Genomic DNA, 62,108 nt, shown 5'->3' with positions numbered 1-62,108 from the left:
GAATTTAAGCCTCAGGGTTGGTTTTTTTCCTGCAGTGCAATTATTTGGAGATAATTATTTTTTTCAAAAGCTAAGTTCCTTTGCCCTCTGCTTTAGCATTGCTGGATGGTTTTGTCAACTCAGGTGTATGTTACCCAGGTCTGGATGTTGAACAGGTTGAGAAAAAAGCTTTCAGGTTAATCCAAATAAACTTCTTCTCCCTTGCCAGGCTGCTTCCACTGTCCCTCAGCACACTGCAGCAAGGTGGGAGTGACTTTACCTTCTGTACCTCCACAGGCTGACTCCTTTTGTTACCCTGAGAATCCGAAAACTGCCCCTGGCTCCAGGAGATCATCTGCACCACAGAACTCTTCAGCAGGAGATTTCAGGGCTGCTCTTGCTGTCTCTCTAGTTACTGCTTTGCATCATGCATCGACTACTTCTCCTCCTTCTGCCAGCTAATTAGTAACTTTGGCAGGAAATTCCTGGGCTATGTTCACCTTGACATAAACTCCTCACTGCTGTACTGCAGGTGTGTTTCAGGATTACTTCTTCCTTGCACAGCATTTTAATTTTAATTTTAATTTTAATTCAGGCCCAGGCAGATCTGCTCGCTCGGCAGAGTGCAGCATTTTGAGCTCCCAAGGTTTCTGCTGGGAATTGGAGATGCTAGGTTTAAAGTACCAGGTGGAGGAGGATTTTTTAAAAAAAAAGATTGATCATTTAGTAACTGCAACAGTCTAGGAATGGAGTGAGGACACCTCCACGTTGTGGAAAGCAGTCAGTCACTCATTCCCAAGGTATTGCTGCAGCAATTTAGTCACCCCAGGCTTATTTTAAGAGCTGCTGAGCAGAAATGCTGTCTCCCATCCTCCTTGCTGGCAAGCAGAGAGCAGGATCCTTGTGGAGGTGTGTTACCACAACGACCAGCCTCTGCATCTGCAGCCAGGCTTTTGGGAAGGTACAGAGTCCCTATCAAATACTGGTTTGCTGATTCTCAAAGCTTTGGAGGCTTTTTTTTCATGCCTGCCTTAGGGATGAAAAACAGAAAACTGCTGCAGATCCTGGTTCAGGGTTGCAGCTGCAAGAAAACACGTTTTTGGAACACCCACTGGATCACCAGCTCTGATTTTAGTGGAAACAGTGGGTTAGTTCATTTTAACCAGAAAATAGCTGTGCTTCATGCCAGGCTGGCAGGTGGAGAACTATAGTCTTGGTGCTAATCAATAGTTACAACATAGTTAATACACAATATATAGTTAATAATAGGGCTGTCTTGAGAAGGGCATTAGCAATGTTTTCCTTATCCAAGGGATCCTGAGTCACTGGCTGACAGCAGCTTCTCAAGCTGGCAGATGGTGCCTCTGTCAGAAAACATGTTTTCTTGCCTTGCCCCTCAGCTCCTTCCCAGGCTGAGCAAAGAGAGCTCAGTCGTGGCAGCTGCTGATGGAGTAGTTCCTGTTCAGCTCCATCTGCCTGCCAGCTCTAGGATGTTTGAGCTGTGGTGTGTTTGCAAGGTACAAAAGGTATAATTGGGATTCTGATGTATCACCAACTGGAGTGTGTTTAGTTACGGAAGATGAACATTTTTGGACAGCTCTAAGAATTAATAAAAAATGCTGTGAGTGGAGAGATGATGCTCAGCAGTTGCCTTGACAGCCTGCATTGTTATTTGGAGATTTTGCTTGTTCTGAAGCCAAGCCAGCTCTTGCACGGGAGAGCATGCATCACAGAGAGCATGGGTGGAGCATGCATTAGTGGGTAATGCCAAAGCAAGCCCAAAAAGGATTCAGTGAACTGGCAAGGACAGAAAAAGTACCTTGGCTAGAGGACTGCCTGCCTGCAGCAGACCCTGGGGGTCAGGCTGGCAGTGGAGGGAAGCTGCCAACAAGCTGTTGTTTGAGCTGCAGCCAATAGCCAGCTGTTAGTAAATCCCCTCTGCTGGGAGAATCACTGCAGAGGCAGCAGTATTTGCAACGTGGGAGAAATGAGAATGGTGATAACAACCCTTGTCTGCCCAGGCAGGGGACAAAAAACCAGGTCACAGCAGCCACCAGCCCCTGCTGGGGCACCTCTTGCTGCCCACTGTGCGTCCAGGATTCGTTCAGCACTTTTCTGGCAGCAGCCAGGGAGGTTTGCAACCCAGAAAGCAGTGTTGTTACACAAGCTAAATGGAATTTGTGTAACCCTGACTCATCTTGGGTAGGTGGGGATGATTCAGATGTCCTTTCTCCAGCAGGAGATGGCAAGGACTAGCATGGGAAGTCGGAGTGTTTGAAAGACTCCCTGGCCATGCTGGCCACAAACCAGCAAGGCAGCTTGGTTTTATTACCTTTGCTGCCATTGTAGGAAGATCAGCACAGCCAGGCAGCTTGGAATCAGCAACCACAGCCAGGCTGAGCTGCTGCTGTCACCCTCATCTGTGAGGACAGTGCTTCCTGAAGGAAACACAGCAAAACCAGCAGGAAAATCACTCTTGGATTCCTCCTTCTTTTAGTATTCCACTCTCCCCAGCCGTCCAGGTGGCAGCCCTGAGGGAGCACCAGGAGGGATTTGGGTTGGATTTGGGTTGGATTTCTCAAATTCCTGGACACCTGGAGCTCTGCAGGGCCTCCCACTTCCCAACAGCCTCCTAATTGTATGAAGCAATTAAGCATCTCCAACAAAACGTAAGTTTGGCAGCGGCACTTGCTCTCCTAGTGCGGTTTGTAGGATCACAATCCCGACTCGTCTCCCACCCCGTGTTGAGGTTCAGCACTTCCCTTTCGCCGTGCAAACGCAGGGAACACCCAGCACAGGAGCTGCTGATGGCACCAGCTGCAAAAGCCTAATGGCTCATTCATTCATCAAGCGCTGGCAGCCAGCACCTCCACAGTCTAATCAGATCCTGGACGATGAATAATTCAGAAATAATCCCAGAGAAAGGAAGGAAAAAGCCCCATAGATGTGGAACAAAGCCAGCATCCTTCAAGGTGCCAAGCTGCAGAGCTCTGTGGCTGTTAATCATGCAGGTGGCTAGTGCCTGATGAGAAGCTGACTGAGGGGTTCCAGCCCAGCACTCAGAAGGTGTTCCTAAGTGGCAAAGAGCGCGGTGCTCGTGGGAAGATCCACCAGCCTTGCCTTCTGCAATGTGCCTGGAGTTGTGGGTGGGGGGATGGAGCTGGGGAGGTGAACAGCATCATCACAGGCCTGGGGCTGCTGAGCTACGTTCACTGTGGAGTGGATGCTGAATAAATGGGATTATGATGGATATTTTTGCACCAGAGCCTGTAGGGACAGGCCGAGGGATGACAGTTTTGAACTGGCAGAGGGCAGGATTAGGTTGGAAATAAGGAAGGAATTCTTCCCTGTGCTGTTCTTTGGATAATGCTTAGTTGGCTCTGGTTTGTTAACAGCCAGGCAAAAAGCATCATGAAGCCCTGCCAAATCCCCCTGGCTCTGTGTAATATCTGAATCAGCATCTCTTTTCTAGATGAGTAAAACTGGGAGTCTCTTGTTGTCCAAGACATGGCAGTCTTTGGGCTTTTGCAGCACTGAACATCCTGAGAGTCGTTCTGGTTTCTCACTCTTCATGCGACTCTGGGCATTGCAAATGCTCCCTGTGTGGGTAAAGATTCTCTCCTGCAGACAGATAACAGGAGTTGCCAACTTCGGGGAACACATTCTCCTCTGGGCAGCGTTGGTAGATTCCTCCCTAGTAAAGTTCTTTATCTTAGCTCCTGTGAGATCACTTTCTTTTAATAAATCTCATCTTTCTAAAAGCAATCCTGGAGATTTTAGTCCAAAATGTAATGGGAGACTTATTTTAACAACCAGGAAAGAAAACTGATTTTTTTTTCCCTAGGAAAATATCTGGAGATTAATGGCAGGGAAATCTGAAAAGGGGAATTTCTAGTTATAAGCTGGTTTTTAAATATAATGTGAATGTTTAAATATAGTGGCTGAAGAAAAGTGCCACTGCATTCTAAACAGTGATAAAAAGAAAAATATAAGTATTCTAAAGCAAGAAACAAGTAAGCTTCTGCTCTGCTCTTGTTGACCATATGTTACAAGAAAGTTTACAGTGAGAAAAGCAATGGAAGTAACAGAATTAGGTATTTGCCAAAAGCTGTAAAGCAATTACTCTGAAAAAAAAAAAAATAGGATTGGAAATATGGAATCTGCATTTCACCCTTCTTGCTTAACCTAAGCATGTTTTGCTAGGCAGAAAGGAACTGTTTTGTTGCTGGCCTCACCAAAAGTAGGGAAGGACAAAAAGAGCAGCATTTATTCCGACGTAAAAAACATTACATGTAAATTAACTTCAGCCTATTGTAAATTGACACAAGTCAATCCACTTGCAAGATTTTCTTTGGCCCCAGCACACCTTTAATGCACAGCAGCTTTGTTTGTAGCTATACTTGGAGGCATTTCTTCCAGAAAAGAAAAGAGAAGAGAAGGAGGGGCTCAAGATTTCCCTGGTGCCCAGAGAAAGACTCCACTCAGAGCTGGAAGGATCCACTGGTGATGGTTTCACTGGCTAAAAAACCCTCAAAGCTTCCCAAAGCAGAAGTGACAGTGCATTTTCTGTTTTCTAAGCCCAACACTTAGGGGGACAGACTTTTTCTGCCGTGGAGATGTCCAGGACACCTGGCTGGCAGGAAAATGAGTAGATCTACATGAAAGGCAGTGTGCACAAGGACCTCTGCACCATGTATAAACTGGGAAATGCACTAACATTTCGGATTATTAACACCACAGTAGTGCCAGCAGCTGCTCTCTTCTTTATTCTAACATGCAACCCACAGAGATGTAATGGAAAGAGTGTGTAGCTTTCACCTCTGCAATTGAATCAGTTGGTCAACTGGCAAGAAATGGGGTGTTGTAAACATCATGGCCCTGCAGGATGAGCCCTGGGCTTGTGCAAGCTGAACTGCACGGTCCTTCCTGCAGATTAAACCCAGTGCTCACACCCATGTTTACAGAAATCCTCGGATGGGTTTATTCTATTCAAATCACACAACCTTGCCCCATTCACTGGGTGCCACAGCCGACAATCAGTAAGAACCCGCGCTCTGCTGCTGGTTTGGATACTTGGAAGAAGTTAGAATTATTGTGATCTAACTGGAGCAGCCAGGGTATGGCCCGATGGATGATTTCCTGCCCCAGCGATACCTGCGGGCACAGCTCCAGTGGCAGCTTCCCAAAAAGAGCTGTGCTTGTGCGGGGACTCTGCTGCCTCACTAACAGGCTCGGAAGAGACGTTAACACACAACAGCATCCATCAAACCGGGATATCTATTATACAGTATGCCCATAGCATAAATGTGAGACGAACGGTCTGTACTTAGAGCCATTAACAGGACCCAACAAAGCCTTTCCTCCTGCAAATGGTGCCGCGCAGCGCTAGCACAGAGAGGGAGGGATCTCGTCGCGCCGTTCTCGCAATGGCGATGCCGCCAGGATGCTGCGCAGCCAACAAAGGCTGCCGGGCAGCGGCGGCAGCACCGCCCGGGCCGCAGGCGCTGTGCAGGCGGGCCCGAGAGCGCCCGGCCAGCGCGCTGCGCACGGAAGGGCAGCATCCCTCCGGGCCACGGTTCCCCGCCGCGCCCCGGGAGCTGCGGGCTGACCCCGGCCCGGAGAGGGCACAACGGCCGCGGCAGCGCCGGCGGAGGGGCTGAACCGCCAGAGCTGGCAGCGTGAGGCTCCTCCCGTCCTTTGTTGCCCTGCAAGCGGAGCGGCGGCCGGGGGGCTCTTTCCCCGGCTGCCCTTCGAGGCCTAAGGCGCTGGGGCACGGGCAGCGGCCGGCACAGGCCGGGCAGCGTCTGCCGCGGCTTCGGGCGAGGGGAGCTCGGCCCCGGCGAGCTGCCCGGCGGTGCTGCTCGCCCTCCGAACGCCCTCGAGCCGTTGGGGCTGCGGCAGGCCGCGACCCGGCCTCGGCCCCGCGGCGCTCGGCGGCCCCGCAGCCTCCCCGCCCCCGGCGCTCTCCAGGGAGCCGTTCCACACGGAATCACACGGGAGCGTCTCCCCATCTGTGCCGCCGAGCACCCCCACCCCCAGCGCCCAGCCCCGCAGCCTCCTGCCATTATGTTCCTCCGGCGCGGGGCCGGGCCGCGCCGCGGGCCGTAGCCCTGCCCGAGCCCGCCGGCTCCGGCCGCAGCAGGTGTGTCGCATGGGGAGCGGAGGTTGCATGCTGTGGGGTCGCTTCCTCCCGGCCCGCCGGCGGCCGGAGCCCCGCGGGCACCCGCGCACGGACCGCCCGGGCCGGCAGCTCTACGGGCCGGCATCTGCAGGGCGGGGGCGGATCGTTCTCCCCGCCGCCGCAGGCACCGCGGCCTCCGCTGCCCGGCCGCTCCCCGGGGCTCCTCGCGGCCCGGGCCGGCAGCGCGCAGAGCGGCGGGGAGGTGCCCGGGGCCGCGGCGGCCCGGAGGAGGGAGCGGCCCCCCGGACCGAGGGGCCGAGGGAGGGCCGGCGGCGGCTGCGGCCGCTGCAGCCTGTGCGGGGAAAAGACGGGCCGAGGCAGCGGAAGAACATGGTGCTTCTCCCCAGAACGGGGTGGGGATGAGGGATGCGGAGAAGGTGTCTCGGCAGGGAGGGCTGCAGGGTTGTGCCCGAGACCTCTGTTCAGTTGCAGGTGCAGCCGGGGGTTACGGGGGCTTGCCGGGGTCAGCCAGCCGCCCGGAGGGAGCCCTGCGGAGCAGCATCTCCCGCAGCCCCCGAGAGGAGGGGGTTCCAGCGCCTAGGCGGAGGTGGTTACTGGTGTTCCCAGAGCAAGGGTGAGTAGCGGGGTGGCTGCCGCCTCGGTCTGGCTGCCTGGCAGCCATGCAGGAGGAAGGCCTTGCGTGGCCGAGCTGAAGGGGAGCAGCACAGCAGCTCCGGGCACAGGTGGGTGCGGAGCCCTGCAGCGGCCTGGGCACCGCAGCTTGCCGAGAGCCTGGGCAGGCATTGCCTGATAGACAGCCGCAGGGCCGGGCAGGCATTGAAAGCCGCAGGGCCGGGCAGGCATTGAAAGCCGCAGGGCCGGGCAGGCTTTGCCCGGTAGAAAGCCGCAGGGCCGGGCAGGCATTGCCCGGTAGAAAGCCGCAGGGCCGGGCAGGCTTTGCCCGGTACAAAGCCGCAGGGCCGGGCAGGCATTGAAAGCCGCAGGGCCGGGCAGGCAGTGCCCGATGGAGAGCCGCAGGGCCGGGCAGGCAGTGCCCGGTAGAAAGCCGCAGGGCCGGGCAGGCATTGAAAGCCGCAGGGCCGGGCAGGCATTGAAAGCCGCAGGGCCGGGCAGGCTTTGCCCGGTACAAAGCCGCAGGGCCGGGCAGGCATTGCCCGATGGAGAGCCGCAGGAACGGGCAGGAATTGCTCGGTCCCTGCGGGGTGGGAGCTGCGCACAGCCCGACCGGGCCTCCCCAGCCTCCCGGGGGGGTGCTGCCCAGCTTGCTGCTTCTCAAGGCCTGCAGCGTAGTGGAACGGCGAAAGGAAAATAAAGGCATAATCATAAATAAATCGGTGTAGCAGTCCAGTCGGTGCTGGGAGGAGGAGGGGGGGGCAAAGGCACTGTGTTGCAGGCATCTTGCTGGTGCGGAAATGGATTTCTTGAGGGGAGGGAGGCGCGTTCGTGGCTACTGTGTAACAATGCTGCTCCAGAGCAGAGCAAATGCCCCGAGGATGGCAGAAACCCTCGCTGGGGCATCACCCAGGGCGGTGGGCACGAGCAGGGCGAGGGGGCAGACGTGACGTGGGACAGCAGCCACCCCTCAGCTGGGGGAAGCAAGCCCGGCTCTCCCAGCCCGGCTCTCCCAGGGCTGTGGCCGAGCCTGCCCGGTGCTGTGCTGCCACAGAGATCCTGGGAGGATTTTTATTGCGCTCTCTTTGTTAGCTCCAGCCAGGCACGCACACACACGCAGCTCCCAGCCCAGGTTGTGGGAGGTAAGTGGGGGAGGCGAGCGTGCTGGGGGGCTTTGGGGAGCAGGGGCTGCGTGGGCAGGGCACCAGGGGAACCCCAGGCCGCCCCCCCAAAACATAAAAAAACCAGCCCCTGCGATTTTTCCAGCGACTTGTTGGCAACTCGGCGAGGGTTGCCATAGCTTTTTATGTAGGGTGACCAGAACCGGCTGGAACTGGTTTGAGGCAGATCAGCTCCTGAACACAATGCAGTCACTGAGCTACTACACTGGGATAGCTTCCTCCCTTCTCATGGCAGCCAAAAGCAGAGGAGCTTGCAGAAAGACACCAGCCCCAAACAGTATGTGAATGAATGCACACTTTAGACACACAGCACTGGTACGTGGCGAACGTAGGCATAAAGGGTAAAAATGTTTGCAGTAGCTGAGATGACTTGGGCTTTTCGTGCCTTTTTTTATGCTTAAGGAATGGGCAAGAGCTGAGCTTTGTGACCCTGATGCAAATATTTGTGCTTTTGCAAGGGTGGGACACTGGTGGTGCAGGCTGTTTTGGAAGGCAACGAAATAAAACGGATGGAATGATTTGTAACTGTAGTTGTGCTTGTGAGTGAGGATGCTTTGCATGCTGTTTTATTTACAGGGTGCTGTCTTGTGGTTTGCTTCTGGAGGAGCCATGAAGGGAGGGGGGGTTTGCTGTGCCTTTCTCTGAGGCCAAAAGGAAACGATGTTATTGTAGAATTGTGCATAAAAGCTTTGGAAAGATGCTGTAAGGCATACTTGTTTTCCCTTTTTTTTATTTTTTTTTTCCTTGTAGGCCTATTGATTGGGGCTGCCTTTAACCCTTTGATGTTTGCAGAGGTAATGCAGCTGTGGCAGTAACTGAGCTCTGGCTAAAAAAAAAACCTCTCCAAGGTCAAGGTTCACCAGGTGAGACGTGCTGGTTTGGGCTGAGCAGAACAATAATGGGGAGCTACATCCTGATTGCACACTTGGCACATTAGCAAGGAGACAATTGTTTCAGTGTTGCTGCAGAAATGCTATGGAGGTCCTCCAGTTTTAATAGGATTAAAGCTATGATTTGTAAAGACTTACTGCTATCTTGGCTAAATACAGTATTTTCATTGAAATATATCCAGATATACGTTGTTTTTTTTCCCCAGTGAAGTGATAAGGAATAGGCCTCTGCATGACAATCAGGAATTGTGGACCAGTTGTGGCAGGGAGCTGTTCTGTGCTGCATGAGAGACTCACACATGCAGAATTTGCTGTCTTGATTATTTACAGGTTCTTGTTTGGCCACTTCTCAGTGACCCAAATCCTGAGTTCTGAATTAATGCCTTCGCTGTGAAACGTGTGCTTAATATCACTCAGAGACAAAAAAACCCATGCAGAAGGAATAGTATGGATGGCTTTTCTTAAACTGCTGTAAGCAGGGGGAGGATTTTGCAGCAGCCAAGTGGGAAAGATGTATTTTGGGGGGCTGGATGGAGCTGCAGTGCATTATCAATGGCATGAATTGCAATATTGTGCAGGAATGAAAGGTGCAGAGGAAACCGGATGGGCAGTGCAGCAGCTGCAGAGGGGTGACTGCTTTTCACTCCAAGCGATGGCTAATGGAGAGGATTTTTAATTTTTCCCTTTCCCAACCGAACAAATCAAACGTGGCTACTGAGATTGGAGGTGACTTGGTGATCTTACAGTGAAATGTGAAGGATTCAGAGAGAGAGGGAGAGGGGCAGAGGGAAGGAAGCAGCAATGAATCTAGCAAGGGGAAGAACAAAGGCTGTTAGAGCTTACACAGTGGATCACTAAGCATTTTGCCTGGGGGATGCTTCTGCTAGAACTGTTACTTCCTAGCACAGGAAATCAGCAACTCCAGCATCCTAACCGGTGTGATTTTTGAACAATCTTCCCAGTCCTAGCTGTGCTAGCTGCTTTGCTTACCTGCAATCAAGACACCATGGAGGCAGAACGTTGGGAATACTGTGTGGTGGTGTGAAGTGAGGGTACTTTGCTGTAAAAGTCCTAAAAGCCTTGGGAGGTTGTGGATGCTGGGTAAGTTGTGTGCTGGCTGCTGAGGCAGCCTGACAGTACCAGGGAACCTTTTTTGTTTCCCACTGCAGCCGGTTACGTAAGGCGTCGAGCTGTTAACTGGCGAAAAATGAAAGGAGCATGCTAATATTTGGCCTGAAATTGTGGGTTTGTGGGCTTTCCTGCAGCTGGGATGGGGTTGTTTCTCAGGTTTGCCAGGGCACTGAGTGGCTTGTGGGGGAGCAAAATGCCTGCCAGATCGCCGTGCTGATGTCTGTTCCTGTTCTGCAGCGTGGGGATGCAGAGGGGTTGTGTTGGACTGGAGAGGTCTGTAGCAGAGTCATTCTTCCTGCATGATAGGAATGAGATCTCTTCCTGGGGAGGATGTGTGTTCTTTTCCTGGTGTCAGCTAAAATTCATGTATTACACAAGAGCACCTTTTAGGGTTTTTGGTTTTTTTTTCCTTCTGCCAGAATAGTCAGCAGCTTTAAAATTCTTGGATTGGGACAGAATTCCTTGTATCTGTTTCGTTTGGGTTTTTGAATGCTGTCTGTATGATGAATTTCTATTTTTAGCAAAAGGAGGTTTTCAACTTGCAGGGATTTTTTGTTGCCTGCAAGATGAGCAACCTGAGTAGATGGAGTCTGCAGTGTGCTTGGTGAGTTGTCTGTTTTCAGTCTGGTGCTACCTGTAAATGCTCTTCATCAGGAGCTTTGCATTGTGCAGCAGGCCAGCTTTCCAGCAGCAAATGCTCGTGCTGGAGGGGTGGTGCTGTGTATCAGCACTCAGCAGCTCACTGTGCAGGGATCTCAGTTATTCCATCTCCAGGAGGAGGGTAAGCATTTGTCACATTCCAGGTCCCTTGGGAATGAATTCACTAACTGGTGTTTTATTAGTCGTATTGCCTGTGTGTTCAAATAGAGATATTAGGAATAGATGTTCAGAAAAAGCCAAACTTGACCCTGGTGTTGCCTTGGTGGGCCCTGCCTGGCTGGGAGAGGCTCAGTTGCTCATGCTGAGCTTTGGCCTCAATTTGAAAAAAAGTACCTCAAAGGGAAGGAGTGGGAAGCTTGGGCCATTCAGAGTGTAATTCAAACCTGCATTAGTTTGGCAATCTCAATATTCTGCCCATTATTGTTGTACATCTGAATTATTCACGGGTTACCATCCCAGCATGTTTTACATACAGTGGTACAAAATTAATCCGTGTTGGTAATTAATTTTTAAGTGGAGTGCAGGAAGAATGGTGTATAGATTTCCCTGCTTTTCAGAAATTCATCTCTGTTTTAGGAGGATGTGGGAAGTGGCTAGGCCCAAACCTGAATCTCTTGATAATACAGGAGGTTTTCCTGTGCTGAAACATCCCTGTGCTCTTTGCCAGCCAAAGGCTGATTGTCCTAAACTCAACCAGCTCCATGTGGTTTTCTTCAAGCTTTTCTAGAGAGGTGCCTCAGACTCCAGAAGGTTCCCCTTCTCCTTCTCTTCTGGTCTTTTACTGACTGAGTCTTGTGCATGGAAAAAAAAATGGGATTTTCCCCTTTTTTGAAGGCAGCTATGGTGGATAATGGAGAGAAAGTATAAATTTGAACTTCACAAAGGTGTTTACATTAGGACTGGCATGACCTTACTGATTATCTGGATGGTAAACAAGACCTTTATGCTAAGAAATCAGAGTTTCTTAGGGTAAGAACGACTTTGCATGTCATGAAAGGGATTTTTGGGGTTTGTGGAAGTGGGTGTTTGGGTTTTGCAACAGCAGCAAGTGATGGGCCCTTTGATACTGAAAAGGAACCTGCATTTTGTGGCTATGAGCAGAGAGCCATTGCTGCCTGTGCTTGAAGTGGCTGCTGTGATTGGAGATGTGGTTCCCATTTCCTGGAGAAGGTTTTGTGGTGAGGTTAGCACGTTGCTTTTGTCTGTCTGTACAATGCTTGGCTTTTCAGAGGAAGGGTAAGGCAGTCATAATTACTGGTAACTAATGAACTGCTCATCAGCTCTGTGGTAAGATGGAGTTTGCCCAACGTTAGGATATATGTTGTTGCAATTTTGATGGAATCCCTTATGTCTTCTCTACCTGATGAACAAAAAAGGATGGGTTTATGCTTTTGAGGCTGGTTTTGCTCCCTGTGTAGGTATTTTCCTCCAGAGTGAGCCTCACATCACTCAGGTATCATGATTCCCATTTGGAAGTGTCATTTTTCCAGATATTTTCTGGAGTCTATCTGGGAATCCACAGAAATAACAGACTAATTCTTGCCTGTGGCTCTACCAGAACCAAGGCACTGCCACCTGCCAGACCCTGAAAAGACGTGTCAGTGTTTTCATTGCACAAAACTGGAAAGGATGCTGGTGTTGTTGCAAGAACAAGCAAAAGAAAACTGCCCCAAAGAGTGTGAGAACAAGAGTTTAGGGAAGGGGAAGGAATGTAGTCACAAGGACATGAATGCCACAGGTAGATGAAGATTAAAGCTGGGTGTTTTCATTTCTCCTTCAGTAACAAATGGACTTGCTGCTGGGGGAAGCTGAAGTTGAGTATATTTCTGAACAAAAGCAAGGATATTGTAAATAGAGACAGTTACATGGGATTTGAAGGTAAAGGGTAGGAAGTCAGTGAGGCAGAAAAGATGATCTGATCCAGCTGAAGCAATTGTGTCAAGTTGTTAGACTTGTGGTTTAACTCTCCAGAAGATTTGGATTAACAGGAAGGGTGAGTGTCAAGGAGAAGTTGGTTGGTTCCTTGAAGGTTAGGGATTAAATAGAAGAGTGGAAATTGAGCATGTTTGTGATCCAGAAATGACAGGAGCTGTCATGCCCAGACAACATTAATTGGGAAAGTATTGTGAAGGGAGGAGGAATAATTGCCATTGCTGGAAAGCTTGAAGCTGTTCTTGTACCTGATAGATAAAAATTAGGGGGTTAAGATCTTTAAGAAAAGATCTTTTCCATGTTACTTCTATCCTTGAATGATAAGTGAGCAAAGCAATGCTTGAATTTTTAAATCAACTGATTTTCTGTGTAACTTCTCAAGCATTCTCAGAGCACTTTTCAAAGCCATTCCAAAGAAATTCCAGTTCCTGGGAAATGAGGATTTCCTAATTACTAATACTAATTTCCTACTACTCCTCTGAAGTATTTACAGGCATCATGTTGGCCAGAGAAGGAATAGCCTCCCAGCTTGTCTGGCAGCCAAGGTGTTGGTTAATTTTCCTCTTGGATAAAAGGTGGAGTTTTATCCTTAAGAGAAGGAGTTACTGAAAGGTTTGTGGAGAAAAAAAAACCCAAACCAGCTGCTGGAATATGGCAGTTGTGGTGGAACCATAGTTTATATACTGAATATTAAGATGGGTGCCCTAGAACAGTGAGGAAGAGATGAATCAAATGGCCAGGTTAGAACTTCCCTCCCTTGAACTGACCACGTTTGGCTCCCTTTTGGTTTAACTTTGCTTGCTTGGAAAGTTAGAAGAGTGAGAGAAGTTCTTGGTAAGGGCAGCAGTGATTCTCAGTAAAGGACAGATGTGTCTCCTGTGCTGGGCAGTTCTCATCTTAAACATATTTGGAGGAAATAGCATGTAAGCAGGCCTTGATTGATTGCTGTTGGTGACTGTTAATTAAACTCCAGGATGTGTAATTAGAGGAAGTTTCAGAGTGGGGAGGCTATCTAGTGTATGCAACAAGTGCAAAAAGACACCTATGGACAGATGTACAACCTGAATGCAGCTTATGAATATCCCAGATCAGGAGAAACCGTGTCAAGGCTTTCTGTGGTTTTGCATGGATTTGATATGCTTTGGTCTCTGTGATCTTTTCCCATTTAATCCTCATAGGATTGTAATTTTGATACTCTGTGTGCATCTATTTTTGTATTGAGGGCTTTGTAAATTAGACAGAGGGCCCAAGCCACAATTCTCCAAACCTGGCTGTATTTATTTGAAGGGGTGGCATGAAATGTCTGTGCTTATTCCAGAATCCTTGAAAAAAATTCCCTCAGTTGCTTTCTCAGAGTCCACAATGACTTCCAGTGTTGATGACCACCTGAGTCTTGCAGATTCTTACTGCCATCTTCAAGAGGACTCCTCAGGTTCATAGTGCAGCTGTTGAGGAGAATCAAGACTTAGGAGAAACTGCAAGTGCCTCACATGATTTTCATGCATGTCCAGGTATTTTGCTGTAGTTACAGTCTGTGTGGCTGAGACTAGGAGGCAGTGCAGGAGAGGGCACAGGCAGGAAGTTACTGCAGTTTGGGCCCAGAATGGAATTGTCAGGTTACCACCTGTGGGGTTTATCAATGACTACAGCTGTTGGTGTAATAATTCAACTGCACACTTGGACTGGAACACTGGTGTGTTATGTAAAATCTCTGCAAATAGTCCTGCAGCAGTCAAATAACATGTTTTTGTGTGAACTAACGCTTGCTCTGTGTCAGGTTGTGCTGCTAGAGCTTCAAGTGATGACTTCTTCCTTATTTTCCAGATTGGCTTGCCATCAAACCCGTGGCCATGGGGGATATGAAGACCCCAGATTTCGATGACCTCCTCGCAGCCTTCGACATCCCAGACATGGTGGATCCCAAAGCAGCCATCGAATCCGGCCACGACGAGCACGACGGCCACATCAAGCAGAACGCGCACGCGGAGGACGATTCGCACGTCCCGTCGTCGTCCGACGTCGGCGTGAGCGTCATCGTGAAGAACGTGCGCACCATCGATTCTTCCGAGGGCGGGGAGAAGGACGGCCACCATTCCACGGGCAACGGCTTGCACAACGGCTTCCTGACGGCGTCGGCTCTCGAGGGTTACGCTAAAGATGAAGGGAAGGCACTGAAGGAGGATGGGTCTGCTTCTGAGGCCACGCTGAAGGATTCGGCTTTCAACCAGTTCAGCCCGATATCGAGCGCGGAAGAGTTCGATGATGATGAGAGGATTGAGGTGGATGACCCGCCGGATAAAGAGGAGATGCGTGCGAATTTCAGAGCAAATGTCTTGGCAGGATCTCTGTCTCAGCAGGAATATGACAAGCTGAAGGCGCTTGGAGGGGAGAACTTGATTAAATCTGGAATCACTGTTTCAAGTAGTCTGGATAAAACTAAAGCTGCTAAACGAGAGCCGGAGACAAACTCCATGAATTTAGGTGTCTATGAGCCTTTTAAGACTCGAAAAACAGAGGACAAATTACTGAAAGACAGCTCTGAGAAGCTTCTGGAAAGCAGGGTACTTGATGGAAAACTGAGTACTGAAAAAAGTGACACAACTCTTGCCAGCATTTCCCAGTCCAAAACCAAGTCATCAGCAAAGCTTTCTTCCTGCATTGCTGCGATCGCAGCACTGAGTGCTAAAAAGGCAGCTACAGATAGCAGCAAAGATTTACAGTCTAATTCAGGAGAGTCTTCTCCGTTACCAAAAGACAGGAGTGAAAGTCCCCAGGCTATTGAAAAATCTCCTGAGTCGCAGAGTCTCATTGATGGTGCTAAGAAAGCATCTGTCAAGCCACCCGACAGCCCCAGAAGTGTCTCGAGTGAGAACAGCAGCAAAGGGTCTCCATCTTCTCCAGCAGGGTCAACACCAGCAATCCCTAAGGTTCGCATCAAAACCATCAAGACTTCTTCTGGGGAGATCAAGAGAACTGTTACCAGAGTGTTGCCAGAAGTTGATTTGGACTCTGGGAAAAAGCCCGAGCAGAGTGCTTCCATGGTGACCTCCATGACGTCTCTCCTGTCCTCACCAACTTCTGCTGCCGTTCTCTCCTCTCCTCCGAGAGCTCCTCTCCAGTCCTCAGTTGTCACCAACGCGGTGGGATCTGCAGAACTCGCCCCCAAACAGGTCACCATCAAACCTGTGGCTACGGCCTTCCTGCCCGTTTCGGCGGTGAAGACAGCAGGTTCCCAGGTGATCAACCTGAAGCTGGCCAACAACACCACGGTGAAAGCCACCGTCATCTCTGCCGCGTCTGTGCAGAGTGCCAGCAGCGCCATTATCAAAGCTGCCAACGCCATCCAGCAGCAGACGGTGGTGGTGCCGGCGTCGAGCCTCGCCAGTGCCAAACTCGTGCCAAAGACAGTCCATCTTGCCAACCTTAACCTTCTGCCTCAGGGTGCTCAGGCCACCTCGGAGCTGCGCCAAGTGCTCACCAAACCCCAGCAGCAAATCAAGCAGGCAATAATCTCTGCAGCAGCCTCCCAGCCTTCGAAGAAAGTGTCTCGAGTGCAGGTGGTGTCGTCGCTGCAGAGCTCCGTCGTGGAGGCGTTCAACAAGGTGCTGAGCAGCGTCAATCCCGTCCCGGTTTACATCCCAAACCTCAGTCCCCCCGCCAACGCCGGCATCACGCTGCCAACACGAGGTTACAAGTGCTTGGAGTGCGGCGACTCGTTCGCGCTGGAGAAGAGCCTGACTCAGCATTACGACAGGAGGAGCGTGCGCATCGAGGTGACTTGCAACCACTGCACCAAGAATTTGGTTTTCTACAACAAGTGCAGCCTCCTGTCCCACGCTCGCGGGCACAAGGAGAAAGGCGTGGTGATGCAGTGCTCCCACCTGATCCTAAAGCCAGTCCCAGCAGATCAGATGATAGCATCTCCTTCCAGCAATAGCGCGGCGGCCGTGCTCCAGAGCCCGGGGGGAGCTGGCACGCACTCCTTGACAAAGATCCAGTCTGGCTTAACTGGGACAGTGATCTCAGCCCCTGCCAGCTCTCCTGTCATCCCAGCCATGCCGCTAGACGAAGATCCATCGAGACTCTGTAGACATAGTCTAAAGTGTTTGGAGTGCAATGAAGTTTTCCAAGATGAGACATCTCTTGCAACTCATTTCCAGCAGGCTGCAGACACAAGTGGACAAGTAGAGTATCCTATGTTTACATTCCAATGTTTCAGCTATAAGCCTAGGAGACTTTGGATATGTTTCTGCTTCCATTTAGCTGTTAATGATCTGAACCTCTGTGATTAAAATGATAAACGAAAACCACAAAAAGTCTTGCAAGCACTTATATAGTGAATGTCAACACTTTTTAAATAAGCCTTTGCTTAGAATCTTTTTTTAGGCCCTGAAAGTGTGAACTTGACACTATCTATTTTTGCTACAGCTTAGCATTAGCTTTCTTACAGTGAAACATCAGAATACAGAAATGAAGAATGGGTTTTACTAATAATATTCTAATGCTCCTTTCTGGGCTTTGGCATTTGACTAGCCCGTGGAATCCACTTAATTGGCACCCTCATTAACAGCCCGGCTATTCAACCTGAATGCTAGCTTGAGGTGATTCATTCCTGATTGGCCTTCAGGTTTGAGAGGATTCACCAAGTGCCCTAAGTGTTCCTCTCCGTGCAGGGAGGGACTCGGGCAGTGACAAATGGCAGCCTGCCTACTGGCAGGAATGCCTGCCGTTTGTCTCAGCTCTTCCTCAGCGAGTGCAGAGCGCAGCTCTCGCTGGCACACCTTCCTTCCTGTGTGACCATTGGTTTAGCTGGTTGGGTTTCCTTTCCTCTTCGGAGTGCTAACGAGTTCCACTTCAAAACCAGTTTGAAAATTCTGCGCTGATGTATGCGGCCTGAGCGGCAAGAAAGACGTCCTTCAATAAAACTTCCGAATCATCAGTGTGCGATGTATTTTATAATCCTGGAAGAGTGAAGGTGGTTAATTCAGTGAGACGGTTGGATCTCTGTTGGGGTGTGCCAATTAAAAGGGATTCTGGTGGTGTTACAAAGCATTCACTCGAGCTTGGTGCTCCAGCTTCTTGCTGCAGGGGAAGCTGCAAACCCGTAAGCATGCTCGAGACAGGAATGCCCCAGGAATATTCCTGGCAGTCACACAGCAGAGTACAGGCTAAAGAGTTTTTAAGTGCTGCAGGTAGGGAAAAAATGCACCAGGTTCCTGTCAGGATCTGTTCTCCACCACCAGGCAGCTCCACTGCACCCAGCACTGCAGGTAGAATGCATGTGGAAATAACCTTGATTCTGTGGCTGTGCCTTAGCTCCTGCCTTCAACTGGCTAGCAGAGTTAGCCTGAAATAGCCTGGATTGCCTGTGGAAGATGCTAAGGCAGTTTCCTTCAGCAGAATGGCTTCATCCTTAGGTGTTGCTGCAGTTCTGAGCAGGATCTAATGGCTGACTAGGAGTATATTCTGCACCAGCCTGAGCTACTTCCTACTCAGTACTTTGGGGTTTTAGCTGATTGATTTGCTGGTGCTTTTTGGTTGTGGATAGATTTTTTTTTCCCCCATAATAAGCTCACTAGATAATATTCCATCTGAGATGCAGTAGTCCTTGTGAAAAGCTGTTGGTTTTGGCACTGGAAAAGCAAGCAAGCAAGAAGGCCCCAAGCTAAGGCAAGTGGATGAGAGACAGAGAATAGGTTGGGAGGATGAGGCTAAAATAGCAATGGGAGAAGAACAAAGATAAAGTGATGTTCTCTCTTACAGGGGGGACTTTTTATGGGCAGCTATATTAAACCTTTTTCCCTTCCCTTTCTCCCTCTGTCTGGTGCTTTTCCCCTGTCGCTGCTGAGTTAGCTCTCCATACCTGTTAGGAACTGTTTCTCGTGGTGATTGACTACAGGAGAGCAACTGTGATGCTCACAGAATGTCAAAATGCAGCTGCAGGGAGGTGCAGAGAGAGGTGGGGGTTGCCAGGTACTGCTCTTGGTGTCTCCTCATGGAAACTTGCTCTGCTTTAAGAGTTTTTGGATGAACGAGGCATTAATTCCTGCTTACCAGGCCCTGGAGCTGCAGGGTAAAAAAAAAAAACCAAAAAACCCAAAAACCTGCAAAGCACTGGAGGAAAAGAAGCTGTTCTCATGTTCTTCCATTTGAAAAGAACACTTAATAAATGCAGTTCTAATTTTTCTTTGTTGAAATATCCTTTTGAATATTAATTGAACATTTTTCTTAGTCCTTTTCACATGTTAAGCAGCAGCTGTTTTTTCACATTGTGTTTGGTTGCATCCTGTAGGGCTAGTGTTTCCTGAAGGAAAACTCTCTTTAGGCATTTATTACTAAGTCTTTTGCTACCATTTCACTAGATGTTACCTCTTGAGAAGCTAGGAGGAGAAATACTCTGACTTGTTTTGCTTCTTAGTGCTTGGCACTGCCTTTTGCTCTCCAACTGCCATGATTGTGGGGAGAAGAAGACAGGGAAAGCTGGATGAGATTGGTGGTTTTTCCTTTGGAAGGGAGGAAGAAAGAATAAAAAGAAACAGATTTTGCAGACAAAAAATAGGGGAAAAAAAGGTTATTTACAGCTTACTAGTCTTTCTAGTGCCCATCTAAGTACTGCTGAAATGGAAAATGTATATTTTTGTGGTTTCAATGAATAAGTAGTCAGTAGCTGTTTGTTCTTCTGAAATTCCTATGATGAAGGTAGAATGTTTTGATGACAATGAGCAATGGTGGAACAGTGCAAAGATGATCCCTTTCTGGAATGTTTTATTGCCATTCATATTCCTGTTTAACCTAAAGGAATATTGACCCTTACAGACAGGTTTTCTGGCTGAACAAAACCCTCCTCTACCTGCTGGGGGTAAAAGGTAGCAAATCTGGGCTAATGAATGTTGATATTTCTCTTAGTTTATCACTCCCATGGAAACTGCACAGCTCATTTCCCTTCATCCTCAGCGTCCTTGTGGACCTTTAATCTCCACCTCTGCCATTTCTCCTTCTAACCTTTTTTTTTTTTCCTGAACCTTTGACTTCAAATGCAGGCAGGTGATGATTTTCACAAACTGGGTTTTAGTTTTGTGTTGGTTGGAATGAGAGAACTGGAAGTTAATGCCACCTTAAGCCCAAAATAACATGGTAAGCAAACGTGCTGAATGGCAGAATTTCCCAGTAGATGTTTCTTGTTCTACTGTAATCAGTCCCATTTTGGGACTGTAATTTTCTGTATTCCTTGAAAAGAGCAGAGCAGGGGCTTGTTGGGTCAGGAGATGAGTCTGACAGCTTGCTGCAGAATCAGGGAGATCCCTGAGCTGAGGCTGGAAGGTTGTTTGGCTCTTCAGTGGCATCACATCCTGCTTTCCTTTGCTGGTCCTGCAAGCCAGAGGTTTTGGAATGACTGGGAAACCTCCAAGTGTTTCTGGTTTGCTGTTTTCCTTATGTGATCAATCAATGTTCCAGATTCTGCAGGATTGCATTGCAGCTTGTTCCTACAGGAACACCCCAAGAGAGATTTGGGGAATGGCACTTATGGCTGGTCAAAGGATTTTGAATTTAAAGATTAAGCTGAATTTAAATCCCAAAAAAAAGGCTGTTTGGTCAATGAAGGCCAAACCTTTGGCATTTCAAAGTATTTCTGTGTCTGAATACAGCCTTGCAGGAGAACAGTACCCATGCTGAGCACTGCTGTAGTGGGTTGGCAGCAGTGCCAGGTGAACCTGCATTGCCTGACATGCTGTATATTTAATTTCTGTTTGCATTTTGCCCTGGTGCTGTGTCAGGACAGTGGAGAGATTGTGTTCAAACACACCAGTGCTCCCAGAGCATTTATTTCAGCATTTCTTCACGTAGATATTAGTAAATAATCTATAATGCAGCTCTGGAGATCTTTTTTTGGTCGATATTCTTGCAGAGCATACACATCCCTACATATGCCAGGTTCTTAGAGAGAACATTCCTAAAAAGATGCAAACACACTTTCAAAAAACCCCCAAGTCCTGGAGGAGTCTTGGTTTTGATTTGAAATCTTCCTAAGTCACTGATGAGATTCACAAGTCCTGAGTGATAATAGTCCTAATTTGATTGTGGAGTTGTAGCTAAGCCCCTGGCACTGTCAGGGTAATGTGGGGAGGCACCTGAGTAATATTTCAGTAATTTTTCTCTCAATCCACGTGCATCTCCCGTGCTCAGTGGTGGAGGAAGGAGCCTTGTGGCCCAAAATGCCAGCTGGTCTGGCTGCCAGCTCTTGCAGCAGGGCTTGTGTTTGTAGTTGGCTGCTCCTTGGGGGTCCCATGGCAGTTATGACATGTAACCTCTGTTTGCTGTATTGCAGTGTTTGACACAAGACGGTACGTAGAGCTGAACCAAACCTTTTGTCTCATCTATTCTGGTTTATCGTTTAGAAGACATGCCCTATCTGCCAGATGCTGCTTCCTAACCAGTGCAGCTTTGCATCACACCAGAGAATCCATCAGCATAAATCTCCATACACGTGTCCTGAATGTGGAGCAATCTGCAGATCTGTCCACTTCCAGACCCATGTCACTAAGAACTGCCTGCATTATACCCGAAGAGTTGGGTTTCGGTCAGTATTAACGATTCTTTCCTTGTCGCTTGATGTGCCGTTTGTCATTTGAAAAGTGATTTTTTTCCAGTTTTCCTGAGCGTTGTTTGGAGAGTGTGGCTTTATGGGTTTGAGGTTGTCATGGCAACGGGGCTGGTAGTACTACAGATTTGGGATTCTGCTTTGGTTTGGGCATCCACTTTAGTGTGTGATGAAATCAGAATATTAGCTAGTGTCACACAGATCCAGGACTTCTAGAGAATTCAGGTGCATTGTCTTAATTTTGGTTTTTTTAAAAGACTCTTTGAGTTTTTTCAACCCTTGGGTTTTAGATTGTTTTCTCTGTTAGAACAGTCATTTTCAGTATTTGCTTCTGGAATGTATGGTTGAGATGTTGATGGGCACACTGCACCTGTCTGGTTGTTCTCTTTCCTGTGGGAAGTCAAGATTCCTTGGCTTTACACCACTTGGAAATTACCTTCCTCACTCCAAAAGAGCCTTGTCTGTTGGTTCTCCTTTGTTCCACTTCAGTTTCCCTTTGGTTTTTACATTTCCCTGCAATGGCAACTCACTGAGAAAATGGGGAGCCAAAGGCATTTTGTAGAAATGGGAAGTTTTGAAAGACTTGGGAAAAAACGTTTTCTCTTCCAATTTTCCTTGCACTGAATTTCAGCAGCACAGCAAGAGATCAGAAAGTCCACACTTTAGCCTGTCTGGCTGGAAAAAAGCCTTTTTAAATCTTAGAGCAGGGAGCTCCTTCCCCCCTTAAGGTGCCACAGTTTATTTTCCAGCATGGCTGTGCAATCTTCCCCTAAGGGGAGAAAGCATTTTCACTCTGTTTTCAGCCTGAATCCGTGGCCTTTTCACTTCTTTGGGTTGTTTTACCCTTTTCTCTCAAGCAGTAGTCTGTCTTGTCCTGCCTTTCCTACCTTTCCTTCCTGCTCTCCACTGCCCTTCTCTCCAATCTGTCCTGGCCTGCCCCACTAACACCAGCAGAATCCCAAATCCTTCACTGGGAATCAGTTTCCTAAAGTTCCTAAAGTCACTAAACTTTCCAAAGATGTCTCATAAACACCTCATGTGCCACTGAGGCAGAATTTCTAGATGTGGGGAGACTAACCCAGTCAGCCAGGCAAGCAAAAGGCCTCCTTCCACTCCTCAGCCTCTCAGAGCTGCAGTGCAGTGTCCTGCCTTTCCAAAGAGCAAATCTGTTTGATTCCAGCGATTTTTGGGCTGTGCTAAACCAGCTGAAAACTTCAGCCTGGAGTTTCACTGGTGGGTGCTGAGGAGCAGTTATTGTGTCCCATCACTAGGGAATAAAGTCAAGCCGTGGGATGGGGAGACTAGGTGGGTATGAATGGAATGGGAATGAAAAGTATTCAGAGTGGAAATTAGGTGCCTAGAATTTTATCAAATTGATCAATTTGAAAGGGAAAACAGGATCCTTGAATGCAATGTAGAACTGTATTTCCTGCTTTTTTGCCTTTGCCAGGGCACTGAAACTATCAAAAAATTAATTTGACATTTATAGGATAACAATCATGCTGCCGTGATAGATGCTAAAATTAAAATTCTGGAAGGGTGGAGGCTTTCTGGGTTTGAATAGTTTGTAGAAGTGGTACTGTGAAATACAGATCAATAAGAAATTGTCTCATTTGACAGGTAATTGCTGATTGCAGTATGTTCTTGGACTGATTTGGGAGCATTTAGTACTAAAGATGTAGGGCATTAAAAGGGACCATTGTGTATAAAAATTCTTCTGTTCTAACATTAATTCAATTTTTTAATCGTTTCATTTTCGAATAGATGCGGAAAGGTCACAAATTTTCGACCCAGCAGAAGTATGTTTTTAAAAGTATTTCCCGAATTCCCATATGATCTATTGATCTGATTAGTAGGCATTTGGTTTAGTTTCCCTGAGTTGCAATCCAAGTGCTGATTTTGATTCCATGGACAGAAAATCATGCCCAGTGTATCTTCATTCAATCGAAACAAGGGAAATGGGGAAAATATTTTCCTTACTGCTTTTCCATTCGGTGGTTAGTTTCTAAATTGCTGTGCTGTACCTTCAGCCACACCCTGCATGTGATCAAAATGCTTTTTGGAAAATCTCTTTGCAAATGTGCAGAAGATTGAAGCAATCTGCAATCAATAGCATATTTGTCTGTGGTGATTTCATAAAAACATGTTCTGACCTTGTTATCTCTCAGCTTTTCAAATCGTGTGGAATTCCTTTCCCCTTCCTTTGCCATCCACAAATCGCTGCTTACGTTAATTCTTACGCGGTTGTTGAGATGGACAGAATAACTTGATTTTCTCCGGTTCTTCTCCATGTGTTTCTCCCTTGCTGTCGCTTGAAAATCCCCGTTGATTGTGTCCAACAACTGGACAAAAAATCCAATTGTGTCCAGTGGGGCCAGAGCTGCCCTGACTCTCCTCTCTTTCTCTCCTCAGCTGCCTGCACTGCAACGTCGTGTACTCGGACGTGGCGGCGCTCAAGTCACACATCCAAGGCTGTCACTGTGAGGTCTTTTACAAGTGTCCCATCTGCCCCATGGCGTTTAAATCTGCTCCCAGCACGCACTCGCACGCCTACACGCAGCACCCGGGTATCAAGATAGGCGAGCCGAAGTAAGCAAAACTCATTTTCTACTGCTGTTTATGGAATGAAATTGTGTCCTGTGCCGTGCTTGCGGTTGGGAAAGTCACCTGTGACAGGCGCCAGTTGGTCAGCCTGCTGATCGTGGGGGATTTGTGGGATTTGTGGGATTTGTGGGATGCTTTCCTGAGTTTTCAGCTCACTGGGCTGAATGGGGCAATGCTGCATGCTACGAGAGAGTGATGGCAAAATGTGATTCTACAAATGATGATTTGGACAGGTGGCCAGAGGGTTGTGATGTTTTCATCTGCTTAGCTCATCTCTGTTTTTACTGGGACAGTAAATGTTTTTACATTAAGACAATGTGATTCCAAAAAGAGCTGCTAAGACCTGTCAGTGCTAAAATGGTGGTTTTCATAATGGCTGGTTGAAAAGTTGAGAAAAAGCGATTTTTTCTGTTCTATATGAGCTTTTTTTCAATAGGTAGTCTCTTGCTGGCTTAGAGCAGAAGTGGTTCTGTTCTGGAGCTAGGAAGGCTGGCCCAGGAAGGTGGTGACACAGGGTGACACGTCACTGCTGTGACATGCTAACAGTTAAAACCTTTCTCAGGTTCCCACAGTCCTCACTGGAGAAATCCAAGAGATTAAGATCACTCTTGGTGTAAGATGCTTCACATATGATAAGTGAGCTGTGCTAGGATCTGTTTCTGATCAGATCCGTGAATTAAGTATTTTGCATTGGTTTTCTTTCTATATAGATGCAATTAGAATTGTATTCCTGTATGAATTTCTTTTGATTATTAAAAAAAAAAAAGGAAATTTTATGAAGCAGTGCTGTAACAAGTCACAGAATCCATTTTTACTATTGGTAAAAAGCGTATGGTCCCAAAAGTCCCTTTCTTTGGAGAAAAAAGGTTGGGAAGGAGAGGAGGCTGTGCAAATCATACATTTATCTTAACATATGTGAGAAACTGGGACCATTTGATACCCCAAAAATTGTTGTTTTCTGGCTTCTTTTAGGGGTTTTTTTTCTGTTTTTCTCTTTCTCCCATTGCTCCCCTATTTTGAAATTGGAGAGTGTTGAATTGTACCTCTTTTCAGGCAGTGTGAAACAATAATTTATTCAATATGCCCGATCTTGTCTGTGACGAGGAATAAAGTGAATTCTTGCGAGTCGATCATCACCGTGACTGACGCTGTCTGTTGTACTTCTGTTTTTAGAATAATATATAAATGCTCTATGTGTGACACTGTGTTTACTCTGCAACCTTTGCTCTATCGCCACTTTGATCAGCACATTGAGAACCAGAAGGTGTCTGTGTTCAAGTGTCCCGACTGTTCTCTTCTGTACGCACAGAAACAGCTGATGATGGATCATATCAAGGTGTGTGGGCATCTTCTCTTGTTTCCTCCAGAGGGAGAACATGCTGGGAGAAGGCACAGGATAGCAAGAAGGCTGCTGAGAGAAATGCTGCTAGTTGTCAGGGGGTGATCTGTGAATATTGGTTTCCAGTGGTAAAATGTTGTATTTTGTCTGGTCTTTGGTATATCTGTGATCCCTCAGTCCGTTTGGCTGTGAGAATGGTGACTCAGCTAGTCCAATCCTGACAAGTCAGGAGCTTTATTTATTTAGTATTTATTTATTTATTTAGTATTCCAGGTGTTATTCCACTTGCTGGGAGCTGAGAATGCTGAATGCATCACGAAAACAAACCTTGGGTGTTAGACTAGGCAAAGTCTGTGCATTGCTGTGTTTGGCTTGTTTCTGCAAGCAGTTTTTCCTGACTCAGCTAGTACTGGAAATGTTGTATCTGTCCAGAAGTACAATTTTAGGAGCTCAGTGTGACTGCAGCCAGGGCCAGAAGGTATCTTTACAGAAATCAGGGTTGGCTCAGCATCTCCCATTTCAAAGATATGCTCAGTTATTGGGCAATTAATTCCTTAGTTACTTCATTTCTTTGGCTTTAGTGTTCCATATTTGTACTTTCAGGCATTGGGGTTTTAGTGGGATTGACTATAAATGTTTCAGACATTTTGGAGACTGAAACTGGAGGATTAGAGGATGCATGTGCAGTTACACTGTGGCTGGTTTTGCATTTAAGATATGTGTGTGTGTAGGACTGGGGCAAAGCGGTGTAAATTGGAGTTTAATTAAGGGGCAATGAAAATAAAACCAGTACCAGGGTATGGATAAAAGCAGAAAAGGACTCAGGGAGAGGATAAAAACACAACAGGACTCAGGCAGAGCACGAGTGGCAGGCAGGGGCAGAGCTCAGCTGCACAGAAAGTCATGTTTTGCTATGACTAGACATGAACCATCCAGGCAGAGACAGACCTGGGTGAAAGTAGGACAGAGAGAAGCTCAGGAGGATGTAAAGCTCCAGAAAATAACACCTGGAGATGTCAGTGTTTCTCGGTGCCAAAATGTGTCTCATTTTCCTCCAATGACTTGCTACAGAGTACAGGAACCTCGTTTCCCCCTCCCCTGGCACTGGGCTACTAAAGCCAGCCTCCTCCTTTACTACACACCTGCACTTTGCTCTTAGTTGTTGGAATTGTGCACTGTGCTTTTTACTAACATAAGCAAGCTGATTACTTGCTTATGTTCTCTTTAAAAGCTGTTAAATTGAAGAATATGTTCTATGGATGAGGTTGACATCTAGAGCCAGTGGGTAGTGCCAAGAGCCAAAGTATTTCCAAGAGAACTTGTTGCTGGAGTATCAAAATGCTACTCCTGTATTCTCAGAATGGAGTGTATTGGATGGGTAAGGCAGGGCTTAACCTCAGCCTCAACATAAAATATTCATCTATTCCTAAATTACATAGTTGTGTGGTGTTTCCAGACAAATTGTCTTATTTTCCCAATATGCCAAGTTAACATTTGGGCAGCAAAACAATCCTTTCCTTCTTGGGAAACTTCACTCACGTAGTCTGGAATGAGAATGCTCAACGAGTATGGCAGGTAAGTCAAGCAAGGAGTTAAACTTCAGATGAAGTAAACTTGACATAAAGTACTTCTTGAGCCTTTTTTCCCTTGCTGTTCAACCACAAGTTAACTTACAAAGTCACTCTGTTATTTTTTGGTGAAAATACCGACGGATGGTGTCTGTTACTGGTTTTTGTTAGGTGTTGTCCTTACCTAACCCTGTTTCTTTAAGAATGTGGTCTGATGATAATAATATGCCAAAGAGGAGACTGAAGGCTTTTGGTTGAGTGTGACTGTATGTCTATGTTGGTTTTGTACCTCTTATTTTTTTCTCTTTTATTATAGTCTATGCATGGAACCCTGAAAAGTGTGGAGGGGCCACCAAATCTGGGGATAAATCTGCCTCTCAGTACTAAACCCACCACTCAGAACTCAGCCAGTCACAACAAGGAGGACATGAAATCTGTTAACGGAACGGAAAAGCTGGAGAAGAAATCTCCTTCTCCTATAAAGAAAGCTGAACCGAAAAAAATTGCTAATCCTGGCTGGACATGTTGGGAGTGCGACAGGCTCTTCACTCAGAGAGATGTTTACATTTCCCACATGAGGAAAGAACACGGAAAGGTAAAGGAAGATATTCAATTACAAAAAAGGGAATTAAACCTACAATGGGAAGTATTTGTCTCTAAATTCTGTTTATGTTTGTGGAAATAATTCCTTTAAGTCCCATCATCATTATTCTCTGTTCTGATCCATTTAATTTTTTTAGCCCTGGCTGCTGACTTTTTTTCAGTTTCTCCATCATTCTGCTGAGAAAACCTCCTCAACTATCGGCTTGTTCCTTCAGTACCAAAATCTTTTCAAGATGGCAAGAGTGAGAGATCTTGCTGTATTCCATCCAAGCCATCTGATCTGATCTGATCCAGGCTCTCATTTCTTCTTTGTCCCTTCCCAGTTCCCTCTCTTTAAGGTGGTGTGGTGAAGGTGGCAGTGCTGGGGTAACAGCCTTCAAGGTCTTTTCTAACTTCAACAATTTGATTCTGCTCTGTTCTGAAGTTCTGTTAGCCTCAGGGAGTGGAGATTGTGTGGTTTTTAATGGCCCAGTGAGCTCCTGCTGGTGTTTCATTTAAAGGCACAGTTGCTCTAGTCTTGCCCTTGTAGGTTCAGCTGAGTGAACAAGGTGAATTTTGGGTCTAACAACAGCTGGATTTGAGATATCTCACTTTAAATGGGTTGCAAGTGAAATGTGGGAATGTTGCATGGTCGGGTCAGCAGAGAGACTGTTAGATGTCCTTCCTGCATTTCCATTTTCAATTAAATGGAAAAGACTGGCAGGCAGGAAGGCAACAGTGACCACCTGCCAGTCAGTCTTCACCTTCTCAGTCTGCTGGTGGCAATGCTCTGACTCTTCAATTTAATTTAAATTCCTGCACTGTGCTGCAGTGCAGCCAAAGAGCAGGGCTGGGAGGCAGAAAAGCCTGATTTTGTCTAAGTGGAGGAGATTCACCCCGATTCACCCCGCGGTTTGCAGGGGGATAATGTGCTGTAATAAATGCTAACACGTTTCCAGAGGTTTCAGTTGCAGTTATTATCTCTGAAGCTGTTCTGCAAATGATTGGATTCCGTTGATAAACATGTTATGGAAAGGCTGAAAAGGCTGAACTACTGAGTGTCATCTTCAATTTCCTTAGGACAGCTTCAAGCAAATAGCAGCCCAGCATCTTTGCCTCCAGTAACTCCCACACCATTCCTTCAGCTTGCTGCTGCCCAAATATTAACTCATATTTGGCAATCAGAAATGAGTTTAAGGCCAGACCCATTGTACATTTGTGCAGTTCTTAAATGCAAAGCAGCACAACCTCCCAGTGAAAATGTCACTTCTGAGTGACCTAGAGGGTGATAGTCAGTCTGATTCCATCCCCAGCATGTAAAATAAGGTCAGTAGCACAGCGATAATGCTTTCTCAATATTAGCTTTAAATCTGTGCCTTTCTCTCTGGGATGTTTATAGCAATGTTGCCTCAAGAACAGCCCTTGTTCTGAAATATTTAGGTAATGGTTGCACTCAAATCCTGGCCTGAAGTATGTGATATGGAGCTAATAAATAGAGGAATGAATTTATAGGCTGATTTTCTGAAGAATGATAGGTATGGGTTAACTTCCCTACAAACGATCCTCACAGAATGATTGTTTAGAACTAATTAAGCCATTCACGAGCTATTCACAACATCCACTGTCATGCAAGATATTGGAAAATGATTAGTTTCAAACTTCTGCTTGCTGCTTTTGCAGGAGCAGAGTGAAAAGAGCTGTAACCCCTAGCTGATCCCTGCTGGATTATGCAGAGGGATTCACAGGAGAGGTATTGCCATGTCTGTCCTCTTTGAGTTTCCAGCCCTTATTGGGAGCTGTCCACACAGACAGACAGATTGACAGATTTTCTGGATCCTCTTCCTGAGGATCCTGGATGAAGGTGAGCCAGCTGTAGGGTAGGAAATGTTGTAGCCACCTTGGTGTGAGTCTGTGCCTGATCTTAAAAGTGCTGAGAGGAAAAAAAAAAACCAAAGTTACCAGGCCAGATGAGGGATGGTTCTAAAAAAACCTTTACAGCTCCTGTCTGAAACTGGCTCAAGGGATTTAGAGCAAGAGTGGTGTCACTGCTCCAGGCAGTGTCCCCAGTGCTCTGAGAGGACCATCCTCCTCCTGCTTGGTGCTTTTGCTCAGTGCCACCCAGCTGTGACGTGTGACTCCTCCATCCTTCCCAGCTTCTCCCTTTCCTTTTTCCTTCCACTTGACAAACTGCCACACCAACCCCGCAGAATTGCCCCAAGAGATGCTCCTCAAGTTGGCATCAGCTCACACCTCTCGTTTTGTCATGACTTTTCTGAGCCCTGTGAGTGTGTTAGTGTCTGTGGGGATCAGTTTTGGTCCTTTTTCTGTGCTCTTCATCCCTGCCTGGATGTGGCTGAGAAGCTGCTAGGCAGCAGCTGATGGGAAAGGCAAGCAAATCTCTCATCCTACTGCCTTTACTGATTCAGAAATAGCCCACTGATCTTCACTGCTGCTTTGGTGGCACAAACTCTCTGTGACACCAGGGGAGGGGGGAGATGGGGGAGGGACTGTGCCCATGACATACAGGGCTGAAAAACGGGTAAGTGACGTTTCTTTTTCTCCTTTGTTCATTATCAAAAGGTTCAACACGTGCCCCACTTTCACTGAGCTGTCTTAATGAACGTCTTCTTTTCTTCTTTTCTCAAGCAAATGAAGAAGCATCCTTGTCGGCAGTGCGACAAATCTTTCAGCTCCTCCCACAGTTTGTGTCGCCACAACCGCATCAAGCACAAAGGCATTCGGAAGGTTTACACGTGCTCGTAAGTCCTGCTTGGTTTGTTTAGACACAGAATATAAAAACTATTGTTAGTGGAACATCTTTGCTTGCCTGCGTGAAGTTCCATGCATTCAGATGCTCACAAAGCAGTTAGCTGTGTCAGGCTCCTGAGAGTGTGTAAAGCCTGTAAGGACATCCAAAACTTGGCTGAGCTGAGCATTTCCAGTTCAAAACCTTGAGAACCTGGTTTTCAGGAATTTCTGCAATACACCACCACTCTCCTAACCTGCAGAAGGCACTTGTTAAGCAGGACACTGAATGTGTTTGTGTGTCTGTGTCTGCAGGCACTGCCCAGATTCGAGACGTACTTTCACCAAGAGGTTGATGCTGGAAAAACATATTCAGTTGATGCATGGCATTAAAGACCCTGATGTGAAAGAAATGACTGAATCTAGCAATATGGAAGAGAGGGAAGTAAAAGAAGACACAAAGGTAATCTCTTGGAAGACTCATTCAGTCCCTGAGAGTGATTTCTTTTTGTGGGTGTATGTTCAGGAGCTTTAAATAAATACAGGTGTTTCAACACCATAAATATTTCATCTCCTGTGCAGTAGAGCCCCAAAAGGATTGTTCATTTGAGTTGTTCCAGAGCCTGCCAAGGGGAAGGTTCTGCCATTTGCAAGTCACAAATAGCTATGAAAAGAACTGTGTATTTATGCTCACATGATACACCATGCCTGTCTCTTTGCTAGGTTCCTAGTCCGAAGCGTAAACTGGAAGAACCTGTGATGGAGTTCCGACCTCCCCGAGGTGCAATCACTCAGCCACTAAAGAAGCTGAAGATCAACGTTTTTAAGGTTCACAAGTGCGCGGTTTGCGGCTTTACGACGGAAAACCTCCTCCAGTTTCACGAACACATCCCTCAGCACAAATCTGACGGCTCTTCCTACCAGTGCAGGGAGTGTGGACTCTGCTACACCTCCCACGTGTCCCTCTCCAGACACCTCTTCATCGTGCACAAGCTGAAGGAGCCTCAGCCGGTGTCCAAACAGAACGGCTCCGGGGAGGAGAACCAGCAGGAGAACAAACCCAGCGCCGAGGACGACGCGGCGGACGGCGCGGCGGCGGAGCGACGGTGCAAAGTGTGCGCCAAGACTTTTGAAACGGAAGCGGCCTTAAACACTCACATGAGAACCCACGGCATGGCCTTCATCAAGTCCAAAAGGATGAGCTCAGCTGAGAAGTGAGGGGATTGTTCGGGAGGCAGAAAGCTCGCTCCACATTGGAATGCTAGTGATGTTTTTGCTCCGGGAAGTTGGAGGGGTGATGGTGTTAACAGTACTGGTCAGGCTGTTGCAATATATTCTGGATGAAAGTGTCCCCTTCACCTCATTGTCTATACCCTCAGAACCATTGAAGCTGTATTTGAGTTGAAAAGAGTTTGTATATATTTAAACTAATAATTTTTATACTCTTTTGTTATATGTTTGTATCGGTATCTAGTGGAAAATTTGGGTTTTTTTCTGTTTTTGTTTCTGTTCTTTTGAAATGAGTTTCTTTTAAAACAGAGTTCTGAATGCTGGGGCAGTTCCTTAGGTTCTGTTAAACTGTTTGTGTTTTGAATGCTTCTGAAAGCAAAGTGTAGCTGATGGAGGTGCATCAGAAGAAGGTGCTAGGAGGGGAGGGGAGAGGAGAAGAGAGAGGAAGCAAGCTAAGGGGAGATTGTAAATCCTAAAGAACTTGGCCTTCCACATGTCTAAGGAAGCTTTTCAACTTGCTCTTTCAAAATAAATTATATTAAAAAAAAAAATCAATAAATAGAAGTACCACTGCATATGTAAAATGAAGTGCTGGTTTTCAGGTGGCAACACCAGAACAGGTGGTAAAGTACTTTTGAAGAATTCAATTGCACAACTCTCTGTATCATTAAGTGATTTTTTTTTTTTTTAGGTCATCAGGTGTTTGTGATCCAAGCTCAAATTGTTTCCAAAGGGCTGGGCTGCTCTGGATTGACGAGATAAGATGTAATTAGAGGACTAGGTTTCTAATGATGATGGGGTTTTTTTGTCGTGTAATTTATTCGCCACATAGAAGTGAGTCACCCAGCATTATGTATTTTCCTCGCTGGTTCTTGAAAGCAAATAGTTTCCCCCTTTGCTCCCAGGAGTTGGGATTTGCCAGCTCCCACCTGCTCATGCCAAACGTTCTGGTGCTCAGTGTCCCACGAGTGGGGAGGAGGCAGCATCGGGCAGATGTTTCAAACTCCTGGCCAGCACCACTAGTTTCGCTTGCACAAGTACAAAAAGGTACCATCCTGTCCCTTTCAGATAGAGCTCTCTGTTGGAGTCTATTTTTTGGTTTGGTTTTGGCGTTTTATACCTTGTATGTATCCCTACAAAAGAGGACTTTTGTACTTTTTTTTAAAAGGAATTGTGTATATATAGATAGCTGCATGATCAACGGTAGTAATGGTTGGGTTCCCTAAAAGTCTTGCTGCTGTCAGATGTTACTATACACTCTGTCCATTATGACTGTATTAAACACATTTCATATGTAAATAAATGTGGAGCATTTTGCCCCAGAAGATTGCTGAGATTCTGTTATTTATCATGAACATTTTAACGATTTTTAAATCGGAAGTGTTTAAAAAAATACAGATCCTCTCAGCCACCTCTGTAAAACCTGTGAATCGTTCTGGAAATTGTGTATCAGGTGCACACTGTCACTGTGTCCCCACAGGAGCTGCCTGCCCCTTCAGGCTGAACTGGAAGATGGATTTAACTCTTCTACCAGTGATCTCTTGAAGGGATAGAAGGGTTTGAACTGCCCATTTCTGTGTCAGAGCTTTAAAACCAGGGGGTTTTACAGCACTGTGAAAAGTTGAACAGTGAAAAGGCACAAATCTCAGCAAGCATGCCTACAGGAATTATTTCCTCCTGGAAGCTATAGGGGAAATGTTTCAACTGATTTTTGCCTAAGGTGTGACATTGGAGTTGTTTGCCTTTAATTACCACGGTGACACTGACAGTCCATTCTAATGATGACACAAACACTTCTCTTTTTTACCCCCTTTTCCCCTGAGGGTTGAACAGCAATGGATTAAACTCCATCAAAGCTCCCTGTGAGTTAGGAAAGGGATCATTGAGACTCCACCGTTCTGCAGCAAACAAAGGTGCCTAAGGGTGCACCTCAACCTTAGCAAGCAGATTGCAACAGAAATTCTGTATATATCTCCTGTTGTGTGCTTTGCCATCCCATCCCTTCAGCCAGGCAGGGAGCCCACTGACATCTCCCTGTTTACCTTTGAAAGGACTTTTATATAAGTCTGACCTTTTCATTTTGTTAATATTACCTTTCTCAGTACGCTTAGCACACACACACGGCTGCCAGGCCAATAATGGCACAGGGAAAAACCTATTTTGGTTTCAAACCTTCATCAAATATTAGCCCAGTTCAGTAGGCAATTCTTGGAATTTGCAATGATTGCTCAAAGGTTATCTGCCCAGGGCTCCCTGAAGGGTGACTAGGGTGGGGAACGGATTGACAAGAGAAAGAAGTAGAGAATATGTTAAACATAGAAGGCACAAGAGTTTCTGACCTACATCCCCCCAGGCTCTGTGTGCAAAGGAGATTCTGCAGCCAGAAGGAGCAGGAAAGAAGAGCTACTTCTTGGCCACTTCTCCCCTTTGAAAAAACAAAAAATTGCATTTGCTCCTCAACAGTGACTATACAAAAACTGGGTTTGATGTTATTTCTTTCACAGCTGGGGGGGAAAAAAAAGACAGCTTTCCTCCCTGGGGACCAAAAGGCCCGTTTGAGGGCACTGGGAATGACCCAGATTCACCTGGAAAATGAACTGGAGGCACCACAGCGCCCTTCTCTGAGCCCCAGGGCTCTATTTTGAAGGAAGAAATTCTATTTGGAGCAATAATGGGACTATTAGCCAAATGAGCAGAGCGTTGTATCCTCCCAGATACTTCCCCTGATATGATTTTGGCGAAACACTTTATGCAGTTCATTACTTTTCTGTTCTTAAATTCTGCTAGTTTGCATTCAGTGGCTCTAATGTGATGGCAGGGCAATGGATGCAGTGCTCTCTGCCTTGGCCAGAGCAATATTGCAGGTTAAACACAACAATATTTCCTGCTTTAAGTGACTCTCACCCCTCAGTTCAAACGGAGAGCAGTCCCTGATGAATGCAAGCAGGCTGGAGGAGCTAGAATTTCCAAATACCACTCGGTCATTTCATTTCCATCCTGGGGCCGTTAGCAAAATGAGCAGAGAAATGTCTCCTCGTGGAGCCCTCCCTCTCCTCCCCCTTTTTCTTGAGAAAAAGAAATTATTCTGACAAATCAAGTATTTCTTTAAACAAATGCACTCAGCTGATAACGCACTCAGATCATGGGTCGCAGAGAAGACTAAAAATGTTGATTCACACACTGAGAAAGGGACACTGGGGTTGGAAAAACGCAAAGAAACACAAGTATGCAAAGTCTCCAGAAAAGGGTTGAGTTCTGTGCCCACGACCAATCCCCTGAACACAAAGATCTGTACTTCAATATTATATATATATATATACACAGGAAGCACTAATGCCTGGCTGTTTGCAAAGGTCTGCCAAATTTCCCCAAGAGCTCCATTTTTCCAGTACTAAAAAACCAGCATCATTTTCTAGCTGCAGAGCTGCCGAAGATCTACTGTGCAAATATTGAAGTCAAACATCACCCAGCATAGGGGAAGATTTCAAAACCCATGTAACCTTTCATAATCTAAATCATGCAGATTTATGAAACAAAGCCACCAGCAGAGGTGTGGGTGATTCCCAGCATCTCTGGAAAAGGAAGACAAACACCTTTTTCACATGTTTCTTTGACATCACCACAAACAACGATATTTTCTGAGTTGTTTCAAACACCAAACACCATCAAACCAACAGGCAAAGCAACTGCAGCCTCAGAATTGAGTGGAGGTTCAAGCCTTGGACAAAAGGAAGTCCCATCATGGTCTCAACACAAATCTGCCTTCTCTAAATTCTCCACACACTACCTCTCCCAATAGGCAAAGAATCATTTTCTGCCTGTTTTGTGAATTAAAAAATAACACTCAAGAGATCACTCTTCATGCCACGTGTTGCAGCATTGCAACTCTAGTCTAGGATGGAAATTCATCCATTTGTGTTCAGCTTGTGTGACCAGCAGAAAAGTGTCAAATATTTACTGGTAAATACATATTATTAAATACAAAGTAAGGATGATTAAATATATTCTACATTAGTACATTAGTGATAGTGTCTTGGAACAAAAGCTGGTTTCTTGTGTCTTTTGTCCAAATCACCATTTTTAATCTCTCTTTTAATCTCTCATTTAGCAGGTTTTTTATAAAAAATTAAGGCAAGCAGATTTGTACACAAGAGCAAAAACCTCTATTTAAAAAAAAAACAGAAATCCAAGTAGAATGGTATGAAAAACCTCCTCAGAAGAATTGCAGAAAACCTCTTGCTGGACAACATTTCAATGGGCAGATCCCACTGGTACAGAACACACAACTTCATCACACACCTTTTGAATTAAACTCTTAATTGCACCAAGAAAATTCCGAAGCCTTTCACCACTGGTACAGAACACACAACTTCATCACACACCTTTTGAATTAAACTCTTAATTGCACCAAGACAATTCCAAAGCTTTTCACCACCTTTGAGTATTTTGTCTTAGTAATTACTTCTGCACATTGCATCTGCTCAAAGAGGACAGTAACAAATGCTTTTCTCTGAGTATTTAAAGAGTAGCAGAGAGAACTGACCTGCAATCATGTGAACTGGGAAGAACTCCTGCGCAGTAAGCCAACGGGAAGTGTCACTGGAACAACAGGCAGGTGAGAAGGTGAAGGATTTTATCCAGATCGTGCCTGGCTGGTGTCCTTGGAGCTTTCTTTCCAGTTTGCCATTTCTGTTCAGTCCTGAGAGCTTTACACCTTCGCCGGTGATCTAATGGCAGTTCTGCTCTCTTAGTCCTGGGCTGTCCTGTTCAACTGTTTGCCAGCATGAAAGTCCTGAGCAGTTTCTGGTAAATTAGAAATCCACCTCTCCGGTCGGACAGACAGTTACATTTTATCCTAGCAGCGTTTCCATGCGTTCTCTGTCCTGCCATTCTCAGTTTTCAGGGGCGAATTCTAAACTTGGGGACAACCTGACGGGGTTTGACCCACTGAATTCGCAGGAAATCAGGCTCTGGGCTATCACCTGGATCGGTGTGGCTGCTCGCTGCTCGCTGGGAACGGGTGAGAAGTCTCCCTGTGTTGCTCTGAGGCTGCCAGGCCTGCGGAAGGCACCGAGCTGTGGCTTCCCGGAGCCTCCGTGCTCTTCTCTCCCCGAGGCCGTGTCACGCTCCCCGAGCGACCACCGCGGGCTGCCGGCATGAGGCGATTCCGCTCACAGCTGCTGACGACGCTTCGATGGTTTCCCCTCATGGCTCCTCATGGCTCCTCACAGTTCCTCACAGCCCCTCATGGCTCCTCACAGTTCCTCATGGCTCCTCACAGTCCCTCACGTCGCTCTCCTCTCACACCTGTCTGCACTCACGGCTCCGCAAAGTCCCTCACACCTGTCTGCACTCACGGCTCCTCAAAGCTCCTCACAGCTGTCTGCCCTCACGGCTCCTCAAAGTCCCTCACACCTGTCTGCCCTCAGGGCTCCTCAGGGCTCCTCACAGCCCCTCACACGGCTTTTGCCCTCAGACCCCCTCATGGCTCCTCTCCTGTCCCCTCACGCCTTTGTCCCCTCACACCTCACAGCCCCTCACACCTGTCCCCTCACACCTCTCTGCAGCCACAAGCCCCTCATGGCTCCTCTCCTGTCCCCTCACACCTCTGTCCCCTCACATCCCCTCACACCTGTTTCCCCTCACGCCTCTGTCCCCTCACACCTCACAGCCCCTCACACCTGTCCCCTCATACCTCTCTGCAGCCACAAGCCCCTCATGGCTCCTCTCCTGTCCCCTCACACCTGTCTCCCCTCACACCTGTCTCCCCTCACACCTGTCTCCCCTCACACCTGTTTCCCCTCACACCTGTCTCCCCTCACACCTGTCTCCCCTCACGCCGTTCCCGCGCTCAGCACAGCGCCCCCTGGCGGCCACTCTCGGCGCCCCCTCACACCGTTCCCCCTCCCTCCGCACAGCGCCCCCTGCCGGCCGCTCCTGCCCTGCCCGCGCCGCCAATCAGCTGCGCACACGCCGCGGGGTGGCCGCGGCAGTCGCCTGACCCAAAACCCGCCGCCCGGCAGAGCGCCGCGGCCGCTCCGCTGCTCCCGGGGCTGGAGCGGCTCGTAGCGCCCAGCCGGGGGATCGGAGCGCACACCGACCGTCCCTCGGGACAGCCAGCTGCACAGGCACCTCCACCGGTAAGAAACAAGGGGTCTCTTCGGGAGGTCCGTTCACCGCGCTGCATGCCGGGAGTTGTAGTCCAGCGGCGGCGGAGTCCCCGCGCGCTTAACGGGGCGGGAGGGGAGAGAGACTACAAGTCCCAGGGAGCGGCGCGGGGCGCGCTGTCAGTGCGGGCTGAGCGGCGGGGCTGAGCGGGGCTGAGGGGACGGAGCGGCAGCGCCATGGACCTGTTCGGCGACCTGCGGCGCATGAACAAGCGGCAGGTAGGGCGGCCCGGTGCTGAGGGGACGAGGGACAGCGGGGAATTGGGGCGCATTTAACCCACCCGGCGCGCTCCTTGCCGCCCAGCTGTACTACCAGGTGCTGAATTTCGCCATGATCGTGTCGTCCGCCCTGATGATCTGGAAGGGGCTGATCGTGGTGACGGGCAGCGAGAGCCCCATTGTCGTGGTGCTCAGGTGAGTCGGGGAAAAGCTTTTCTGCTGCTCACCCGGTCCTTCTGGGTGGTTTTGGGGCTCTGAGCAAAAGCCACGCTGCCCGGTCTCCGTGCGGGTTTGTAGGAGCAGCGGGTGGGTAAAAACGACCTTTGAAAATCCCCAAATTCCTTCGCTTCGTGGGGAAATTCCTGCTGGGCTTTGGGTTGTGTCAGGGAAGGGGTGAAGCTGCAGGTCTCAGTTAAAATTTTGGGTGCTTTGGCTTTGATTTCGTATTTCTGCTTTCCTTGACTGTGATGCCAACCAATTTTCTCTTTATTTTTGGTTTTTTTGCAGTGGCAGCATGGAGCCAGCTTTCCACAGGGGAGACCTGCTGTTCCTCACCAATTTCCAGCACGACCCGATCCGAGCTGGTGAAATAGTTGTTTTTAAGGTTGAAGGCAGAGACATTCCAATAGTTCACAGAGTTATCAAAGTACACGAAAAGTAATGCAACTTGACCTTTTTCCTTGCTTGTTGAGATCCTCTCCCTCCCCCGTGGCTTTCAGGGACACTCGAATTAGAGGATAATTTAATTAAAGGTTTAATGAAAGGATAAGCAGGGAGAGAAAGCTCAGCTGCAGGGTGTCAGACAAACACACAGGGCTTTAGTTCCTTCCACTGTGGGATTATTTACATCAAATGTCCATCTAGGAGTGTTTAAAAACCCATTTCTTGCTAATGAAACGTTGATAGATATATCAGGAAAGTCTGCCAGGCTGATAATTTCACAGTGCTTGCTCCAGAAGCAGGGCTGACAGCAAATACTGTTATCTAATCTCGTGGCACTTTTCCATCCTCCTTCACTCTGCAGGCGTTAATTAAGATTTTTTTTTTTAATGAAGTGCTGTTTGGTTGATCACCTGGTTGCCTTCTAGAGGAAATGGGAACATCAAGTTTCTGACCAAAGGGGACAATAACGAAGTGGATGACAGAGGATTGTACAAAGAAGGTCAGAACTGGTTAGAGAAGAAGGATGTTGTTGGGAGAGCAAGAGGGTGAGTAGAGCAAAACCTGCTTTGTGATTAAATAGGAAATTTAGCTCTTCAGTCCATTCTGCTGTTGGTACAAACTAAATCTGGTATTATTTTTAATTTTTTTAATATAATAGCAATTGAAAATGTGGAAAAGCTGCTTTCTGTAGTCCTCCCCCTGATGTGGAGTGTGGGGGGAAAAAAAAAACCCAAAATTTACCAGATTATCCTTGTCATTGCTGGGAATTGCTAGGAGGTTGTGTTGGCATTCCACAGGAATTTGATGAAATATTTCAGCTTTTGGCTTTGTCCCTTTTCTGTGGCTGAGATGAAATCTCTCCAGATTCTCTCAGCTAACTCTGCTCAAGCAAAACTAACAAATTTTCCTTCCAGTAAAAATACATGCAGTATTTGAGGGTTAATTTTCCACTCACCTGTCTTATAATTTCAGGTTTTTGCCCTATGTGGGGATGGTAACTATAATCATGAATGACTACCCAAAATTTAAGGTATGTTTTCTGCTCCTTGGAGTGCTTGAATTGCTGAAATTATAAATACAGCCAGTCAGAACCTTCCCTCTGAGCACACAGTGTGATAAATATATTTATTTATTGTGGTGATACATTTGTGTCTCTGGCTGGGGAGTGAATGGGGGACGAGGTGGCTTTTCTTGCTCACTGTCAGGAGTTGTGCTTTGAGTTGAAATACGAAATTTGAGTTGAAAACATCTAATTTGTAAGAATTTTCTTCATTTTCTGAATCCAGCTGTGATGGATTCAATCCCATTAAAATAGTCTTGCTCTGTAATTTGGGAAGGTGGGCTGGTGGGGAGGGAAGCTTTGAACAGCTTGTGATTTCAGAGGGAAATGAGAATTTTGGAGGAGTTGTAACAAGCCTTTTGTTGTGTGTTTCTCTGCAGTATGCCCTGCTGGCAGTGATGGGAGCCTACGTGCTGCTCAAACGGGAATCCTGAGCACCACAACCAAGGAAAATAAATACATTTATTAAAAAAAAAAAGGGGAAAAAACCAATTTATTTCAGCTGGTTTCATTGCTCCACAAGTGTGCAAGCCTTTGTCTGGTCTAAATAAACCACAACTGACGAGTGAAGCTGTTGCCTGCTGGCTAAAAACTTTCTCCTCCATGGGCTAGGGGCAAAAAAAACCCCAAAAAACCCCCAGATGGCCTGATTTTGGGAGGCCTGGTTTGTAGGGATTGGGTGTGTTGCTAGAATCCAGGCTGTTGGCCACGCTGCCTTTTGTGTTCCTTTGCTATTAAATAAAAAAACCTGAACAAAAAGGGTTTTTTTGGGGATTTAATAACACTTGTAAATCGCTGGCTGAATGGCCCAGTTGGAAGAGGACACTTCAGGGGTGTTGCCAAGGGGAAACCAGAACTCTCCTGCCAGTTTTTAGGATGAATTCTTCTCTCCTATCATATAACACCTGAATGGTTTTGAACCTAAAATGGATTTTTTTTCGTTCACAAACTTACCTGATAACTGTCTTTTATAAAATTTGGGGGTTTTTTCTGTTCTTTTCAAATGTCAGTGTTGTGCTGGCAACAAAGCAGAACCTGTTTTTCCTTGCTGGCTTTGTTTTGGTGGCTTGGGTAAGAACCAGCATGATGCTTTTTTCCTCTGTTTCTGCTGTAATCCTTTCCCTGTGCAGAAATACTCTGTTACACAACAGTGACACCTTTTCTGTTGTGACAGCAAACTGCATTTCCCCAAGTCATAGCCCTTCTTTTGTGTCCCACTAAGCACTTTTCACATCCCACTGTATGATAAAAAAAATACTTATTTGGTGTCAAATTGCCTGGAAATAAAATTGGGTATAATAAATGGTGTGGCAGCATCATGTTGGTGTTCTTCATGCAGTCCAGGAAAAAAATAATGTCATTTTTACACCCAAACAGCATCAGCTAACTGACACTGGGCCTGATTAAAACAACTTTAAAAGAGCTTTTTCCAGAAAATCTGCAGTTCTTCAGGGAGCTGCTGCTGCTCAGCCTCCAGGCTGAGGTTATTTGCAGAGCAGCTGCCCTGAGTTCAAAGTGGAAATGCTGCAGATTAATTTCTTCTCCCCCTGCAACATTTACAGAGTATCCCTGGGTGGTTGTGCCTGTTATTGGCTTGGAGATCTGCTGCCAGCAGTGTTTGTTCTGGCTGTGCTTCCTGGCTGTGGTTCCACAAAGAAAATGATGACAGACACATCCTCCTTCCTTTTTTATAGCCATCAAATCTTTTTTTATAGCCATCAAATCTCCTTTGCTGATGGAGCAATGATAATATAATATTATAGGTGTGAGAATATTTAATCTATTAAAATGAGGCTTGTCTGACATGGAAAGGAAGCAGATTAAAGAGTGTTAGCATGGCAATAGGGTTTAAAAACCAGGAGTGCAACATTTTGCTTTGCCCTGGGAGGTGTGAAAGGGCAAAAGGTATTTTAAAATAGCTGTTTCTGTAAGAGAGAAAGATTGTCTTGAGGTGAGTTTAACATCCTTTGGTTACAAAGATGCTTTTCTGTTGGGGGGAATCCAGAGTAATATTTCCCTATGTCATCAAATTACTCTTTTCCTTCAAAGGTTCATAAAAATAAGAATTAGAATAAATCCACCTTACCTTCTTTGATCCTTGTGAACAAGTGAAATCAAGAATAAAAACTCAGTATGAATACAACATATGAGGAAAGTCAATTGGTTTGTCTTCAGCAGAAGAAATTTGGGGCTACCAGGCAACAATTTGTGTTTGGTTGGTTTGGGTTTTGTTCTCTGGAAATGGAGAATTTTTCCAATTTCCTGCCTTGAATTGCACTGAACAATGGGAAGTTTCTACGGATGGCAAGATTTGGTCTGGTTGGTTGTCACTCAGCCCAGAGCCCACGGCTGTAGCTGCACAGGGACACGGTGGAGGAAGGAGAAAACAATTGTAAATGAGGCAGGAATGCATAATTAATAACCCCCAGACCAGGATGAATCACCTTCATCAGGGAGAGGAGAGGAAATAAACTTGTGACAGGAAATTTAGGTGACGTTGGGGATTCAAACAAGTGCTTTGCACGAGATTTTTACACTGTCTCCATCCTTTTTCTGGCTGGAATTCTTTTCATCCACTAACTGCTGCCAAGTTGGCCACTTCCAGGTGCCTCAGGATGCTGGGAAAAAAAGAAAATAAAAGTTTCCAGGCTGCCTGTGCGAGGAAAGCAGAAAATCCTCTAAATCCTCTTGTGACAGGAAATTTAGATGATGTTGGGGATTCAAACAAGTGCTTTGCACAAAATTTTCTGTTCCAGTGAGGGATACCCAGACCCTTAGCTCGATCAGATTTTCTGCTGCACTGAGGGATACCCAAACCCTTAGCTCGATCAGATTTTCTGTTCCCATGAGGGACACCCAGACCTTAGCTCCACAAAATTTTCTGTTCCCATGAGGGATACCCAGACCCTTAGCTCAATAAGATTTTCTGCTCCAGTGAGGGATACCCAAACCCCTAGCTCGATAAGATTTCCTGCTCCACTGAGGGATACCCAAACCCTTAGCTCGATAAGATTTCCTGCTCCAGTGCGGGATACCCAAACCCTTTGCCCCAAGGCGGGCCGGGCAGTGGTGACCCCTCTCCCCGCAGCCCCCGGTGTCCCCCAGCAGCTCCCCGAGGTCCCCAGGGACACGCTGAGAGCATCCCGAGCTGTCAGGACGCGGCGGTGTGGCGATGGGAGCGGCGAGAGCGCCAACCCCCCCTGCCTCCGCAGGGCACCGCCTCGGCTCCCCCCGCCGCGCCCGGATAAATGCGGGCCGGCCGAGCGGCGGAGCGGCAGAGCGGCGCTTCGGAGGCTGCCGGGAGCCTCAGCCAAGCGGGGCTCGGGGCGCGGGGCTCGGAGAGGCAGGCAGGGCACGATGCGGGGCGGGCTGCCGCTGCTGGCCGTGCTGGCGCTGCTGGCGGCGCGGGGCGGAGCGGCTCCCCTGCAGCCCGGCGGCGGCAGCGCCGCGCTCACCAAGATCTACCCCCGCGGCAGCCACTGGGCTGTGGGTAAGTGGGGTGGAACTCTCACCGAGGCAATGGAAGGGGTACATGTCAAGGGAATGGAAAACGTACCGCTTTTTCTCCGGCCGCTTTTGGGCCGCTCGGTCCTGCAAAGCCGCTGGGTACAGTGCTTGGTTGTCGCTGCCCCGTTGTCAGCCTGAAGGAATTAATCGTGTGTGTGACACTGAGAAAGTCTTCAGTGCCAGTAGTGCTTCGAGTTTGACATTATCGAGCGCCTTGCCTTGCCTTGCCTTGCCTTGCCTTGCCTTGCCTTGCCTTGCCTTGCCTTGCCTTGCCTTGCTTTCTCCCTTCCCTTCCCTTCCCTTCCCTTCCCTTCCCTTCCCTTCCCTTCCCTTCCCTTCCCTTCCCTTCCCTTCCCTTCCCTTCCCTTCCCTTCCATCAGCCAAGTCCAGCCGATCTCTGAACAATTCAATCTTTACCCGGTTTTGGTTCACGTTGTGCTGCCGGAATTGTTGTTGCAGGACATTTAATGGGGAAAAAGAGCACTGGAGATTTTCCATATGAGGAAGAGAAGAAGTCCCCGTTTTCAGCAATACCCGACGACATCAAGCAGCTGGAAGAGTTCCTGCAGTGGGAAGAGATCTCCAAATATTTGCTGCGGCTCCTGGAAAGGCACGAAAACCGAAGTTCTCACTTTTTGAAAGGAGGGCTCCCCTGGTACAGCAGGAGCAGCTGGGAGACAGATGACAACAGCAGTTGGAAACATGTAAGTAGGAGAAAACCTGCAAAGATGCTCCTTGTGCTCAATTTTTGCTTGGCAGTGACATTTCAGCTCCCTCTAACTGGGGGTTGTCCAGTTTCACAAGCCAGCAAGGCTTTGGAGAGCAAATCCATCCCTTTTCTTTTGGAAAATCCTATAAAATATACTGGGAAGGATAATACTGAGGTTTCCCAGAAAGGAATTAGGAGCTAATGCAAATCCCAGAATCAGGTTAAAATTCTCTCCTTCAATTAAGCCACGGCTTAAGTCTCTCCCACCACAGCTTCATTTCGGGCTGTGGCTTTATGACAGTGATGCATCGCTGTACCTGTGATTAATATCATCTAAAAAATCAAACTGCTTAGTCAACCTGCAGCTCTGTAATCAAATTAGAGCAACGCATTCCATTAGGCAGTGTGAAGAGGTGAATGTTCTGACTCCTGCGAGTGTCTGTCAATAAATGCTGCTCGGGAAGGCTGGGAGCTGTGTCTGGAGAGGTGAATCATATCCACACGGGTGTGCTTTCCCCCCGAATGAATATCCGTGTTTTCGTGGTCAGACACGGAACATCCTGGTGGAATAATGAGGTTAGTGCCTCCAGCAGCCAGATTTCTGCGCTAGGGGAAAAAAGGGAATGGTTTTCCCGTGGCTGAGAGAGAGGACAACTTGCAGAACCTCATTTGGTTCCGTCGTTCAGCTGCTGCTTTGTCCCGACATTTCAATAGTGAGAACGATTTTTCATTTTGGAGTCATTTTTCATAAAGAGGCCTCATTTATAAAGGCAGAATTTTGATACACTGAATGTGAAATTCATGCACACGAGAGCATAACTTTGGGTTTGATTGTGTCGAGGGGTTTGACATTTAGCTAACACGATTTAAATCTTGAATTTTAAATTTAAGATCAAGAACCCTCCGAGCTAGAATTAAAAACAGGTAAGTACTGCGGGTAACTCAATTAGCTCCAAATCCTTCAGGGCATCACCACTGATGCTCACCTTCCTCAAGAAGAAAAGGATTCTTTCTAAAGGGAAGTGGCTGAGACAGAAATTGTCAAACAGGGGAAGAGGTGAGTGCAATAATTCTGGGGGTTCGGCTTGGGGTGGTGCAGCTGTGCCATTTCCTCGTGTTCAGTCAATACCTTAAATTCCAGTTAATGCAGTTAAAATTCAGCAGCCAAATCTCTCCTGCAAGTTGGGCTAAGTGCAAAAATCAGTTGAAAACCGAACTTTAAATTGCTGTGACGTGGCTTTTTAACACTAATGAGCCAGTTTATAAATGGGATGGCAGAGAGAATTATTAGGCAGAATGGCTTTCCTCCCACTTTGGCAGTTGGTTATGACACTAACCAAGACAAATGGGGTCTGCTTTGGAGAGATTATTAGGAATATGTTGGTTCTGGGAATGCACAGAGCGGCGCTCTATTAGGATTATTAACTTGCGGTGGGTTAATTAACTTAGCGAGTTACTTTTTTCAGGGCTGCTCGATGAATAATGCGTTTCCCCTCTTATTAGATGATGGACTATCTGCTGCAAGCTGTGAATATGAAAGAGAGCACTCCCAGCTGAAGGAAGGTCTCTGAATCAGGAAGAAATTGAAGACTTGCTGTAAGAGACTATGTTTGCCAGGCACTCGATTGTATCAGCTAACCAACAAGGTCTCTTTTCTGTACACAAGAATTCCTTCGTGTAAAATACCCAAATACACATATTCTTGTATGGCTCAGCGATGACTAAATTCTCTATTGCATTTTTCTCATTCGAATGCCTTTGATATACACATATATATAAATATATATATATATAATTCTCATGGAAGGGTCTTCCAATGAATATCACTCACCTATCAAAGCAGCTCATCTCTCGGTTCACAACCACACGGCATTTCCACGTTCGCAATAAACAGTGCCCAGGACCAGGCGCGGTTTCTGCTGTCATTGAGCTAAGCGATGAAACGGGCTGCAGCAAGGACACGGCAGGCAGAGTCACTGCCCGGCATCGCTCCGGAGCTCCGTGCCGCTCAGGGCCGGGAGGGAGGCTCCGTGCCCCGGGAGGTGGCGCTGTCCCTCCGCTGTCCCCGCGCTGTCCCCCCGCTGTCCCCGCTGTCCCCGCGCTGTCCCCCCGCTGTCCCCGCTGTCCCCGCGCTGTCCCCCCGCTGTCCCCGCTGTCCCTCCGCTGTCCCCCCGCTGTCCCCCCGCTGTCCCCCCGCTGTCCCCGCTGTCCCTCCGCTGTCCCCCCGCTGTCCCCGCGTTGTCCCCTCGCTGTCCCTCCGCTGTCCCCGCGCTGTCCCTGCGCTGTCCCCGCTGTCCCCGCTGTCCCCGCGTCTCCCCGCTGTCCCCCGCTGTCCCCGCGCTGTCCCCCCGCTGTCCCCCCGCTGTCCCCCCGCTGTCCCCGCGCTGTCCCCGCGCTGTCCCCGTGCCGCCGGTGGCACTCCGGAGCGCCCGGCTGAGCCGCACGGCCCGCGGAGAGCCCCGAGTGCTCCCGCCGCCTCCGGCAGGCGGCGCGCTCTGCCCGGCCGTGAGGGGAGAGCTCCGGTGAGCTCCGTGAGGGGAGAGCTCCGTGAGGGGAGAGCTCCGGTGAGCTCCGTGAGGGGAGAGCTCCGTGAGGGGAGAGCTCCGTGAGGGGAGAGCTCCGGTGAGCTCCGTGAGGGAGAGGTCCGGCCATGAGGGGAGAGCCCCGTGAGGGGAGAGCTCCGTGAGGGGAGAGCTCCGGTGAGCCCCGTGAGGGGAGAGCTCCGTGAGGGGAGAGCTCCGGTGAGCTCCGTGAGGGGAGAGCTCCGGTGAGCCCCGTGAGGGGAGAGCTCCGGTGAGCCCCGTGAGGGGAGAGCTCCGGTGAGCTCCGTGAGGGGAGAGCCCCCGTGAGGGGAGAGCTCCGTGAGGGGAGAGCTCCGGTGAGCCCCGTGAGGGGAGGCCCGGAGGCTGAGCCCGGCCGTGAGGGGAGAGCTCCGGTGAGCTCCGTGAGGGGAGAGCCCCCGTGAGGGGAGAGCTCCGGTGAGCCCCGTGAGGGGAGAGCTCAGGTGAGCCCCGTGAGGGGAGAGCTCCGTGAGGGGAGAGCTCAGGTGAGCCCCGTGAGGGGAGAGCTCCGGTGAGTCCCTTGACGGGAGAGCTCCGGGACGGGCTGAGCTCCGTGAGGGGAGAGCTCCGGTGAGCCCCGGGACGGGCCGAGCCCCGGCCGTGAGGGGAGAGCTCCTACCGTGAGGGGAGAGCTCCTACCGTGAGGGGAGAGCTCCGGTGAGTCCCTTGAGGGGAGCGCGCCGGGACCGGCTGAGCCCGGCCGTGAGGGGAGAGCTCAGGTGAGCCCCGTGAGGGGAGAGCTCCGGTCGTGAGGAGAGAGCTCCGGTGAGCTCCGGGATGGGCTGAGCCCCGGCCGTGGCGGGAGAGTTCCGGTGAGCTCCGGCCATGAGGGAGAGCTCCGGTGACCCCGTGAGGGGAGAGCTCCCGTGAGCCCCGGGATGGGCTGAGATCCGGTGAGCTCCGTGAGGGGAGAGCTCCGGGGAGGCCGTGAGGGGAGAGCTCCGGGGAGGCCGTGAGGGGACAGCTCCCGTGAGCTCCATGAGGGGAGAGATCCGGTGAGGGGAGAGCTCCGGTGAGCCTCGTGAGGGCAGAGCTCCGGGACGGGCTGAGCGCCGTGAGGGGAGAGCTCCGGTGAGCTCCGGGGCCGGCTGAGCTCCGGTGAGCTCCGTGAGGGGAGAGCTCCGGTGCGCCCCCTGAGGGGAGCGGCCCGTGAGGGGAGAGCTCCGGTCGTGAGGGGAGAGCTCCGGGGAGGGGAGAGCTCCGGTGAGCTCCGTGAGGGGAGAGGCCCGGGACGGGCTGAGCCTGGCCTTGAAGGGAGAGCCTCGGTGAGCTCCGGCCGTGAGGGGAGAGCTCCGGTGAGCTCCGTGAGGGGAGAGCTCCGGTGAGCTCCGTGAGGGGAGAGCTCCGGTGAGCCCCGGGATCGGCTGAGCCCCCTGAGGGGAGAGCTCCGGTGAGCCCCGTGAGGGGAGCGCTCCGGTGAGCCCCGTGAGGGGAGCGCTCCGGTGAGCCCGGTGAGGGAGCGCTCCGGTGAGCCCCGGGACCGGCTGAGCTCCGGTGAGCCCCGTGAGGGAGCGCTCCGGTGAGCCCCAAGGCCGCGGCTGTTTCCCGTACCTCAGCCGCGCCGCTCTGCCCGGCTCCGCGAACCCGATCTTAGCGGGGCAGAAATGTCATATGACTCAGGGATGAGTGCCAAATGTCAGCCAGGTTTGACATCATGCCTTGGCAGAGCGCAGAGATGCTCGGAGAGGAGGCACTGCATTAACTCGACCAGAGAAACTCGCAGTGTCAGCGGCGTGCTCGAACCAGCTTTTCCCTTTTGTTGGTTTTATTCCACTGGTTTTTCCCTGCGATGACATCGGGCGGGTGGGTGCTCTGGGGCTGGCAAACTGCTGAAGGGAGGTGACAAAGTCCCAAGGTTTGTGACAGTGACAAAGGGAGAAGCTGAAACACTGTAGCTGCAGGGAAACCGCCTGAATGAATGCCTGTTGGACTTCCCAGCACGACCCTAGGGACGAGGAAAGATACAGCCTGGAGATATTTCAACAATAAAAAACTAAATGTCCGTAATTGAAAAGCCTGTCAGCCAGTGTAGAAGGAAACAAGATCGTTTTTTCCTCGTAAATATTCATTCACCGGCAGTCCTTTATCTGTATTATTCTTCCGTAGAACTTCGGATTTTGCAAAGAAGTCAAGTAGGGCCACTAAAAATGCTGTTTTGCTAATGTAGTTTAAGCAATAGAGGCAACAGACCACTCAGAAGGCCCTGCTAATAGCCTTAGCAAAGTTGGAGTAAAGAAGTGGTTAAGGATCTAGATGATTTAATCCAGTTTTAAGAAAAGGTTTTACAGTGAGCAATTAGTTGCTGTTTAAGGAATTAATCACTAATGGGTCATTAACTCTGACTGCTATTGTACAGTTAACAAGCCGAGGCAGGATTATTAGACTCAACACCCAATTAAGGAGGAGAAGATATTTACAACAAAACGAACAAATGGGCTTTCAAAACGGAACGGGACAATTGGAAAGAAAGTGTAGGAACACGGACAGCTAGACAGGGCAGAAGAAAGCTGTGTTTTTACACACACCTCCCTCCTTTCTAGCTGGTAAAACATTCACTTTTAGCAACGAACTCCCAGCTTTCCTCGAAGGACACGAGGGCACACAGTCGATCCTTCACGGGATTCACACGAACAAGGCACAACCACAGCCCCGTTTAATATGCCAATAAAAATGCCACCTCCTTAGCATGACAGAACCTTTATTTGCCCGCAGGTGCTGCATCAGGACCTTATTGAAAGCGAGCAGGTGTCTTCAGCTGCTCTTTCTGCTGCTGGTTTTATCTCAAGGAAGCAAGCGTCGGCGCTGGTGACAGCTGATGAGGAAGTCAAGGACACAGAAAAACTGTAGGTAAGAGGGAAGGAGGGAGGGAGGTAATGCCAAAGTGTGGAAAAGCACTGTTGAAATCTCGGGGAGCTGCTTTGTCAGCGTGAGCAAGAAGCACTTCTGGGCAGCAATTCAACTCCTGCTCACCCGCAGGAGGGTTTTCCAGCTCCAGAGCCCCAGTAATGACAAGGGAGGTTGTTCCCACCCTGAGCAGGGAGAGTTCTCAGAGCCTGTGAGCTCGCTGTGAGCTCAAGGCTGTGCAGGCACTTCCTGAGCACACCAAGAGAAACCCTCTTGGAAAAAAAAGAAGATTTTTTCCACCTTCTCACAACTCCAGCACCACTGGGGATGCAAGCAAAGCTCACCCGTGAAAGCACCGCTAGGATGAGACCTAGAAACTGAAGAAATACCGTTTTTGTTCCCCTCCCCTCATCCCAGAAGTTCACTCGGGTACTTTGCTAAAAGTAAGCAAAACAACTCCTCGGTCCTGACGGCAGCAGCGCTTCCCTTCCTGGCAGCACTTCTCTCTTTGCCAAGGAAGCAAAGAGCACTTTCAGGCTCCAAATCCAACGGGAGGGTGCATTTTGAATGGATTCCCCCCAAATTCAGGGCAGACCACTCATCAGGCTGCCAGAGCTCAGGGAAGAGGAGCTGAACCCAGTGTGTGCTGTGGGTCTGCAGGGAGGCTGGGGACAGAGGAAAAGGCATTAGAAAACAAGGAGGATTCCCCTTGTTATCAGGAAAAGAAGCTCTGCACACAATAGACGGGGGCTGCTGGGGAGGAGGCCGCGAAGGGATGTTTAGAAACTGCTGCCTAAGGTTAAAAAGCTCTCTGAAGTGAAGCTGAACAAAGCTGACATGCTTGTTTCTGACAGAACCCTTCAAAGATATGCGCAGATTGTGAAAATATAATTAGACGCCAGCCTTTGTCTGGCCACAACGAGTGGGAAATGGTGAAAGGAGAGGTCTCCCCGTCTGCATTGAATCATCCCCAGCGCACAATGAGGGCACTTGTGCATCCTTCTCTCTTCCCTAATGAGAAACGTTAATTGCCACAACCTCCCGAGTGTGCAGAGCACCCCATGGCCAGCAGAGGAGAAGGGCTGGTTTCATTACCGCTTCTCAGCCCCATTACAGGCAGTAACGGAGATAATGGAAAACAAAGGTGCCGCCGCTTTGCTTTGGGCAGCCTGGCGATGGGCACCGGGTGGGCAAGGCGGTGGGCACGGCCTTGCTGGAGCAGGACAGAGCAGAGCCCGCAGCCGGGCATCTCCCAGCCCTGCGGCAATCGCGCGGAGCGCAGAGCCCAGCCCGAGAAGGCCGTTTGGCTGCAGGAACTCAACGCGCAGCCTCCGCGCCGCTGCTTGCCATTTCCAAAGCAGAAACCCCTCCCTGGGCTCCCAGCCACCTGACACAGCTCTTTGCCCTACTGCAGCTTTTATTGCGACTAAAGCATCCAGCCAAGGAGGGAGAGCGAAAGTTTGGTGGTGCTAAGCTATGGTCAGGCTCCCCTAACTCTGCAGGGCTCGTGGGGAAAAGGGGTTCAAAGGACCACGAAATACAAAAGCGAGTCAAGGCATGGGGGAAAGGCTGGTTGATGCAAGGGACAGCCCAGCCCTCCTGTCCCCAGGCAGGGTAAGGGTGTCTCCCGGGCGTTCCCTGCCTTCCCTTCGCCTTTCTCCCGGAGGGCAGTTCAGATCGTCTGCCAGGGTTTGCCCATGGACTGGATGTGCTCCTTGGCCTTCAGCCGCAGCGCGGCGATGCTGCTGTTGCGCGGGTCCGCCTCGTCCAGAGGGAACTTGTCCACCAAGGTGGCCCCGCACTGGTAAGGCGGCGGTGGCCCCATGGCCCCCAGGGGCTGCAGCGCGTGGCTCACGGCCGGCGAGTTCAGGAAGGGCGGCGGCGTGTAGCTCTGCGGCGAGGCCACGAAGCCGGGCAGGCTCTGCAGGGCCGTGCTGCTGGCCACCGGCGGGCTCAGCCAGCTCTCCAGGGGCAAGCTGCTGCTCAGGGGACCCATGGGTGTCGCCTGCGGCGAGCGGCTGAAGGAGAGGATGGGGGAGTCCTGCAGCTTCATGGAGGTCACCTCCAGTTTCTCCTGCCGCCTCCACTTGGCCCGTCGGTTCTGAAACCAAACCTGCAAGCACAGCTGGATCAGCCAGGCCACCGCTCGGCCCCTGGGTGCAGCAGCGAGGGAAACACGAGGGGAAAGCAGAGCGAGGGAAACACGCTGAGCCGGGGCAGAGGGAACTGGGGGAAGCTCGGGAGTTCCCCAGTGTGGAAACCAGCCCCGCAGAGGAACCGGCCGGCCCGTCCACCCACCGCCACCCTGGCACACAGCGGCTCCGGCAGCCCCCGAGGGCAGCGGCAAACCGGAGCCCAAACCCGCCCCAGCTCCAGCCGGGCCGAGCGTGGCCGGAGCCACCGGGGGCCCGTCACGTTACCTGGACTCGGACCTCGGGCAGGTTGACCTTCATGGCCAGCTCCTCGCGGCTGTACACGTCGGGGTAGTGCGACTTCTCAAAGGCGCGCTCCAGCTCGTGCAGCTGGTACGTGGTGAAGGTGGTGCGGTTCCGCCGGTGCTTCTTCTTGGGCTGCTCCTCGTCCGACGGCTTCCCCTCGCCGCCGCTGCCGGCGGGCAGCTCGGGGCTGGCGCTGCCGGGACAGTAGGGCTCTGCGGAGGGCGACACGGCGGCGGTCACCGGCGGGATGTCCCCGCGGGCCAGCGGCGCCCACCCTCCCGCGGCCCCGGCGGCCGGCGCTCGGCCGCAGCGCTCACCTTGGAAGCGCTCGGCTCGGCCCTGCGGCTCGGCCGGCGGCTCGCCGGGCAACTTGGGCAGGCAGTGGCGGGAGCCCCGCCGGTCCGCCTCCTTGGCGCTGCCGTCGGGCGGGAAGGCGCCCAGCAGCCCGTCTTCCTTGGGGAAGCCCAGAATGGCCTCGATGCTGTGCAGCCTCGACGGGTTCCCGCCGGGGCTCCGAGCCGCCGGGGCGGCCAGCGAGAAGGCGCCCTCGGCCATGGCGAGCGGGGCGCCGGGCGGGTGCATGAGGCGGCCGGCCCGGGGCTCCTCCGGCCGCCGCGCTGCGCTCTCAGGCGGCCCCCGGGCGGCGCGGGCAGCTCTGGCACCGTGCGGCCGGGCGGGCTGGCCTCCTTGGGGCGGGGGAGGAGTGCCAGGGGGGCGGTAGGCGAGAGGGAAGGCGAGGCCCCTGCTCCTCTCGGGCACGGAGGGGGAGCGAGAGCATCCCCCCGGCCCCCGGCGGCCGCCCCGCCCCGCCCCTCCTGCCCCGGCCGCGGCCCCAGACGGCGCCGGGCGATGCCATCCGGGGCCCCCGAGGCGGGGCGGGGCGGGGCGGCCGGAGCGGCGGCCGGAGGAGCCCCGGGACGCGGGCAGAGCTGTCGGAAGGCGCGCCGGGACGGGCGGCGAGAGGGGAACCGAGGCGGGCCGGTGGGAACCTTTACCGGGGGCGCGGTAAAGGGAACTCAGCCGAGGCGGGCTGTGCTCTCGGAGCCTCGCCGCCTTTCTCTCGCCCGGCGGCTGCTGCCCACATCCCTCCCGGACGCTTTGGACGCGCGGAGGTTTGGCGGCGGCCGCTCGAAAGGAGCGCCCGAGGGACGATCCGGTAACCGGGAGCTCCTGGGGTGAACGGGAGCTCTGCCCGGTTGCCTCCAGACGCACTTCTCGCACCCGGTGCTTCTGGGCGGGATGGGGACTTAGCCTGTCCGACCTCACAAGGAAGCTCTGAGCAATATTTGGGAGAAAGTTTTCCAGTGTGCTGGAATTCTATATAGGCAGCGAGAAGAGCCGATGCAGTGACCTTGTAGCCCTTGGGGGCTTCAGCGCTGCTGCTTGTTCTTCCAGATAGATTAACTCGTCTAATCAGCATCACTTCTCTCCAGAAATCCTCATTTCTCCTTCCCCTCCTGCCCCGACAGGCTGCACACCATGTAGATTTTTTCCCTGAGAAAACATTTTAAAGATTCAGCAGCGCTTCCTCCTGCCCGTGTCCCCACCTTTTGCACGTTTATATCCCAAAGTTAACTTCTCTCAGGAGTGCAAAAAGCTCTTTTCAGAGCTTTTCCCAGCTCCGGGTGCTGTTTGTGTCGCTGCCCGCTGGGGAGGAGGGCAGTTGGAGGCCCAAAGAACTCCAAACTCAAACAGCACAGACAAGAGGAGGTCAGCGTGGCTTTTGTGGCCAACAGAAAAAGCAAGTCGCCACCATTGTGGGGACACCGGAGGGCACTCAAAGCAATCAGCCAGGGGCCATTGTGCTCCTCCGACCTACAGCTGCGTTTCCCAGGAACTCCATTCGGCAAGGTGAATGAACTGTGCAATGTCCCTAATTTCTCCTCGTTTCACGTTGTTTCACAGCACAAAACACACCCGTGCCTCTCGAGCCAGACAAAATTTGGGAAGCTTTTCTGCTCTTTCTGGCAAGGAAAGACAGCAAGGTGAAGGAGGAGGAAAAACCCTTCAGTCAGTTGTTGGATACTGGAAAAGACGCTGTTAGAAACCTGTCAGAGTTGTCAGTTACACTGTCAAGACCCTTTTTTTGGGGGTTTTTTGGGGTTTTTTGCCGTTAATCCCAATGTGGACACGCAGCCAACTAGCTTTCCATCCCTGCAGCTCGAGTCCCACCCGGAGCAAAGCTCCTCTTTCCTCAGCAGCACATCACTGCCCTGCGATTCCCCACCTTAGCCTCCTCCGTGCCGGGGACTGGAATTGGAAGAGGAAGAGGAAGAGGAAGAGGAAGAGGAAGAGGAAGAGGAAGTTTGGCTCATTTTGGGCTCAGTTTGGGGACCTCCCTGGATGCCAAATGGAGCTCCTGAGGTCAGACTGCGAACCAGCAGGAGGTATAAAAAAAGGAAATATTCCCCCCGAGGGAACCCCAGGCAGGGAAAAGAGAAAACTCTGACATTGCCAGGCTCCGAGGCACGGAGCAGAGCTATATTAACACAATCCTCCTCTGCTTGTTTTCCAATTAGCCTAATTGCATTCGGATTGCTCCAAAGTGGCCACTCGAGACATTTATCTGGATGGGATGACGGGGCCTTGAGCCCCGGCGATCCTATTAACCCTAAGAAGCCAAATCCCAGGTAGGCTCCGTGCGGCAGGAGCTGCCATGTGAGCTTTAAGCTGCTCCCCCGAGCCGCGGGCGTGTCCCTGTGCGGTGTCACATGTCACACGCGTGCAGTGGCTCCCTGGGCCTTGTCTGCTGTCCCCTCCACCTCCCACCCAACGGCCAGCCCTGAGGGTTTTTTTGGGATCTCATTCACAGCTTGGTTGATGATCCCGAACCCAGTTTCCTCTCCGCTGTGGAAATGCCGATCCGGGATCTGCTGAGGGATTGAACGAGATCATTTCAAGCAGCAGATGCTTCCAGGGAGGTTCTCAGGGTGTCCCAGGAACGTGTTTATCCAAAAGTCAAACGTGTACAGCGTGTCTGGGCAGGTGGAGAGGGAGATTTGGCTAAATCTGAGAGCTGGGAGAGGAGAGGAGAGAGAGGAGAGGAGAGAGAGGAGAGGAGAGGAGAGGAGAGGAGAGGAGAGGAGAGGAGAGGAGAGAGAAGAGAAGAGAAGAGAAGAGAAGAGAAGAGAAGAGAAGAGAAGAGAAGAGAAGAGAAGAGAAGAGAAGAGAAGAGGAGAAGAGAAGAGAAGAGAAAGAGAAAATGAAGAGAAAAGAGAAAAGAGAAGAAAAGAGAAGTGAAGAGAGAAGAGACAAAGAGAAAAGAAAAAACCCAAGCAAGCAAGAAAGGAATGAAAAGAAAAATGAAGGAGACAAACCATCCTTACAGCATTGGTGAATTTAAAATGAATATTTTTCCTTGATTGGGTGGAGACAGAGGGAGAAAAAGAAAGACTTAGAATCCTGCAGGAAAATGCACAGAGAGCAGCCAAGCTGAGAGTCCCTGCTGTGTTTGCTTCCAGGTATTTCAAACAGAGGTGTTTTTGTATGAAATACACATGTTTTCGTATGAAACACACATGGTTTCGTATGAAATCCACGTTTTTGAATGAAATCCACATGTTTATGTATGAAATATACATGTTTTCATAGGAAATACACGTGTTTTTGTAGGAAAGACATGTTTTCATAAGAAACCCACATGTTTTTGTAAGAAATCCACCTGGTTTTGTATGAAACACACATGTTTTCGTATGAAACCCACATGTTTTTGTATGAAACCCACATGTTTTTGTAAGAAACACACATGTTTTCGTATGAAACCCACATGTTTTTGTAAGAAATCCACATGTTTTTGTAAGAAACCCACACGTTTCCATACGAAATCCACACATTTATTGCTGACAGAGTGTTCACCCCCATGGGACATATCCCAAATCAAAATCTCATTCAAACCAACCCACTTCACAGCATCTCCACCCCTCGGAACCACCAAAAAAAGGCACATTTTTCCCCCAACCTTCACTCCCCAACCCCATTTTTCTCCTCCCATCCCGGTGAAAAATTCCACATCCAAACCCGACCAGCGTGCAAATCCTCACTCCCCACAAGCTTTGGAGTGCATTTTCCTCCTCCCCTCCTCTAGATTTCCTACACAGCTACCTGCAGCCCCCGAGGGGACAAACCCACCACCCCAAAAGGGACAATCCAACCCAACCCTGGCGGCTTCTCCTACATCACAGCGCACTTCTGCTCAGCCGCCTGCCGCATCTCGCTGAGCGTGGCCTGAGCCTTCTCCTTGATGGCCTCCATGTCCATGTTCTGGATGTTCTGCAGCTGGCCCAGCAGGGAGTCCTTGTCCTCCTCCTCCTCCTGGTCTTCTGCCACCATCTTCTGCAGGTCTTCGGGTAAGCCGACGTCGTCTCCAGCCATCTGGATTTGGTTTTCGTCCAATTCGCTCTGAAATAAATATAAAAGAGGAGGTGGGAGGAGATGGGCTCTGCCTGGGAGCTTCTTGGGGAATGAATTTATTCCGGTTTTTGGGAAGAGAGGGGAAAAAAAATTTTCAGTCGTTCATTTGGGGTTTTTGGGGATGGAGGAAGCAGAGTTTGCGGGAAAAAATGTTTCATTTTCAGTCCAAATTGTTTCATTTTCAGCCCAAATTTTTTTCATTTTTTTCATTTTCAGTCCAAATTGTTTCATTTTCAGTCCAAATTTCTTCATTTTCAGTCCAAATTTTCTTCATTTTCAGTCCAAATTTTTCTATTATTTGTTGGGTTTTTTGGAAATAGAGGCACAGAGTTTGTGGGAAAAAATGTTTCATTTTCAGCCCAAATTTTTTTTCATTTTTTTTCATTTTCAGTCCAAATTGTTTCATTATTTTTTGGGTTTTTTGGAAATGGAGGCACAGAGTTTGTGGGAAAAAATGTTTCATTTTCAGTCCAAATTTCTTCATTTTTTTTCATTTTCAGTCCAAATTGTTTCATTATTCGTTGGGTTTTTTGGAAATGGAGGCACAGAGTTTGCAGGAAAAAATATTTTTTATTAGTTCATTGGGTTTTTTGGGAATGGAGGAACCAGAGTTTGTGGGAAAAAATGTTTCATTTTCAGTCCAAATGGTTTCATTTTTTTTCATTTTCAGTCCAAATTGTTTCATTATTTGTTGGGTTTTTTGGAAATAGAGGCAGAGAGTTTTCAGGAAAAAATTGTTTCATTTTCAGTCCAAATTGTTTCATTTTCAGTCCAAATTTTCTTCATTTTCAGTCCAATTTTTCTTTCCCTGGGAAGGTCTGACAATGCCAAAATCACTGAGAAAATTGTCATTTTGTGTGTTTTCTGTCACCTGCCAGAGGTAATTCCAGATGTTAACTAATTCTAACAACCTTCCTGATTTCTTTCCCTCCAAATTTTGGATATTTTTCTTTTTCTGGGACTATCTAACAATGCCAAAATCGCAAAATAAATCAGAAAAAAATCAGATTTAACCCCTCACCTTGGGCAACCTGTACTTCTCCCTCAGGTGAACCCTCAGCACGGCTCGTTCTGCTTTTTTCTGCGCGAACGCCGCGTCTCTCTCCATCCTAAAAACCCAAAAAAATCTCCTTCAGCACCGGAAAAATCTCAGTTCTTCAGCAATCTGTTCGGCTGGGAAAAACTGAGTTATTCCCACCCAAAAATCACCAGAAAATCACCCAAAAATCACCCAAAAATCACTGAAAAACCATCAAAAATCACCCAAAAATCACCAAAAAACCACTGAAAAATCATCAAAAAATCATCAAAAAAACATCAAAAAAACACCAAAAAATCACCAAAAAATCAACAAAAAACCACCAAAAAATCACCAAAAAAGCCCCAAAAAATCTCCTCCAGCACCGGAAAAATCTCAGTTCTTCAGCAATCTGTTCGGCTGGAAAAAACTGAGTTATTCCCAACCAAAAATCACCCAAAAATCAACCAAAAATCAACAAAAAAATCACCAAAAATCACAAAAAAACCACTAAAAAATCAACAAAAAATCACTAAAAAATCACCAAAAAATCAACAAAAAAATCAACAAAAAACCACCCAAAAATCACCAAAAATCACCAAAAAATCCCCCAAAAATCACCCAAAAAACCACCAAAAAACCACCCAAAAAACCATCAAAAATCACCAAAAAATCACCAAAAAATCACCAAAAAACTACCAAAAAAATCCCCAAAAAACCACCCAAAAATCAACAAAAAATCACCCAAAAATCACCCAAAAATCAACAAAAAACCACCAAAAAACCACAAAAAAATCACCAATAAAACACCCAAAAACCACCAAAAATCACAAAAAAATCAGCCAAAACCCACCAAAGAACCACCCAAAAAATCCCCAAAAATTACAAAAAAACCACCCAAAAACCACCAAAAAATCACCAAAAAATCCCCAAAAAATAAAAAAAAAAAAAAACCAACCCCCAAAAAACCCCAAAAAACCCGCAAAAAATCCCCAAAAAGCCCCAAAAAATCACCAAAAAAATCACCAAAAAACACCAAAAAACCACCAAAAAATCCCAAAAAGCACCCCAAAAACCCCAAAAAATCACCAAAAAATCCTCAAAAAATCCCCAAAAACCCCAAAAAACCACCAAGAAATCACCAAAAAATCCTCAAAAAATCCCCAAAAAACCCCAAAAACCCCCCAAAAAATCCCCAAAAAACCCCCAAAAAACCACCCAAAAATCACCAAAAATCACCAAGAAATCACCAAAAAGTAGCCTAAAAACCACCCAAAACCCACCAAAAAATTACCGAAAAATCCCCAAAAATCACCCAAAAACCACCAAGAAATCACCAAAAAATCGCAAAAAATCCCCCAAAAATTCCCCCAAAAATCCCCAAAAAACCCCCAAAACCCCCCAAAAATCCCCAAAAATCCCCAAAAAATCACCCAAAACCCCCCAAAAAATTACTGAAAAATCACCAAAAGTTCACCCAAAAATCACCAAAAAACCACCAAGAAATCACGAAAAAATCCTCCAAAAATCACCAAAAAATCACCAAAAAACCACCAAAAATCTCAAAAAATCCCAAAAAATCCCCCAAAAAATCCCCAAAAAATCTCAAAAAAATCCCCAAAAAACCCACAAAAAAATCCCCAAAATTCCCCCAAAACCCCCAAAAATCACCAAAAAATCACCCAAAAAACCCCCAAAAAATCCTCAAAAAATCCCCAAAAATCCCCAAAAAATCCCCAAAAATCACCAAAAAACCACCAAGAAATCCCCAAAAAGCACCTCAAAAACCACCAAGAAATCACGAAAAAATCCTCAAAAAATCCCCAAAAATCCTCAAAAAATCCCCAAAAATCCCCCAAAAAACCCCAAAAAATCCCCAAAAATCCCCCAAAAAAACACCAAAAAACCACCCAAAAATCACCAAAAAATCACCAAAATATCCCCAAACACTCACTTCTCCTCCACCACCTGCTTCTGGTACTCCTCATACTCCTCCCTGCTCATCCCCGCCGCCGCCGCCGGATCCGCTGGGGAATTCTCCTCCTTGCTCTCCTCTCCTCCTCCTCCTGCCAACCCCAAATTCTTCACCTGCTCGCTCAGCATGCTCTTCAGCAGGAAAGCCATTCCCCCAAAAATTAAAAATAAAAATAAAAAATATCAATTTGATAAGGAAATAATCCTAAAAATGGGAGATGGAAAGGGAGAAGGTGGTGGGGTGGATGTGGGAAGAGATTGAGTGAGGAAAGGAAATAAATCCGGATTAAGGGAGAGGGAGAAGAGGGAAAAAGGTCATGTGGTGGAGATTATTGGGCCAAAAATAAAAATGAAATAAATAATTCTTGATTTGGGATGGAAAGAAGTCAAAGTTTGGTTTAGATGTAAAAGAGGAGAAATGGAAACAAGAGGAAAAATGGAAAAAAAGAGAAAAATGTAAAAAAATAGGAGATATTTTTTAAAAAATCGTGATTTATTTTAGATGAAAATAAATCAAATTTGGTTTAAGATATGGAAAAATGTAAATAAATGGAAAAAATGGAAAAATGTAAAACAAAATAGAAAAATATATTTTAAAATATATATATGAAATATTAAAAATATATATATGAAATATAAAAATAGAAACTAGAAAAAAAAAAAATTAGAAAAAAATAGAAAATAGAAAAAAATAGAAACTAGAAAAAATAGAAAAATAGAAAAAATAAAATATAAATATAAAATATAAAAAATATAAAATATAAAAAAATAGAAAATAGAAAATAGAAAATAGAAAATAGAAAATAGAAAAATAGAAAAATAGAAAAAAATATCAAATGGAAAAAAATAGAAAATAGAAAAAATATAAAATATAAACAAAAATAAAATGTAAAAAAATGGAAAAATAGAAAAAATATAAAATAGAAAAAAATAGAAAAATAGAAAAAAATAGAAAAAATATAAAATAGAAAAAAATATAAAATGTAAAAAAATAGAAAATGGAAAAAAATAGAAAATAGAAAAATAGAAAATAGAAAAAATAGAAAATAGAAAAATGAAAATAGAAAAAATAGAAAAATAGAAAATAGAAAAATAGAAAATAGAAAAAACAGAAAATAGAAAAAAATAAAATAGAAAAAAATAGAAAAAAATAGAAAATAGGAAAAATAGAAAATAGAAAAATAGAAAATGAAAAAATAGAAAATAGAAAAATAGAAAATAGAAAAAAAAAGAAAATATAAAAAATGAAAACTATGAAAAATAGAAAAATCGAAAAATATACAAAAAATAGAAAAATATATAAAAATAGAAAAATAGAAAAAAATAGAAAACAGAAAAATTACATCTAAATATATAAAAAAGGGAAGAAAAACATAAATAAAAAAGGGAAGAAAAGAAAGAAATAAAAAAGGGAAGAAAAACAAAATAAATAAATGAAAAAGGGAAGAAAAAAGAAATAAAAAAGGAAAAAAATGAATAAAAAAGGAAAAAAAAGAAATAAAAAAGGAAAGAAAATAAATAAAAAAGGAAAGAAAAAATAAATAAAAAAGGAAAAAAATAAATAAAAAAGGAAAAAACAAATAAAGAAATAAAAAAGGAAAGAAAAAAAGAAATAAAAAAGGAAAAGAAACTCAAAAACTCAACTCAACTCCAATTCTTACCCAAAAATATCTCATTTTTATTCACAGAAAGTTCTCAGCTCCATTTCCACCAGCGAGGAACAAACAGGAAAAACAATTTCAATTTCAAATTTAAATTTAAATTCAAATTCAAATTAAAAAAAACCCCAAAAAAAACCTCTCAGGAGACAATTTGCAGTAATTAATCCCAAAAAAATCACTTTTTTTCTCCCCCAAAACCACATTTTATTCCATTTATTCAATTTTTTATTCCATTTATTTAATGGTTTTTATTCCATTTATTTCATGGTTTTTATTCCATTTTTTAATTCCATTTATTTCATATTTTTATTCCATTTATTCCACATTTTTATCCCATTTTTTTTCCATTTATTCGACATTTTTATTCCATTTATTCCACTTTATTTCACATTTTTATTCCATATTTTTCCACATTTTTATTCCATTTTTTCTTCCATTTATTCCACATTTTTATTCCATATTTTTCCACATTTTAATTCCATTTATTCCACATTTTTATCCCATTTATTCCACATTTTTATTCCATTTATTCCACATTTTTTATTCCATTTTTTATTCCATTTATTCCACATTTTAATTCCATATTTTTCCACATTTTTATTCCATTTATTCCACATTTTTCTTCCATTTTTTATTCCATTAATTCCACATTTTTATTCCATTTTATTCCACTTATTCCACATTTTAATTCCATATTTTTCCACATTTTTATTACATTTATTCCATTTTTTTATTCCATATTTTTCCAGTTTTTTATTCCATTAATTCCACATTTTAATTCCATTTTTCTTCCATTTATTCCACATTTTAATTCCATTTTTATTCCATTTATTCCATTTTTTATCCCATTTATTCCACATTTCATCCCATTAATTAAAAAAAAAAATTCAATTTTAATTAAAACCCAAAAAACCATTTTTTGGAATAATTTCAACTTAAGGCACTTGAAACTTCTGCTGGTGTTGGAAAAACTAAAAAAATCCCAAAAAAATCCCAAAATTTCAATTTTTTCTCCTGAAATAAATCCTCACTGAAAAAAAACCAAAAAATTATATTTTTATTTTGATATTTTTCAAATTAAAGCAAAAATTGAGTGAAAAAATTGATTTTTCACACCTTGAAAAGCTCCAAAAATCCCCCAAAAAATAAGAATATTTTTCATTTCAAATATTCTCATTTTGGTTTAATTTCAATAATAAAAATTAAAATATTTATCATGAATTTTTACCCAAAAAAATCCGATTTTTTGAGGTTTTTTTCCCAAAAAATTCTGCAAAAAATGAGCTAAACCAAAAAATCCGATTTTGAGGTTTTTGTAATTTTCCCCAAAAATTCTGCAAAATGAGCTAAAACCCCAAAAAATCCGATTTTTTTGGTTTTTCCCAAAATTCTGCAAAAAATGAGCTAAAAACACAAAATCCGATTTTTGGGGTTTTTTCCCCCATTTTTCCCAAAAAAATTCTGCAAAAATGAGCTAAAAAACACCAAAAATCCGATTTTTGGGTTTTTTTCGCCCATTCCCCAAAAAATTCTGCAAAAATGAGCTAAAAAAACCCCAAAAAATCCGATTTTGGTTTTTTCCCAAAAATTCTGCAAAAAATGAGCTAAAAAACCCAAAAAAAATCCGATTTTTTGAGGTTTTTTTGTAATTTTTTCCCAAAAAATTCTGCAAAAAATGAGCTA

The 62,108-nt window shown here is 47.4% G+C and overlaps 5 protein-coding genes across 13 annotated transcripts; 3 read left to right on the top strand and 2 right to left on the bottom strand.

The window, feature by feature from the left end:
* The first annotated feature begins 5,986 nt into the window (after positions 1-5,986).
* Positions 5,987-32,519, top strand: ZNF532 (zinc finger protein 532). Of its 8 annotated transcripts, none has more exons than XM_085042919.1 (10): positions 5,987-6,121; positions 6,587-6,734; positions 14,352-16,711; positions 20,924-21,105; positions 23,539-23,715; positions 24,904-25,066; positions 26,954-27,232; positions 29,866-29,978; positions 30,280-30,427; positions 30,688-32,519. In XM_085042919.1, exons 3-10 carry the CDS (start codon positions 14,378-14,380, stop codon positions 31,180-31,182), a joined length of 3,891 nt encoding a protein of 1,296 aa, XP_084899045.1. In that variant the 5' UTR covers positions 5,987-6,121; positions 6,587-6,734; positions 14,352-14,377; the 3' UTR covers positions 31,183-32,519. The 8 variants fall into 8 exon arrangements, with proteins under 8 accessions (XP_084899045.1, XP_084899040.1, XP_084899043.1 ...); XM_085042917.1 differs by lacking the exons at positions 5,987-6,121; positions 6,587-6,734 and adding exons at positions 7,750-7,875; positions 8,665-8,777; XM_085042916.1 differs by lacking the exons at positions 5,987-6,121; positions 6,587-6,734 and adding exons at positions 7,943-8,229; positions 8,665-8,777.
* Positions 32,520-37,492: 4,973 nt separating this feature from the next.
* Positions 37,493-39,762, top strand: SEC11C (SEC11 homolog C, signal peptidase complex subunit). The gene is made up of 6 exons (XM_085042745.1): positions 37,493-37,580; positions 37,666-37,775; positions 38,088-38,237; positions 38,669-38,788; positions 39,216-39,273; positions 39,684-39,762. Exons 1-6 carry the CDS (start codon positions 37,539-37,541, stop codon positions 39,735-39,737), a joined length of 534 nt encoding a protein of 177 aa, XP_084898871.1. The 5' UTR covers positions 37,493-37,538; the 3' UTR covers positions 39,738-39,762.
* Positions 39,763-42,588: 2,826 nt separating this feature from the next.
* Positions 42,589-45,233, top strand: GRP (gastrin releasing peptide). The gene is made up of 3 exons (XM_085042516.1): positions 42,589-42,793; positions 43,270-43,514; positions 45,023-45,233. The coding sequence occupies exons 1-3, from the start codon at positions 42,661-42,663 to the stop codon at positions 45,074-45,076; spliced, it is 432 nt and encodes a 143-aa protein (XP_084898642.1). The 5' UTR covers positions 42,589-42,660; the 3' UTR covers positions 45,077-45,233.
* Positions 45,234-50,589: 5,356 nt separating this feature from the next.
* RAX (retina and anterior neural fold homeobox) lies at positions 50,590-52,108 on the bottom strand. 2 transcript variants are annotated; one of them, XM_085042685.1, is made up of 3 exons: positions 51,654-52,108; positions 51,345-51,572; positions 50,590-51,037 (listed from the first exon to the last, which is right to left on the bottom strand). In XM_085042685.1, the coding sequence occupies exons 1-3, from the start codon at positions 51,942-51,944 to the stop codon at positions 50,597-50,599; spliced, it is 960 nt and encodes a 319-aa protein (XP_084898811.1). In that variant the 5' UTR covers positions 51,945-52,108; the 3' UTR covers positions 50,590-50,596. The 2 variants fall into 2 exon arrangements, with proteins under 2 accessions (XP_084898811.1, XP_084898812.1); XM_085042686.1 differs by having other exon boundaries at positions 51,345-51,574; positions 51,680-52,108.
* A 3,398-nt stretch (positions 52,109-55,506) lies between these two features.
* On the bottom strand, positions 55,507-58,914 carry CPLX4 (complexin 4). Its single transcript, XM_085042794.1, has 3 exons — positions 58,745-58,914; positions 56,794-56,881; positions 55,507-55,760 (listed from the first exon to the last, which is right to left on the bottom strand). The coding sequence occupies exons 1-3, from the start codon at positions 58,912-58,914 to the stop codon at positions 55,533-55,535; spliced, it is 486 nt and encodes a 161-aa protein (XP_084898920.1). The 3' UTR covers positions 55,507-55,532.
* Positions 58,915-62,108: the final 3,194 nt, after the last annotated feature.

Source organism: Lichenostomus cassidix, chromosome Z (assembly GCF_008360975.1).
Source record: "Lichenostomus cassidix isolate B80296 chromosome Z, HeHo_3.0, whole genome shotgun sequence".
Taxonomy (NCBI): Eukaryota; Metazoa; Chordata; class Aves; order Passeriformes; family Meliphagidae; genus Lichenostomus; species Lichenostomus cassidix.
The sequence above is the reverse complement of the archived record's forward strand: the minus strand, read 5'-3'. Positions and strand labels throughout refer to the sequence as shown.

Bases quoted from the DNA above. Each gene is read 5' to 3' on its own strand.
- ZNF532 (XM_085042914.1), top strand. From the start codon at position 6,527: ATGCGGAGAAGGTGTCTCGGCAGGGAGGGCTGCAGGGTTGTGCCCGAG. The intron at 21,106-23,538 runs GTCAGTATTAAC...TTCTCTCCTCAG, and splicing joins ACCCGAAGAGTTGGGTTTCG to CTGCCTGCACTGCAACGTCG. The intron at 25,067-26,953 runs GTGTGTGGGCAT...CTTTTATTATAG, and splicing joins TGATGATGGATCATATCAAG to TCTATGCATGGAACCCTGAA.
- GRP (XM_085042516.1), top strand. From the start codon at position 42,661: ATGCGGGGCGGGCTGCCGCTGCTGGCCGTGCTGGCGCTGCTGGCGGCG. The intron at 42,794-43,269 runs GTAAGTGGGGTG...TTGTTGTTGCAG, and splicing joins CGGCAGCCACTGGGCTGTGG to GACATTTAATGGGGAAAAAG. The intron at 43,515-45,022 runs GTAAGTAGGAGA...CCCTCTTATTAG, and splicing joins ACAACAGCAGTTGGAAACAT to ATGATGGACTATCTGCTGCA.
- SEC11C (XM_085042745.1), top strand. From the start codon at position 37,539: ATGGACCTGTTCGGCGACCTGCGGCGCATGAACAAGCGGCAG. The intron at 37,776-38,087 runs GTGAGTCGGGGA...GTTTTTTTGCAG, and splicing joins CCCATTGTCGTGGTGCTCAG to TGGCAGCATGGAGCCAGCTT. The intron at 38,238-38,668 runs GTAATGCAACTT...GTTGCCTTCTAG, and splicing joins GTTATCAAAGTACACGAAAA to AGGAAATGGGAACATCAAGT.
- CPLX4 (XM_085042794.1), bottom strand. From the start codon at position 58,914: ATGGCTTTCCTGCTGAAGAGCATGCTGAGCGAGCAGGTGAAGAATTTG. The intron at 56,882-58,744 runs GTGAGTGTTTGG...TTGGGTTTTTAG, and splicing joins AAGCAGGTGGTGGAGGAGAA to GATGGAGAGAGACGCGGCGT. The intron at 55,761-56,793 runs GTGAGGGGTTAA...TATTTATTTCAG, and splicing joins AGAAGTACAGGTTGCCCAAG to AGCGAATTGGACGAAAACCA.
- RAX (XM_085042685.1), bottom strand. From the start codon at position 51,944: ATGCACCCGCCCGGCGCCCCGCTCGCCATGGCCGAGGGCGCCTTCTCG. The intron at 51,573-51,653 runs GCCGGGGCCGCG...CCCTCCGCAGAG, and splicing joins GCTGCGGCCGAGCGCCGGCC to CCCTACTGTCCCGGCAGCGC. The intron at 51,038-51,344 runs GTAACGTGACGG...CTGTGCTTGCAG, and splicing joins TGCCCGAGGTCCGAGTCCAG to GTTTGGTTTCAGAACCGACG.